The sequence below is a fragment of the Rana temporaria genome, chromosome 2, assembly GCF_905171775.1.
Source record: "Rana temporaria chromosome 2, aRanTem1.1, whole genome shotgun sequence".
Lineage (NCBI taxonomy): Eukaryota > Metazoa > Chordata > Amphibia > Anura > Ranidae > Rana > Rana temporaria.
The window spans coordinates 313,660,040-313,717,223 of record NC_053490.1 but is presented as its reverse complement, the minus strand read 5'-3'; the positions used below and the strand labels follow the sequence as shown (position 1 = coordinate 313,717,223).

Below are 57,184 nucleotides of genomic sequence, written 5' to 3'. Positions count from 1 at the left end.
ATCCTCCAAAGTGAGGGAATCTCTGCTTGTCACCAGAACTAGTGTCCCCATATGAAAATTTCCCTCCATTCTTGTTCTGGTGACAATTTGAAATTTTGGTATTCTCTTTCACTTTCACTCTCAGTGATATTGATAAACAGGACAAATAGAAAAGCAGAATCTCCTTAAAGCGGGAGTTCACCCATTTATAAAAAACATTTTTTTCTCCCCTTAGCTTCCTGCTCGTTCGGTCTAGGGGAATCGGCTATTTGTATTAAAATATGAGCAGTACTTACCCGTTTTCGAGCTGCATCTTCTTCCGTCGCTTCCGGGTATGGGTCTTCGGGAGCGGGCGTTCCTTCTTGATTGACAGCCTTCCAAGAGGCTTCCGACGGTCGCATCCATCGCGTCACTCGTAGCCGAAAGAAGCCGAACGTCGGTGCGGCTCTATACTGCGCCTGCGCACCGACGTTCGGCTTCTTTCGGAAAATCGTGACGCGATGGATGCGACCGTCGGAAGCCTCTCGGAAGACTGTCAATCAAGAAGGAACGCCCATACCCGGAAGCGACGGAGAGGATGCATCTCGTAAACGGGTAAGTACTGCACATATTTTAAAATAAATAGCCGATTCCCCTAGAGAAAACGAGCATACATCTAAGGGGAAAAAGTGCCCTCTAAGGGTGAACCCCCGCTTTAATGTGGATACAGACAGCAATAAAAACCTAACAGAGGTTGTAAACGATCTCAACTCTATCTAAATGTGAAAAAAAAGCTTTGCCTTTTATTATCCTTTAGGCTGGATTCAAACTATCTTTGCATGCGGCTCACAGCAGGGGTCCGGTGTGTCCCCGTTCACTGTTTCAGGTCCGATTTCAGACAAAATTTGTGGCTGAATTTGGGCCTGTAGGGGACCAAAAGATGCACAGTACTCCTTGGCAAATTTGCACCAGAGCCTTAAAGGATAAGTTCACTTATGGGAGCATTCGCTGTCACAATTTAAAAAGTGTGAAGTGAACTACAACTACCTTCTACTATTGCAACAGATGGCTTGTTGTTCTGAATAACTTGTGAGGGTGCTGGTGAGCTCCCCCTAAGTTCATTGATCTTCCTGCTCTTCCAGAACTGTCTGCTTGTACTGGAGGTATGGGCAGGCACTATACCAAATGTCTGCAGGGACTTAGCATTGAACCCATGGTCTAGTGATCACTGATTTCCAGGCTCCTGTGGGAAAAGATTATAAATGTGCATTTATTATTTTTTTCCAACAGCTGAACTTGGTCTTTAAACTGGAGTTCCACCCTGAAAAAAAAATTACAGGAAAATGCTGCAAAAAAATAAAAAATTTTTACTCACCGGAAATACCTGTTACTATGCGGATGTTCCTAATCTGCCTCTTCCTTATCCGCGGTGGGTCTTCTTCCGCATCCTCATTCTGGTGAAAGGGGCGCACTGCAGGAAATAGGCAGTGACGCCGCAAGCTTCACTGCCTGTTTCCCTTACTGAGGATGGTGGTGTGGGACCTGCAATGATCCGAAATGGCATCGGGGGGGGGGGGGGGGGCATCATTGCGGGCACCTAGGACAGGTAAGTGTCCTTATTAAAAGTAAGCAGCTACAGTGTTTGTAGCTGCTGACTTTAAGAAAATAAAAATTAATTGCGGAGGGAATCCCGCTTTAAGTGTGATAAGACATGTCTAAACAGCTGGAACCTATGCCTGTGGCAAACATGAGGTCTGAGGACTCCAAACAGAGTGGAGAATAGTATCATACTCAAATTTTATAACTCCACAACCAAATCATAAAACTGAACAGTTCAGCCTAACCCTTTTGCTGCTGGAGCATGTGACACACATGTTAAAATACACATTTTAAGCTGGAAAATTAATTGAAACCCAAAAACATAATAGATTTTCTGAAAGCAGAGACACTGAAGAGTAAAATGGTGGCAGTTGCAATTTTTATGTCACAAGATATTAGCACAATGGTTTATCAAATCCCTTGTTTCTAAAGTAAACAACGTTCTTCCTACCTAGAGGATGTTTCTTTCCCCCTCCCTAACCCCTCCGTACAGAGGAAATAGAAAAGGCTACCTCATTCTTTGTCTATTTTTGTCTTTCTTTGGTCTTTTTTCTTTCTGCATCGTTACAGGTTTTTGAAATCTATTTTGGGACTACAGATCGGCTTCTGCAGGTAGGGAAAAAGATGTCACTCATGCTGAGGTGGTAGTAAAAACCTTTGAGTCAGAAGACGTATTTCACTATGGGAGTTTCTTTGCTTAATACCCGGTGAGTCTCATGTGATTAAGAGGTATAGGTACGATTGTGAAGCCTACAAGTACAGTCCTTTAGAGGTTATTGGAGCCGCTCCATCGTGTTCAGTGTTCAGTGATGATGTGAATATGCTCATACTACATGCTCATGTGATCACTCTATAATTTGAGGGTCCAACCTTTCTGGTAAGGAGACCTGCTGGAAACACGACGTTGTGTGCATTTCCTGCTGCACTGGAGTTAGTGTGGGGCTTTTATCTTTTTCCTCCATCCTAATTACATGGGGCCATATTCTGAGTAAGGTTACGATGGAGTATCTCAGGATACTCCATTGTATCTCTCTTTTTTGGCCAGTGTATCTATGCGAGTGATTCTTAGAATCATTTTCGCATAGATACACTGAAGATCCGACATGTGTAAGCCACTTACACTGTCGGATCTTAAATGTAATTACTCCGCCGGCCGCTAGGTGGCGTTTACGTTCAGGTCTCATTTGTTTATGCAAATGAGCCTGATACGCCGATTCCCGAACGAATTTGCGTTGCGTAACCGTCGCTTACGTCGTTTGCGTAAGCGTAAACTTACCCCTGCTATATGAGGGGTAAGTTTACGCAAGTCCCACGTAGGCCATGTTAAGTATGGCGTCGGGTCCGCGTCGTGTTTTCCCGTCGGGTACGTCGCTTTACTAAGTCGTTCTTGAATACGACTTTATGTCAATGACGCACACGTCGGCGTCATTGACGTTTTACGCCGAGAACTGGAGCATGCGCACTGGGCTATTTTAAGCCCGGCGCATGCGCAGTTCGTTAGAATCGGGGGCGCGCTTAATTTAAATACAAGCCGCCCCCTTGGATATACGCGTGGATACGCCGGGCCATTTATACTCCGCCGCCCCAAACTACGGAGCAAGTGTTTGGGGAATACAGCACTTGCTCCTGTAGGTTGGGGCGGCGGAGTGTAAATGGCTTACACGCCGCCCGCCTAGAATCTTAGAGAATATGGCCCATGGACTTTATTTGTTATCCTTTTTTTTTTTTATGTCATCTTATAAATCTGATATGTACAGTATAAATATGTGACAATAATGTAAATACCTATACTTTTGTACGTAATTTATTTGTATCATAGCCCTGTCCAAGTTTTTCGTAGCGTGATTGGGGACCCCAATTGGCAATAGGGGGCCTCAATGGTACCATACAACAATAAATACAGTAAAGTGTTATTAACTTGTTGTTTACCTGCCACACAGGTGCGAAAGACAGAGTTACACACAAATGTAGCTTAAAGCGGGGGTTCACCCAAAATTTTTTTTTTTAAATTACATCTAGCAGAGCCAGCATACTAAGGACATTTCATTTTGGCAGCACTTTTTTTTTTTTCTCTGAACATACCTTTATATCCTGATGTTGTCCAGGGCTTCCGGGTCCTGATGACTGCGGGACTAAGCGTTCCTATCCTTCCGTTCGATGATTGGCGGCTTGTGAAACAGGTGACCTGTCGTACAACGCGCGTCACCAGATGTCAGGAAATAGCCGAGCTGCGAGTCGGCACTATACGGCGCCTGCGCAGTCAGCGCTACACGGCGGGCGCAGGCGCCGTATAGTGCCGACTCGCAGCTTGGCTATTTCCGGAAATCTGGTGACGCGCGTTGTGCGACAGGTCACCTGTTTCACAAGCCGTCAATCATCGAACGGAAGGATAGGAACGTCCAGTCCCGCAGTCATCGGAACCCTGAGGCTGGGATAGGAACGCCCAGTCCCGGAGTCATCAGAACGCGGAAGCCCTGGACAAAATCAGGATATAAAGGCAAGTACAGAGAAAAAAAAAACCTGACAAAATGAAATGTCCTTACTATGCTGGCTCTAATGTAAAAAAATCGTTTTTAGGGTGAACCTCCACTTTAACCAGTGGTAAGGCATTTACATGATGAAAAAGTAGAACAATGGTTATACAATAAACATTCAATACATACAGTTCTCTGTATAAGTCAGTGAAACCCCACTGGTACTGAATATCGCTATAATCAGACCTAAGTAATGCGACCTGAGGGCCAGGCCTGAGTGAGAGTATAGTGGAGGAATCTCTCAGTGCAAAGTCACCAACACTGAAGCACCTCTCCACCAAGTCTCACGTAAACAGTATAAATCACAGGAATAATGCAAACATCAATATCAACACATAAATGTTCGACTGTAATTGCTCCCCCTAGTGAACAGCTCAACTGGTGCGTGTCCTGTGGTAACTACTTGCAAGGATGGGAAACAGGTGACTGTTCCTCTAAAGCCTTGTACACACGATAGGTTAACCAGAGGACAACGGACTGATGGTCCGTCACGCCTACACACCATAGGTTAAATAACCGATCGTGTCAGAACGCAGTGACGTAAAACACAACGACGTGCTGAAAAAAATGAAGTTCAATGCTTCCAAGCATGTGTCGACTTGATTCTGAGCATGCGTGGGTTTTTAACCGATGGTTGTGCCTACTAACGATCGGTTTTGACCTATCGGTTACCAATCCATAGGTTAATTTTAAAGCAAGTTGGCTTTTTTTTAACCTATGGTTAAATAACCTATGGGGCCCACACACGATCGGTTTTGACAGATGAAAACGGTCCTTTAGACCGTTGTCCTCTGGTTAACCTATCCTGTGTACGAGGCCTAAGAGTCAATCAATCTTCAGCTAGCCACGTTGGTGCACTAACTTATTTGTACTCCAAAGGATATGGTGAAGAAAGAAAACTACTGGTTGAGGCACACACAGATTGACAGTAAAATGGATACTGATTTCTTCAAGGTGGTGTGTCCCTACTGCTGCGCTACAGATGCCAGCAAGTACAGATAAGCTTGTGAAAGTTCCATTCCTGGCAGTCAATTAACTAAGTTAAATGTAAAAAATCTCTCACGCTACTAGTGAGTAGATGAAAAATGTGAGGGAACCAAAACTCAAAAGCTGCTAAATCTGATGCCGCGTACAGACGGACGTTTTTTGTGATGAAAAAAAAGACGTTTTAAATCATGAAATAAAACGACGTTTTTGAAACATAATTTTCAAAAACTACGTTGCCTACACACCATCGTTTTTTCACAATGCTCTAGCAAAGCGAGGTTACGTTTCACCACTTTTTTCCATTGAAGCTCGCTTCATAACTAGCTTCTGGGCATGCGCGGGTTTAAAAACGTTGTTTTAAACGTCGTTCTTTGCTACACACGGTCAATTTCTGTGAAACAAAAAACGACGTTTTGAAAAACGACACAAAAAATTCAAGCATGTTCGAATTTTTTTTTGGTCGTTTTTCAGAAGACATAAAAATGACATTTTGCCCACACACGATCATTGATCGTGTGTACAGGGCATAATCGTGTTCACCATACACATAAAAAATAAATGAATAAAATAATGATTTTGCGCTTGAATAAATGCAAACAAACTTCTCACCGTGCAATGTGGTGATAAAGTGCTATCTGAGCAATGACAAAACGGCTTATATATTAAAATCAAATATACAAAATAGTGATCCAATATAAATATAAAGTGCTGCTGTGCAAAATAAAATGCAATAACTGCAAATAGTGCAACTAAACTACAAACAGTGCAAAAAAATGGAAAAAAGTGCTGGCCGCGGATCACTGAAAGAGGGGAGGGGGAAGTGGGAGGGAGAGGGAGAAAACTCCAAACCAAGGAATAAGCAAGGAGGAGAGGAGACTCCAATGGTGTAGTATTTTAAATAAAAGCTTTAATATACACACACATATGTATGGACTCTTATGCCCCGTACACACCATCACTTTATGTGTTAAAAAAAAACGACATTTTCTGTGAAGTAAAAAATGACGTTTTTGAAACTTCAATTTTCAAAGACGAAGTTGCCTACACACCATCGTTTTTCTCACAATGTTCTAGCAAAGCGAGGTTGCGTTCTCACCACTTTTTCCATTGAAGCTAGCTTCATAAGTAGCTTCTGGGCATGCGCGGGTGAAAAAACGTTGTTTTAAACAACGTTTTTTACTACACACGGTCAATTTCTGTGAAGTAAAAGTTGACGTTTTGAAAAACGACACATAAAATTGAAGCATGCTTCAATTTTTTTTGGTCGTTTTTTAGAAGACATAAAACGACGTTTTCCCCCACACACGGTCATTTAAAGTGACGTTTTTAAAAACGTCATTTTTTTTCATCACATAAAGTGATGGTGTGTACGCGGCATTACAATGTATAAAGTTAAAGCAAGCCTGTAAGGGTAAAACCGCAGTGTATATACACTGTCTTACTGTTCCTTCCGCTTCCTCCGATCTGCGCTGGCCTCAGACTGAGGGTAGGTGGGACAGGAGCACATGCCATGGATGTGGTATCCACTGGTAGCTCTGTGGTGACAGCAACATCTCTTCCAGATTTACTCGCTGTAGCAGATGTAGTGTGCGCAGGCTGAACCACAGGGGCGAAGGCAACATCTTCCGATGTGGCAATGCCTGTGCTCCAGTCTACCCGATAGGCATGGGGCGACACAGTGGGTTGTTCCACCTCAAACAAATACTCCCCACAGGATAGACACCGGGCAAATGGACTTAACTGCACGCCCAGTTCTTCACACTTAGGGCACAGCATGCCCAGCTTCTCCACATCTCTGCTCGTGTACAAAATAAAGCATCCGCGTGGCTTCAGTCGGATCCCATATCTGTCAGCGGGGCTCCGGATGGCGTGGCACCCACAGCGGTGGGCATGGAAAGCATTCTAGGCCCCGACATGGATGGTGCCCACGAGAATAGCGACATGGCTGCTTTCCGATCCTCTCGCTTGATCTAGCAGCCCCTGGTCTCTGGCGCCAGACACACCCACGCGTCTCATGCAGCAGGCGGAGACTCCTCCCCCTTTGGCCCTTTCCTTTTTGTGCACGTAGCTTGTGGGCCTTCTTGGCTCCGCCCACGGCCTATGCAGTTAACAAAGTGATCTGTACCCTCAACCCCTTTCTTTCAAAGCACAGTCCAACACCTTCTTGATTGTAGACTTTCAATAAAGCACACAAAACTTTTAGTCTAGTTGCGGGAGGTAATGGCAAATATCCCGGACGAGCCCCCACATGTAGCACATACCCCCGTAGGAGCTGCTGGATTAGATTTGGGCCTTTCACGTTACCTCACCGTTCGTTGTCCAGGGGAAGAAAGTCTGTAAAGAACTCCAATGTCCACACAAGTTGTAAAACCTTTAGCTGTTTTAGGTTTTATTTTTCTCATAACTTGCAGGAAAGTAGAAGGATGGAGGAGCAGAGGAAGGCTCAGGCGCATAGTACAGATCACTGAGGAAAACTTCTAAGTCCCAATTTAGTCACTCACCAATTCCTCTTGAGTGGGTATTGCTCACCCGGGATGATGCACGAACAATGATTAGTAACAGTCTCTGCCACAGACTGGTTGCAAACAAAGTGAACAGTCCGGAATCTTCTGCCATAGGATTGGGTACCCGAACTTCCAGCCTTACAGTCTCAGAGCCTTTAAGTCAACCCGGCACACTGTAAGGTTTCGTAGACTACGATGCATCCTCCAATAAGGTTACCAGGCCTTTTCCAAAATGGCAGCCTACCGCTCGGTCCTTTCCGGGACAGGTCCTCCCCTGGTTTCCTCCATTGAGTGGCTTCTTCCCTCAGGACAGACAGCACAGGATCACCCTCAAAGCGTAGGCCTCAGTCAGGAAAACTGTGCCTACCTGGCAGGAACACAGTCTCGGTCCAGCATGACCCAGAGGCCAAAAATCATGCAGCACATACCTCGCGCCAGAAGGGCCACGAGGCGGAAAAAGAGCCCAAAAAATGGCGTCTGCCCCTTAAGTATTCTTCCCCAGCATGCCCAGCGGAGAGACCACTCCCACTGGACTGTTCCCAGAGAAAAACACCCAATACACCCTGACCTGCTTGAGTTCCAACATTGGCCTAGGGTGGTAATGCCACCTATAGGCAAACAAAGGGAAATCCCTCCAAGCACAGCCAGAGCTGAAACAGAGGCTGATTTAGCCTTAATGAACAAAGTCTGAGCTAATCATCAGCTCAGACACCCACTAAATTTGAACATAGCGCCTGGTCATCAGGAGCAGGGCACTACAGTAGGTTCTGTCAGTGCAGGTACATTTATGCAGGGCTATGCTGCAAGCTAGGCCCGTTTGTTGATCTGGGGGCAGGGAGTGGTTAATGATGGCACATAGTTGCCATCATTGTAAAAAAAAAATATTTAGGGGCACTTTTTGCCTGGAGTGTTCCTATAAAATGGGTGTGGTTTAAGTGAATATTGGGTGTGGCTTAAAGGGGTGTGGCTCGAAGGGGTGTGGTTAGAGTCTGAGATGAACAAGGGATGGAGGAAGAAAGAGAGGAGGGAGAGCGAGATGGAGGGACAGCAGGCCCAGATCCTACACTACAATAGAAATATGTGTATTCCAGAAAGTTTCCACCCTCCACCTCCACTCCCGCTCCCGCTCATTTGACACCTTTTTAGGGGGGTGCAGATACCTGTCTAAAGACAGGTATTTGCACCCACTTCCGGCCACACAGTCTGCGGGTAGACTGCCGGCAGGATGTCAGATCCCGTCCCCCCCTGTTGTGTTCTGGAAAACACACAGCTCCCAGAACACAGCGGGAACCAGTCAGCATGGCGCAGCGCCACTGGCCGATGCACCGTAGGGAACCGGGCAGTGAAGGCAGAGTGCTTCACTTCCTGGTTCCCTCACCGAGGATGGCGGTGGGGGCAGCAGAGTGATGAGCGATCGCTCGTCCTCTGCTGCGGACGGCGCTGGACTCCAGGCCAGGTAAGTGTCCTAATATTAAGTCAGCAGCTGCAGTATTTGTAGCTGCTGGCTTTTGATATTTTTTTTTTTCAGAGGACATCCGCTTTAACAATCAGCAGATAAAGATACTCCAAACACTGGTGTTAGTGCTTCAATCATCCCGGCACCATGGTTGTTATGGTGTCAGGGTGATTGAAGTGCATTATTACTATTATTACATTGTAATATACAATGAAATCATTTAACTCGCCATAATGCAGAATCAGTGGAAGCCCTAAGCATGTCACCTGCAACCTGATTCCATTAGGTGCCCCCAGCAGAGTCCGTCCTTACATCAGGTACCCCCAGAACAGTCCGTCCTCACATTAGGTGCCCCCAGCGGAGCCCGTTCTCACATCAGGTGCCCCCAGTGGAGCCCGTCCTCAAATCTGGTGTCCTCAGCAGCGGAACCCCTTCTCACATCTGGTGTCCCTAGCAGCAGAGCCCCTCCTTACATCTGGTGTCCCCAGCAGCAGAGCCCCTCCTCACATCTGGTGTCCCCGGCAGCAGAGCCCCTCCTTAAATCACAGGCGTCCCCAGCGGAGCCCCTCCTTACATTTGGTGTCCCCAGCGGAGCCCCTCCTTACATTTGGTGTCCCCAGCAGAGCCCCTCCTTACATCTGGTGTCCCCAGCGGAGCCCCTCCTTACATCTGGTGTCCCCAGCAGAGCCCCTCCTTACATCTGGTGTCCCCAGCGGAGCCCCCCCTTACATCTGGTGTCCCCAGTGGAGCCCCCCTTTACATCTGGTGTCGCCAGCAGAGCCCCTTCTTGCATCTGGTGTCCTCAGCGCAGGCAGCCCCTCCTCACATCAGCATCTCCAGCAGTGGCGATCTCCTTCATGTGTCTGTCCCCAGCAGTGGCAGCTACAGTTCCTGCCTTTCATTTGTGTGTTCAGTGGAGAGGGGAGGGGCCGCGATGGATCCATGCAGCCAGTAGGCTTCAATGTACAAGAGAATTGTCTACTTGTACACTGAAGAGAGAAGCCAATTGGCTGCCCCTCCCCTCTTCACTGAACACAAGGGGAAATGTAGTTGCAGAGCCGGCGGCCATCTTTTTGTAGCCCACCGGCCGTTTTTTGCCTAAAACTGTCCTGATTTTCCTGGGACAAAGGCAAAATCCCAGGAAATTAACCGGGACGAGCTCTGATCGGGATGAGGGTCCCAAATTTGGGATTGTTGGCAAGTGGGGTAGCAGTAGGTGTGACTGACATGTACTTCAGCTTTTGGGCGCATCACCTGCTTCCAGTGAGAATGTTCTGGAAGAGGGGCATGGAGTATATGTGAGGAGTCCTGACCAATCCCCAACTAGGATTGGCAGGGGGCAGGCCTCCTACACATATACTCATGGTCAGCCCGCTGGGGGGAGTTGTTGGCTGGGTGAACTGAAGGATGGAGTGCTAGACTGCATGCAGGAGGAGCACCCCCCATCTGGGGGAGGTGTGATTTAGGCGGAGGAGCTGGGAGGGAGCCTCTCCTTACACGGTCATGGAGAGGTGTCCTGGAACAGGAGCTGGATAAGTAGCTGGTCCGCACGTTCCGGGTAAATCCTTCAGGAAGGACTCAGGGCAGGAGTTGGTGAGTGAAGCACAGTGGACATCTGGAAGAGGCATGCCAGGGGAGCTGGGTGCAGAGCCAGAGGAGAGACTGTAGGGTTTTGTGCCAAATCGTTGCAACCTGAGGGCGCAGGATTTGCAAGTCGGGCTTGCTGGGATCAGTAGTCCCTCATCAAATATCCTTTTCAACTTTTCAATTCTGGGCTCTGTATACAGTATGTGGTGTATCTGTGGGGTAGTCTGACTTGGGAGTTACACTACTGAATAAGGTACGGTGTTTATAGTTGGGCCTGTGGTGTCAGGGGACACAAGAGAGGGGTCGGACATAAGAGGAGGTCATTCTTCTGCTCTCCTCCAACCAGGACTTATAGAGCAAATTTGAGTAAAGGTAACCAATCCGGTATAAGGTGTCATATTGTGATTTATTGCTATTAGAGTGTTCGCCTCTGCTCTTGGGGTTATTCGCAGTTGTGGAAAACCCTGAAAGCAGCCTGATATAATAGATTGAGTTATAGTGCTTTTGATCAGCAGTCATTACTATACAGTAAATTTACTGATGGGTATATTTTATGTTAAGGGACACTCTGATGAACACAACAAAATGTGTCCATCAGTGTGCCCCTTAACAAAATATGCTCATCAGTGTGCACATTAAAAATATGCCCATTAGTGACCACCAATTAACATGTCACATACCAGCAAGATGGGCGGAAACTGCGAGATATAGAGAGCCCGGGACCGCGAGTAGCAGGGGGGCGGGGCGCGCACGTGACATCACACCCCAATCTCGCAAGAAGAGCAAGGAGTGGACCAGTGAGCAGCAGGGGGCGGGGCACGCATGTGACGTCACGCTCCTACTCGCGGCCCATGAGTGCAAGCTGGTCTACTCCGAGACCTGCGGTGCACTCGCTGCGTCACCAACGCTGACATTTAAAATTATACTGGCGGCATTGGCGGTCCGGGCAGAAGCGCCACTTGGGCCGGATTCGGACCGCGGGCCGCCATTTTGTGACGGCTGTTATACAGGATTTATATAGCGCCAACAGTTTGCACAGTGCTTTATAACATGAGGACAGACAGTACAGTTACAAAACAATTCAATACAAGAAAAATCGTGAGGGCCCTGCTCGATGGAGCTTACGATCTAGAAGTATGTGTGTGTGTGTGTGTGTGCCCGTATGGCACCAGTAACTTCAGTCCCTTGGAAGAAGAATGAGGCCTTGAATTTTCAGCTAGCCACTTTAGTTGGTGCACTTAGAATTTCTGCTTGGCAAATTGTAACTGTGGTATGCTGACGGTATCCAGATAGCAAAGCGGACACTGTAACTGCTTAACAGGGCATCAATGAGATCCAGGTTCTGGTAAGTGTGGGCAAAGTGAAGTAACTCTGTCTGTGTGCAGTGTCCTTGTTTCCTGCAAATGGGCAAGTGCCCTCTCACCAATCCTGCGGTCAAGGCCTAAACAATGTCCTGGAACAGGCAGGCTCTTCTGGTAACCTGACTGGTCACCCCACACACACTGGAGCACCTCATGCTGTCGATGCAGGTGTGCCTGGAGATGCACCCCGGATCCCCTCTCAGGCTGGATGTCCCCGACCGGCCGTGGATGAGAAGCGATGAACTGACCCAGAATGCAACACTTCTCCCCTTGGTCCAGTCTCTTCTCCTGCCTTGTGGTGACTGACTCTCATCAGGCAAAATAAGGTGTTGTCCTGGTTCTTTTCTCCCCACAGCATGCTGGGGTGTGTATTTGTCAGAGAAGTTCCCATGATGGACACGCTGTTGGCCACTCTGGCGAGCGCCTGTGTGTTCCTGTGCACGCTGGTGCACGTGTGCCTATGCGCGCTGGTGTGCGTGCGCCTGTGTAGGCTGCACCTGACCTTGGCTTGCCTTGACCCTGAACCTGCCTGTTCCTCTGTACCTAGCTGCCTAACCATTGCCAACCCTGCCTGTGACCTGACCAATCTGTTCTGCTCCTGCTCAACATCACTCACCGGTGTACCTGTCTGCCTGTCTGCTGCCAAGTGGGTCATCATTCCCTCTGCATCCGGTTCCAAAGCCGCTTCTCCTGCAAATACCCGCCAGGCTCTTTTACCACTCCGCACTCCCGTGCCTCCTGTCTACACTACCAGGGGCCGCGAGTCGGACACCTTCCTCTGCTCCATTGGACTCGTCAGTCAGGTATGTGCAAGTCTGACAGTACTTCTGTCCCCCATTGACTGCTATGGGGCCTTTTGCACAAGGGACTTCATGTCCCACAATTCCTTGCTGCACTACTGCTTGTTAATGCTTGGCTCCCTCCCCCTGCCAATGAATATGCAGAGGAGGGAGCAGATGAATGGATGCCTGTGTGTGTGTGAGCGCCGTTCGCATTACTAATCAGTCAGTAAGGAGTAGAGGGAGGGTGAGAAATCCCCCGCAGCAGCTGACAGGGACGCTCTCTCTTTAGTGAGAGCCTTGCTCAGCTTGGCATGGCTGCAGGAGATGCGGGGCACCCGCTACACACTGCCCCCACCAAGGAACTTTTGGTCCTCCGAAGGAAGTAAGTCCTTGACCTGGTACATGCTTTTTAAAACAGAGGTCGTTAACCCCCAGGCCAAAGTTCAACACCGGACCGCAGCGCCTCTATTGCGGGACTGTGCCGTGAAGGAGACAGCGGTAATATGCACCTGACCACTGACCGCCCTGTGCAGCGAGGCATGGACATTGCCTTTCACATGCCGGTAGAGAGCCGGAATCGCCTTCCACAAACTCACGGAAGGAGGCAGAATCTACCAACTGAAAAGGCAGAAGTTGAAGTGCTAGCAATTTAGCTAAGCTAGCATTCAACCGCTGGGCATGTGGATGGCTGGGAGAGAACTTCTTTTGGCGCTGCAGCAGCTGGGGCAGGGAAATTTGCTGGTACAATCTGCCATCGGTGTACCGATAGTAGATTCCCCGCAAGTACTTGGCTGTGACACACCTAATTCTACACCTTCAGTCCTATCAGTGCAGGCTTCAGAGAGGACTGAGGGTATAGTGGGGTTGGAGATCCCTGCTGATTAGGAGCAAGGGGAGGTCCGCTTTGTTCTTTGGTGTGGGTCTTTGAGGTACGCTTGCCAATGAACTGCATGGGAGGTCGACATATGTCTGGTCAAGCATGTTTTGGCCACGCGAGATACCCTTGAGACATATGTTGCAAATAGCAGCGGTGCAATCTGATGCACTCGTCTAAAAAAAGGCCCATACCAAAGAACTTTTGGAATAACGCTAAGAGACAGCAGCGCCCTGCACATGCGTAGCTCTGCGTTGTGATGCAGTCAGTGTGCTGCCCTTAAGCTGGCCCCTGGAGGGCATCCTGCCTCGTTGGAGATGTGCCTGTGCCTCCTCTCTCCTATCAGGCACCCACGTAGAGTGACCTCATCATCCCCTCCCTCCTCATCACTATAGAAAACCTGGCAGTATGCTGCATCTGGGGGAACATGACTGCCAGATTGCTGTCCTTCTTGGGCACCCCCTCTCTCTGGGCTCACGTTACTGACTTCCTCTAGCTGTGTACCATCATCGGAGCCTTCAAAACACTGCACATCCTCATGCAGAATGTACCCAACACTGTGGTCAAACAGTTCAGGGGACTCCTCAGGAGGACATGGTGGGGCTAGGGAAGGAGTTACTGATGCCATTGAGCAGAGGAAAGACAAAGTAGCCTGAGCCTGGGTGAGAGAGGATGAGGATGGCTTGGTCATCCACTCTACCAAGTCTTCGGCATCTTGCGGCTCAACATGGCCAGCTGTCAAAAAAAGGACGAGCGTGTCCCACGGCCACGTGCTGATGAGGATGCACCGTGTCCACGACCAGCACTGTTGCCTCTAGATGCAGAGCCTGCTTGCCCTCTCTGCCTCTCCTTGTTGTCCTTCCAGACATACTAATGGCCTGCACACTGCAGAGGACACAGGCAGTACACACACCACGTAGCTTTAGGTGCACACTGCAGAGGACACAGGCAGTACACACACCACATAGCTTTAGGTGCAAACTGCAGAGGACACAGGCAGTACACACCACGTAGCTTTAGGTGCACACTGCAGCGGACACGGGCAGTACACACACCATGTAGCTTTAGGTGCACACTGCAGCGGACACAGGCAGTACACACCACGTAGCTTTAGGTGCACACTGCAGCGGACACAGGCAGTACACACCACGTAGCTTTAGGTGCACACTGCAGAGGACCAGGGCAGTACACACACCACGTAGCTTTAGGTGCACACTGCAGAGGACACGGGCAGTACACACCACGTAGCTTTAGGTGCACACTGCAGAGGACACAGGCAGTACACACACCACGTAGCTTTAGGTGCACACTGCAGAGGACCAGGGCAGTACACACACCACGTAGCTTTAGGTGCACACTGCAGAGGACACGGGCAGTACACACCATGTAGCTTTAGGTGCACACTGCAGAGGACACAGGCAGTACACACCATGTAGCTTTAGGTGCACACTGCAGAGGACACAGGCCGTACACACCACATAGCTTTAGGTGCACACTGCAGCGGACACGGGCAGTACACACACCATGTAGCTTTAGGTGCACACTGCAGAGGACACAGGCAGTACACACCACGTAGCTTTAGGTGCACACTGCAGAGGACACAGGCAGTACACACCACGTAGCTTTAGGTGCACACTGCAGCGGACACAGGCAGTACACACACCACGTAGCTTTAGGTGCACACTGCAGAGGACACGGGCAGTACACACACCACGTAGATTTAGGTGCACACTGCAGAGGACACGGGCAATACACACCATGTAGCTTTAGGTGCACACTGCAGAGGACACAGGCAGTACACACAACGTAGCTTTAGGTGCACACTGCAGCGGACACAGGCAGTACACACCACGTAGCTTTAGGTGCACACTGCAGAGGACACGGGCAGTACACACACCACGTAGCTTTAGGTGCACACTGCAGAGGACACAGGCAGTACAAACCACGTAGCTTTAGGTGCAAACTGCAGAGGACACGGGCAGTACACACCACGTAGCTTTAGGTGCACACTGCAGAGGACACAGGCAGTAAACACACCACGTAGCTTTAGGTGCACACTGCAGAGGACACAGGCAGTACACCATGTGAGAATACTGCAGCTAGCACAATCACCTGCCTGCCAGTAAATTAGGAAGAGCGGATCTAGCTATACTATACAGTGTATAAATAGATATACAACACCTGGGATGCATATATATCCTCTACACACTGTAACTTTAACTGACTAGCCTGCCTGCTCTATCTACCTACAAAAAATTACACTCTCTCTGTCTTCTCTCTCTTAACCCCCACAACACACTACACAAGGCCGACCTGCAGGTGGCCTTTTATAGTGTGAGGCGTGTACTAAACCCCCTGAGCCATAATTGGCCAAAGCCACCCTGGCTTTGGCCAATTATGGCTCTCCGTTTTTTGCAAGCTGTTATTGGCCAAGCATGCAGGTCATCAGTCAGCAATGCACTGCGATGCCACAGTGAATTATGGGGCGTGACACGCCACTCGAATTTGGCGCAAACGGCCGTAACGTTCGGATTTCGTCAAACATACGATATTCGAGTTGAACGTGAGTTCGACTCGAACACGAGGCTCAACCCTACTGTTCAGTTTTTCAAAAGAAAAAAAACGTGAACGAGAAGAACAGAATACATTATTAAAGGCCACCTCTTCGATAAATGCATCTGCATTGAGAGCCTCATTATTAGTGGCTAACTGCATTGCTAAATCTAAGAAACCCTTTAAAATCGGAGAACAGTTGATCCTGCCTGCTGCAAAGGACATTTGCAATGTAATTCTAGGAGAGGCTGTGGTTGAAAGGGTGAAACGTGTTCCTCTTTCGGCTAGCACTGTAGCTAGACAAATTAATCAAATCGCAGAGGATATTGAGACACAATTGATAGAGATAATTAAGGAGTCACCGTGGTATGCCATACAGAGTCTGCTGATGTTGACAACAAGGCAACAATGGTTGTTTTTGTGCGATATGTTTTTCAGAAGGATGTGCTTTGTGGACTCTTGTTGCCAACCAACACCACAGCTACAGAATTATTCAAGCCTTTAAATGATTTTATGTCAGGAAAAGTTAATAGGTAATTTTGTGTTGGTATATGCACGGACGGAGCTACTGCCATGACTGGACGACTTTCTGGTTTTACTACTTGGGTCAAGGAGATTGCTTCCGAATGTGAGTCTATGCACTGTGTCCTCCATAGAGAAATGCTTGGTACCCGAAAAATGCCACCTGAACTGGACAACATTTTGCAGGATGTGATTAAAATAATCAACCACATTAAAGTACATGCCCTCAACTCACATCTGTTCACACAGCTCTGTGAGGAGATGGAAACAGGGCAAGATGGCTTTCTAAAGGTAGAGCACTGAGCAGAGTGTTTGAGTTAAGCCTCGTACACACATACGGGTTTCCCGGCTGACTTAAAAGCGAGAACCTGCTCGGTAACTTTTTCCCCTTACACACGACCGGGTTTCCCGACAGGAAAACTGCCATGAGAGCTTTGGTCGGGAATCCTGGCCGTGTGTATGCTCCATCGCAGGGTTTCCCATAGGAAAACTGCCGGGTTAAAAACCGCCGGGAATTCCAGTGGGAAAAAAAGAGAGCTGGTTCTCTTTTTTTCCCCGGCAGTTTTCCTGTCGGGAAAACTGCGATGGAGCATACACACACGGCCGGTTTTCCCGGCCGGCAGTTTTCCCGATGGGAAAACCGGCCGTGTGTATGAGGCTTCACAAGAGCCACTCCAGAGATTTCTTTCTGAAAAACAGTCACCACTTGCAGCACATTTCAGTGTCACAGAATGGGTCACAAAACTTGCTTACTTGTGTGACATATTTAACCTGCTTAACTAACGCAATCAGTCACTTCAGGGGAGAATGAGAACAGTGTTCAAGTCGGCAGATAAAGTGGCTGCATTCAAAGCCAAACTGGAATTATAGGGGCGAAGACTGAATAATGGTATTTTTGACATGTTTCAAGCACTATCGGAGCTTTTGAAAGAGACTGAGCCAGGACCTTGCTTCACCAACATGGTCCATGATCACCTCTCTCGGCTTTCAAAAGAATTTGAGCATTACTTCCCAACCACAAAAGACCCCCGAACTGGAAAGGAATGGATCTGTAACCCATTTGTGAATAAGCCAGGTGAATCCACTTTGTCCACGCTAGAAGAGGATCAACTGCTTGAGATCGCAAATGATGGTGGCCTTAGAAAGTGTGTTTGACATGAATTAAAATCTCTATACGTTCTGGATTAAAGCCAAGGCAAAATATCCTGCAATGGCCACAATAGCACTGAAATGCCTGCTGCCATTTCCAACATCTTATCTTTGTGTAGCTGGGTTTTCTGCAGTGACAGCAACCAAATCGAGATTACGGAGCAGATTGGACATAAGCAACACACTTCAGGTGTCACTGTCTCCTATCACCCCAAGATGGGGCCGTCTAGTTGCAGGAAAACAAGCCCGGGGCTCCCACTGATCCTGCATTATGGTGAATGGAACAATTTTATTATATAATAGAAATAACGTGCTTCAGTCATCCTGACACCATAACACTGTCTAGTTGCAGGGAAACTAGCTCGGGGCTCCCACTGATTCTACATTACGGTGAATTGAACTATATAATCATTGTATTATATTGAAATAATATAATGTGCTTCAATATTATGGTATCGGGATGATTGAACCGCTAACGCAACACATTGCGATTCCTCCCCCCTACCGGGCCTTGGAAGAATATTCTTCCACAAAACCGGTTCCTGGTGCCAAAAATGTTGGGGATCCCAGTTTTAAAATAAACGTAGAAGAAAAACAGGTTAACCACTGGACCAGCCACTGCAATTATATTGTGGCTGGTTGGCTCCCCTGGGCGAATTGCCGTAACTGTACGTTGGCTGATTTAAGAGCTCTAGGGGGCCCACAACGCCAAAGCACGTGGCCGGCGGGTGTAATGCTCGACATCCACCCGCAATCGCTCCTGACAGAGACAGGACTGAGATCTGTTGATGTAAATAGACAGATCTCCATTCTGTCAGGGGAGGAAAGACAGATCTGCTGTTCCTACTGATTAGGAACAGCAATTGGTCTCCTCCTCCAGATGGTCCCATCCCCCCCACAGTTAGAAACCCTCCCTATTTAACCTGTTGATCGCACCCTAGTGTTAACCCCTTCCCTGCCAGTGACATTTCTACAGTAATCAGTAGCTATTTTTTTTGCGCTATATAAATGGGAATGGTCCGATCCGTCCACCGCAGTCCCATAAAAAATAAAATAAATCGCCAGTACTAGTAAAAAAAAAAAAAAAAAATTATAATAAACAAATTCCATATATCTATCCCCTATATTGTAGACGCAATAACTTTGGCGCAAACCAATCGATATACACTTATTGGGATTTTTTTTTTTTTAACCAAATAAATGTAAAATACATATTAGCCTAAACTAATTTAAAAAAAAAATGATATATAAAAAAAAAAATTGGGATATGCATTATAGCAAAAATAGAAAAATCGTTTTTTTTTTAAATTGCACTATAACTATAAACAAAAAAAACCTTACAATTAAAAAAAAAAAAAAAAAAAAAAAAAAAAAAAAATATATATATATATATATATATATATATATATATATATATAATAAAGATTTTTCTATTTTTGCTATAATGCATATCCCCCCAAAAAAAATTTTTTAATTGCACTATAACTATAAACAAAAAAAGTTACAAACAATAAAAACCACAGAGGTTATCAAATACCACCAAAAGAAAGCTCTATTTGTGGGAAAATAAAGCATTATTTGTTTGGGTACAGTGTTGCACGACCACGTAGTTAAAGCAAAAAGGGGCCTGGTCATTTAGGGGGGCAAATCCTTCTGGTCACATATGAGGACAACAGGGGCTAAGAGCCGCTTCAGGTCTGTGTACGATTAGGTAAGAGAGCTGCCGCTCCAGGTGAGCTCACTAGGGTAATTGATGTCCACTCAGAAGCAGATGGGTGCTGGCAATGCACAGGATGTGCAAAAACAATAAGGATATGGACAGCCGCACTCCAGTAACTTGAAAAAAGACGTGCCCTTTATTGGGTACAGGAAAAAATGCACTACAGGTATCAGCACACAGTGGGATAAACACCTGACGCGTTTCGCATTGAGTGTCAATGCTTAATCATAGCTATGATTAAGCTATGACTATGATTATTATGTCGTTTTTTGCACACACACCTGCTCATGCTTGATTGGGACATCCCAGCCACAATTCCACCTGTGCGTTGAAATGATCCACTGGCCAGGAAATGCAGGGTTGCCACTACCTTGACCAGTGGCTCCACTATGATTAAGCATTGACACTCAATGCGAAACGTGTCAGCTGTTTATCCCACTGTGTGCTGATACCTGTAGTGCATTTTTTCCTGTACCCAATAAAGGGCACATCTTTTTTTCAAGTTACTGGAGTGCGGCTGTCCATATCCTTATTGTCTGTGTACGATTAGTAGACTTTCTGTGGATCCTGGCAACCTAGGACACAAAATGGCCAGTGTGTTGAAGTCCTGAGACTGACCAATCTTCCATGGATCACACGATAACATGATCCGCAGGTAGCCATCACAAGGATAGTCTTCCATTTGAACACTACACTTGGATCTTGATATCGTCCAACTTCTTTAGGGGTATAAAAGACAAATACCTCTCGTAAAAGTCTGGTCAGCAAAGTAACCTGAGCCAAAAAGGTCTCTTCTGTAAACTCCTTCAACCCAGACAGACACTACGGACAAAGGGCCTACTAACTTGGCAGGAAGTTTTGAACTAGCAGATTTTCCTGACTGGACTTGTGCTCCTGTCCTCTTATGGTGACATTATGGAGACCCATAAGCATTCTTTACTGAAACATCATAAACTGCAGGTGCCCTCCATTGTTCTCTTGCAGAATCAGCAAAGGTTCTCCTTGAAGGCCCTGGCCTTCTCTCCATGCTTGGGTCACTTTGCTGTGGTCCATGCCAGCCTTCTACTCTTTAACGGACTTGGGCATACCCTCTGGTAATGATCCACACCTTCACAATTTAGGCTGACGGATGGATTTGGTAGCCTCTTGCCAGGTGCGGCCAGAGGTACATTTGGCCCTACAACATCCTCATCTGACAACTCTGTGAACCTTGCTTCCAGCAGGTTCATCATCTGGGACATTTGGATCTTTTCAGACTTGATATGCAGCTGCTCTGCTTCTTTGCACATGTGGGCAGTGATGGTGTCCACTTTAGTGACTTGCCTTGATGACCTGCTTGGATTCTTAAAATTCAGTTCATAAACTTTGCGCAATGAAAAAAACCTAATACTCTTACAGACATCTAAAATCGATACAATACTTTATTATCTGACATACATCTGATAACTTTGCATAGATACTATTTGGTCAGCAAATGTATCCGTGCTAAAAGAATGTAAAAAAATTCTAAATACCAACTGGTTTTAGAACCAGTTGGTATTTAGTTTTTATTACTTTTTACATTCTTTTAGCACCGATACATTTGAAATTATATTTGCTGACCATATAGTATATTTGCAGTTATCAGATGTAATCGATTATGTTCAGTATCAAGTAGATGTATGTCAAGTAATTGAGTATCGTATTTATTAGATGTCCGTTAAGATATTAGGCTTTTATTGTTGCGCAAAGTTTATGAATTGTACATTAAGAATCAAACATGAATATCTGTTGGACCTTTAATATGTATATGCAATAACCTCACCTTAGCGATTTGCAGGCAAGTGGTGGTGGCGGCGGCTTTGGGACAGCCTCGGCATGTGGATGTCCTTGGTGCCGCCTTCCCTATACTCATACTGATTGGCTTAAGACCACTCATGGTGAGAATCAATGGGGGTCTGCAGTGTAGTTCTGATTGTTCTGTGGCGAGAGATACTGGGGATTGTGTCCCAACTTTCAGAAGGGGTTAGTGTGCAATATTGGGAGGCTATAATGTTGCAAGTCCGTGCCATGAGGTCAAGCCTATTGACAAAGACAGAATGACGAAACACGTTTAGGCGTGACCATATGGCTTGCTGCATCTGTCCTGATCTCCTCCCAGGAACCACCACAAATGATCTGATCTTCATGAGTGGTGATGATAGTATCGGAACATAATACACAGTGCAATCGTTTTATACTTAATGAGATCTTTAAAATGTTGTTTGTAAGTGCATAGGGATAAGGGAAGGGGTTCCTTTTATGAATAGGTATAATTAATTTTACGCTGAGGATTATTTCCTTCCTCATGTCCGAGCACACTGAATGGTTATGGCTTGTAAAGCATGAGTGAATCACAGGACCAGAACGTTTGAAATCTTTTTGCTGATAGTTTCTGGATATCCGGGCAGATGGCTTCTAGGCAGCGATCGTAAAGGCATAACATATCCAAAGGAGTTCATCAATTATAAATCTGGTGAGTGCAACTCACTTGGTGTGGTGAAGGTTTAATCCTTAAACATCTGACGTTTTCCCATATGAACTGATATACAAGTACTCCTGACTTAACATCCATCACCTGGATTCACACTATTTTTTTCTGCATGTAATTAACGTGTAGCGCTGCTTAGCCAGAAGGACTATTGAATTTAACTTACGATATGACTAAATATGTTGACTCCTTAGGTATAATAGATAAAAAAAAAAAAAAAATCTATGCACATTACCATCTTATGTGGTTACGGTTTACTGCTCAAAATGGTTGTAAACCTCAGACATGAAATATGAACAAAGCATACATCTCTATAGTGTGTACTTGTCTCAAAAGCACTAGCTGTCATTTCTGTCTGCTACATCATTCGTCTATTATGAGCATGAATTACGTCGGACAAGTTTTCCCCAACACAGAAAAATGGTGCAGGGAGCTCCAGCAGATTGAGTCTCAGCTCTGTTCCTGTGTGCTGTATGAAGGTGGGCATGACCCATCCCTACAATCAGCTCTCCTCACTGAGTACTGCAATTTAAGCTCACTACCCCCTGATTTGTGAACTCATACAAGCTTTATAAATTCAGCACTTAGATACAACTTATGAAGGAGAATTGATTTTATTGTGTATCACCTGAGGCCAGTCACTTCAATGGGTACATGTGACGGTTTACAAACACCAACTATGCACACTGTCAGCTGTAGCAGAGGAACTCCAGGTAGGAAATGCATCCAATCCTTGCAGTTCTGCATGCACCTAAGAGGACATACCCTTACTATAGATGTCAATGCAAAAACTGTTAACATGAAAAAGCAGTCCATACAATACCAAAGATATTTATTCTTCTGTCAAGCAGTAGAATGATTGGCTACTGCAAAAGCGAAGCACATTCGATTACCTGCCCCAACATTCCTTTACACCATACTTCATTATTCAGCCCCAATTTAGTTCATATACAGTACACGTTCCAGTAACTGATCACCAGCAGTTTAACATATACACAACAAACCAATCTGATGGAAAGTATTTTTATTAAGTTACAAGAAAGCATTTAATCAAAGAGCCCAAATCCCATGTCTTCATCAGACTCTTCAGATTCTTCCTTTACTTCTTCCTTCTTTGCAGCTAGAAAAAAAAAAAAAAAAAAAAAAAAGGGAAATTAAAAATTATGGATTCAAATCCTTCAGACTAACTATGCTTAAAAAAAATAAAATAAAAATAAGATACAAATCATTGTAGATGCTTTATAAAAAGAAAGCACTTGTCCCCCTCTCACTAGTGAATGGCAGGGCTCTGCTCAAAGCACCCACTGATCACTGGTTTTAATGGAAAATCCTTTACCACTGCTTTTTACTTTTGGTTCCACCTCCGTTCACCTGACCGCTAGCGGCCAGGAAAGCAGCCGATCCGTGTCTGACTGGCTCTATTCGAGGCTAGAGGAGAGATTTGGGGTCTAATAGACCCCAGATCACTCCATAAAGAGGACCCGTCACAGTCCATGCTACCACACACAAGGGATGTTAAAGTGGTTGTAAAGGCACGTTTTTAACCTTCATGCATGGAGGTAAAAAAACCTTCTGTTCGCAGCAGCTCCACCTAATACTTACCCGAGCCCTCTCGATCCAGCGATGGCCGAGAGCCTTTGCTCTCCAGGGACTTGCACTCCGGATTGAATTTGGCAGCAGCAGAAGACATGGCTCCCACTGCTGTCAATCTCAGCCAGTAAGCCAATCAGTAGACAGGAGGGGGCAGGGCCAAGCTGTGGCTCAGTGTGTAAAAGGACACACAAAGCTGTGGCACAGAAGCGCGCCTGCTTGGGTGCCCCTAGAGCAGGGGTGCCGAACCAGTGGCCCTCGACCTCCTGCTCTGGGATGGCAGGTTGGCAAGCCCAGATCACAGGTTGCCAACCCACCATCCCAGAGCAGCCATTTTGTGAATGCCGCCTCTGTTAAAGGAAGCAAGTGCCTGCAGAGCCACATAAGCCGATGCTTCCTGTATTGCGCCCACTGTCACAGGCGGAATACCACCAAATGCACTCTGCCTGGGACAGCAACAGCCGAAGATACATGAATAGAAGACAGTCATTAAAGGTAAGTTTACTACTACAGTGTAGAAGATATATATATATATATATATATATATATATAACACCAGCGTTTTGGGCAAATCGCAGCACATCAGTGTGAAAGCAGCCTTAGGCCCCTTTCACATGATCTGGTCGGGGGAAAAAAAAAAATTTGGGAAAGAAAGAATGTTACGCTAACTAAATTGATGCCCAACATGTCTTGCTTCAAAATTGCGCCCGCTCGTGGAATTAGCGTCAAACTTCGGCACATAAAAATTTCCATTGGCCTTGTTTACATTTTTTTTTACAGGTTACCAGTTTTGAGTTACAGGGGAGGTATTGTGCTAGAATTATTGCTCTTGCTCTATCGTGGTGATAGCTCACACGTGTGGTTTGAACACAGTTTTTATATGCCGGCGCGACTTGTTATGGAGCCGAGTGGGGGGGCATCATACCCTTACTTGGCTTTATGCTACCGATAGGATCGGATCGTCTCTACCGCTACCAACGGCTCCGGTAAGCGACATGTCTGATCAATATCTACCACAATCCCATGTCTAATCCTAGTGTTTTATTGATCAAATGCATCTAACAGGTGGAACAAGTGGTCACAAGCACATTCAGAGGAAAAATACATTTGGCGATTACCTGGTGCAGCAGCTCCAGCAGCTGGAGCTGATGCAGGAGCAGCAGCAGACACGGCACCCCCAGATGGTACTGAACACAGCTTTGAAAGGCCTTCAGAGAAAGAAAATAAAATGTCAAATTATATTTTACTGAAGTATAAAAACGTGTAGCCAGCTGCACAGCCAACAATGTTTTAACAAGATACTAAATTTTGTCAGACTGGGATATCTAGCATAGCTCTGAGAAAGCCTCTTGCACACGGCTCAGTACAACGTTTTTTTTTTTTTTTTTACACAGAGCTAAAAATGCATCCCATTAATTGTAATGTGCCTATGCACACAGGCGTATAAACAAGTATATACAGTGGTATAAAAAGATAAATAATTTCAGAACTTTACACCTTTAATGTGACCTATAAAACTGTACAACTCGGTTGAACAAACTGAAAACTATTGAGGGAAGTAAAAATGAATATATGGTTGCATAAGTGTGCACACACTTAAATGAATACTTTGTTGAAGCACATTTTGATTTAATTACAGCACTCAAGTCTTTTTGGGTACGAGTCTATCAGCATGGCACATCTTGACTTGGCAATATTTCCCCACTCTTTGCGAAAACACTCCAAATCTGTCACACTGAGGGTATCTCCTGTGCAACAGCCCTCTTCAGATCACCCCACAGATTTTCAATCAGATTTAGGTCTGGGCCATTCCAAAATTGTAATCTTCTGGTGAATCTATTCCTTTGTTGATTTGGATGTATGTTTTGGGACGTTCTAATGCTGAAAGATGAATTTTCTCTTCACGTTCAGCTTTCTAGCAGACGCCTAAAGGTTTTGTGCCAATATTGATTGGTATTTGGAACTGTTCATAATTCCCTCTTGACTAAGGCCCCTGTTCCAGCTGAGGAAAAATAGCCCCAAAGCATGTTCCATTGATGATGTGCATTGTTTTTGCACCAAACATATCTTTTGGAATTATGGCCAAAAAGTTCAACCTTAGGCTCATCAGACCAGAACACATTTTCCCACATGCTTTTGGGGAACTTCAGATGTATTTCTGCTAAATTTAGCAGGGCCTGGATGTTTTTCTCCGTAAGAAAAAGCTTCCATAGCCCAGACATATGAAGAATACGGGAGAGTGTTGTCGCATGTACCACACAGCCAGTACTGTAGGCCCTTGGCAGCCTCCCTGACCAGTTTTCTGCTCATCTTTTCATCAATTTGAGGGACGCCCAGTTCTTGGTAATCTCACTGTTGTGCCATATTTTTTCCACTTGATGACTGTCCTCACTGTGTTCCATGGTATATATAACACCATGGAAATTATTTTGCATCTTTCCCCTGACTGATAACAATGAGATCCCTCGGATGCTTTGGAAGCTCTCTGCAGACCATGACTTTTGCTGTAGGATGTGACTAAGAAAATGTCAGGAAAGACCCAATACAACAGCTTAACGTTATTTGGGGATAATTAGAGGCACTTTAAAATGACGGCAGGCATGTACCGACTCCTATTTAACATGAAATGGAATGTGATTGCTTAATTCTGAACACAGCTACATCCCCAGTTATAAGAGGGTGTTACACACTTATGCAACCATATTATTTTATTTTTTATTACCCCCTAAAAGATTTTAGTGATTTGCAGATTTGCTGCTGCTTGTGTGAGTGGGATGTGTACTGCACCAATCACATCTGATGGAGAGGAGGGTCAGCAGGGATTGGCGGAGTAAGATGCTCCACCTCTGGGTTCTTCCTTAGCCCCTCAAACAAATGTTGGGTGGGTGGGGTGTGAGAACCATGGGGTAGGAGAAGGGGGGGGGGGAAAGCAGAGGTGGGTAGAGCAGAACTGGAGTGAAGCTAGGGGATCCTCTTCTGTATAGGGATATAAAAAAAAAAAAAAAAAAAAAGAGGATTTGTTCTGGCATGAGGAAAGAGGGGGTAAGTGGTAAATAGATGGGTGTCAAGGGGACTGGAAATACTGTCGGTTGGTAAGGAACAGCCACAGTATAAAAAGTTTAGTGAGGGAAAGTGGAGGGACTATTAGAAAATAATTCCAGCTGGCTGGGGAAGAGATTGTAAAGTAGCAGGGCTGCGAGATGTCCGCAAATCGGCTGGGAGAAGGGAGCAAGAGAGAACAGATCTGGGCTAGGAGCAGTGCGACATGCAGAGATAGACCTGTGCGAGGATGAAATGGAGTAGGATGGTATAGTGGCTGAGGAGGAAGAGAGCACTGAAGATTGTCACGAGACAGAACAGAACTGACCTATAGTGTAGCAAAAAAGACAGCCAAAAACGTGAGGGAAACTGTTGCCACTGACAGAAAACTGTGGGGAGAAAAATTTCAAGTACTGAATATCATTGAAGTCTGACCAAAGTAGGATCCTTGTCCTTACCATCTGACTTTTGACATCCGACACGCGATTACAGCAGCAGTAAAAGGAATTTATCTCACTCTGGGATTATTTTCATTGGTCAAAGAACAAGTCAGACTATCACAAAGCCGGTCATACTGCTGTCGTGTAGTATAGTGTGAACCCAGACTAAGACAGCTCTAGGAAGGGGCTGGTAAATGACATTCACTGGCCCCTTCCCCCACCTTGTGTCCTGACAGATCCCTCTGCTTTCCGAGAGAGAACAGGCAGTGCATCAGCAGAAAGCTGACAGGAGGGGGAGAAGCACACATCGGGGAGATGTGCGAAGGTCGGAAATTGCCCAAGTCATTTTAGGAACTATGGTGCTGCTTTTAAAACAAGACCTAGGAAAATAAAGACATTGTGGTTTCAGCTTTGGGTAGGGGTTCTGAACTTGTACTTCTCACAACATCAACTTAATGCATGACTTCAAAAATTACTCAATTAAAAAGGGTCTCTTTTTTTACCGACAATGGTTCTGTATAAGGGAAGTGTATTTCTCAAACACAGTGGTATAAACATTCATTCACATACATACTAACCGTTATTGATGAGGTCATCGACATTTTTTCCACCAAGCTCAGATATAATCTAAAAGAAAATGCAAGAGGAGATTAAAAAAAAAAAAAAAATGGGAGATATAGGCACTTACCACTCTGATAAGACACTGTTGAAAATAGCACACCACCATTACGTTAGAGGTCATCTTCCCACTCCACCAACCCCAAACACAGAGCATAGATACTTTACCTCACAGCAGTCCTGTGAAATACCCAGCACTTGTGGATATGGAGGACTGTACGACTCCCTCCTTTTCCTCACTTTATGCAGTGCCCAACGCCTACAATTTGTGTGGCTCCCACAGACCATCACCGAGTTTACAGGAGGGGTTTCTACTGGGGGTTCTCCACCAAGTGAACAGGTCAACAGGGAATAAAACAATATCTTAGGACAGGGCTACCAAGAGATCCTTTTACTTTGCACAGAACGAGAAAGCGAAGGTTCACTTTAGTACACACAAGGAAAAATAGAATGACCATGGGTGGTGGGGTGGGGTTGAATGAATGAATGAGATGTACATATACCAAACCCATGATGCTTTGTATTCTGCGGGCACTACCACCCACCAAACATGAATGGGGCCCATGCCGCCACTGCATGCAAGTGGCGGTACAGTATTTAGGGGGTTAAAACAGGCAGTGAGGAGGCAACATATTGCCTCTTTACTGCCCGTTAAACACCTCTGAAATGCAATCTGAACGCAGATTGCTTTTCAGAGGAGCAGTAGTTCTTGCTGCATATATAAACAAGCCCTAAACGAGTCAAGAATCTTCACTCAAATTACATCCGAGTTCAATTTAAAAAACCAATCATGCATAGATGAAACACAACTGGGTAATAAGTGAAAAGAGCCAAACTTTACCATAAAGACATTCTCTCCTTTAATTGTCAAAACATCCCTTGCACATGCGTGGGAGTTCAGTTGTTCCAACACACAGGCGCTTGCTTGGTGTAAATACTAAATACAGCTGCATGCTGGCAGGTTGCTTCATTTTATTGCAGAGACATGCAATAAGGAACCTGCCTGCTCAGAACTTTAGTTCCATTTTAAGCAGTCAGAGCCGGTTCACTCCCATGGCACGACTTCGGGGGCGACTCTGCAAGTCGTCCTGAGGACGACTTCAGAGGCGACCAGCAAAATGACTTCTGTATAGAAGTCAATGCAGGTCACCCCGAGCCGCCCAAGTCGCGCAGGAACCTTTTTCTAAGTCGGAGCGACTTGCGTCGCTCCTATTAGAAAGATTCCATTGCATTGAATGGGAAGCGACTCGTCAGACGGCTGAGCTGCCTGACGAGTCGCCACAGTGTGAACCGGCTCACAGAAACTTGTTTATTACTTTTGGTATAAACGTTTGAACCAAGTGAAGGAATGCTGACCAATGTAAGCATTAAATGGTTTCTGTTTAAACTAAGTTTTGCCACACAGCTTGTTGCGCTAAAGGAATTTGAAAAAGAACAGCAGAATTAACCGGTAAAAAAATAAAAATACAGGGCAGCCCAGAAAAACAGACTGCTGTGTTAATGCCAGCGACATTATACATATTTTTTATTTTAGCAGCTTTAACCTAAATAACGTTTGTGCGCTGCACTAAGCAGAGGCAATAGAAGTCCATGCATAGCGTCAGATTTATAACATCCATATCATTGTAAAGCGCTGCGTAAACTGTTGGCGCTATATAAAATCATGTATAATTACAAAACACATAAGGTAACCAGTATAGAGCTTATTCACCTTGTCCAGGCGATCTTGATCAGCTTCGATTCCTACGCTGGATAGGATTTTCTTGATATCTTTTGCTGAGGGACTGCTGTTACCACCAAGGGTAGCAAGCAGGTAAGCGGCCATGTAACGCATTCTGCAATTAGAAGAAAAAAAGTTTATGACAACGCTGTACCTTTATATACAAGTACATACATTATCCCCAAAGTGATTATTCATGAATTAGGTCATTAAAACCTGCGTACATTTTTATTGAACCCCATTACTGAGAAGTGTGCATTTCAATAGGTCCACTTTAAAATGAATCTGCGTTTTGCCAATACACACAGTATGTCACAAAAGCAAGTACATCCCTCACATTTTATAACTTTAATTATATATCTTTTCATGTGACAACACTAAACAAATTACACTTTCCTATAACATAAAGTAGTGAGTGTACAGCTTGTACAAGTGTAAATTTGCTGTCCCCTCAAAATAACTCACACAGCCATTAATGTCTAAACCTCTGGCAACAAAAGTGAGTACACCCCTAAGTGAAAAATTTCAAAATTGGGCCCAATAAGCCACCCCCCCCCTCCTGTCATTGCAACTCATTAGTGTTACAAGGCCCCAAGTGTGAATGTGGAGCAGGCGTGTTAAATTTGGCGTCAATCTCATTCTCTCATACTGGTCACTGGAAATGGCACCCCATGGCAAAGAACTCTCCGAGGAGCTGAGAGAAAAAAAAAAAAAAAATAAAAAAAAAAAAATTGTTGATCTAGATAAAGATGGCCTAGGCTATAAGAAGATTGCCACGACCAGGACAGTGACCAAGACCATACAGAGGTTTAACAGGACAGGTTCCACTCAGAACAGGCCTCGCCATGGTCCACCAAAGACGTTACATGCACATGCTCAGCGTCCTATCCAGGCGATTGTCTTTGGAAAATGCTGCCAGCATTGCTGCAAAGGTTGAAGGGGTGGGGGGTCAGCCTGTCAGTGCTCAGACAATACGCCGCACACGACATGAAATTGGTCTGCATGGCGGTGGTCCCAGAAGAAAGCCTCTTCTAAAGATAATGCACAAGAAAGCCCAAAAACAGTTTACGGAAGACAAGCAGACTAAGGACATGGATTACTGGAACCATGTTCTGTGGTCTGATGAGACCAAGATAAACTTATTTGGTTCAGATGGAGGAGTACAAAGACAAGTGTGTCTTGCCTACAGTCAAGCACGGTAGTGGAAGCATCATGGTCTGGGGCTGCATGAGTGCTGCCAGCACTGGGGAGCTACAGTTTGTAGAGGGAACCATAAATGCCGACATGTACTGTGACATACTGAAGCAGAACATGATCCCTTCAGAGATTGGGCCGCAGGGCAGTATTCCAACATGATAATGACCCCAAACACACCTCCAAGATGACCACTGCCTTGCTAAAGAAGCTAAGGGTAAAGGTAATGGACTGGCCAAGCATGTCGTCTCCAGACCTAAACCCTATTGAGCATCTGTGGGGGATCCTCAAACAGGAGTTGGAGGAGCGCAAGGTCTCCAACATCCAGCAGCTCCTTGACTTCATCATGGAGGAGTGAAAGAGGACTCCAGTGGCAACCTGTGAAGCTCTGGTGAACTCCATGCCCAAGAGGGTTAAAGGAGTGCTGGAAAATAATGGTGACCAAACAAAATATTGTCAATTTGGGCCAATTTGGACATTTTTACTTAGGGGTGTAATCACTTTTGTTGCCAGTGGTTTAGACATTAATAGCTGTGTGTCGAGTTATTTTATACTTCTCATACTCTGAGCCTTTTGATATTGGAAAGTGCCCATTGTCATCATTGCCTGGTTTAGCTGTCCTTTTCCATCGTTTTACCTTACACTGCGTATGCAGTGGAAACCTTCAGGATTCCATCCCTCTGTCCGTCATTCAAGCTGCCTTGGAGTTAGGACATCGTCCCCCTTTTAAGCCTGTTTGACCCAATAAGCATATGCTTACTTGGGTCCATTCTCTCTGGTAAGCCTCCCATTTAATTTGGTGGTGGATCTACTAGCAAATTTTCATCATTATTATCAACACTAAGTCACCCTTGGTTGGATCATTTTGATTATGAATTTTAGAGACTGTTTTCCTTTTTTCACAATCTATGGACTTTTGAGCACTTATGGTGTTATCACATGTTTATAGGACTCATTTGCAGTCTCTTATTTTTTTACACATATATATTTAGCGCTGCACTTTGTTTTTTTGTGTTTGTTTGCAGAATCGATCCAATTCTGTGGTGTTGGCTGCCATTTATATATTTATTTAGGTAGCGCGGTGATTATATATACAAATTTTTTGTATATTGTTCTTTTTGGAGTTATTTTGAGGGGACAGCAAATTGACACCGTTATACAAGCTTTACACTTACTACTTTACATTGTAGCAACGTGTCATTTCTTGTGTTGTCACATGAAAAGATAATAAAATATTTACAAAAATGTAAGGGGTGTACTCACTTTTGTGAGATACTGTATAGTATGAATACCGGGAGCCAGGAAGCTCACCTCCTGCCACATTAGAGCATTATTACAGTGTAAGCTCTGACCAGGACACCAGTCCACAGCTGCTGTGTAAATCCACCTGTACAAGTCAATGGCTGTATACATTCCATGCCCAGAGTTGAACAGCCATAAACATACATGTGCTTATCAGGGAAGATATAAATCAATGATTTATTTTTAATAAACAAGAAAAAATATAAATAAATCAGATTTGTTTGATTTAAAGCGGATTTTTTGGATTTAAATAGGATTTGTCATATTTTAATAAAATGCTTTTGGCGTAAAAATCTATCCAAAGATAGTTTTCAAATTAAGATACATTAATAATTTAGTTTATTCAGCACAAAATACAGCTTAGTTATGTAGCTTAAAGCGGGGGTTCACCCTATCGACGGGAAAAATTTTTTTTTTTTTTATTTTACCTTAAAATCAGGCATTGTAGCGCGAGCTACAGTATGCCTGTCCCGAATTTTTTAGCCCCGTACTCACCTTGTAGTCGTCCATCGAAGATTCCGGGGAATGGGCGTGCCTATGGAGACGGAGGATGATTGACGGCCGGCTCTGGCGCGTCACGCTTCTCCGGAAATAGCCGAAATAGGCTTGGTCTTCACGACGCGTGCGCATAGCCTGTGCGCAGGCGCCGTGAAGAGCCGAGACCTACTCCGGCTGTCTTCGGGGAGAGTGACGTGCCAGGGCCGGCCGTCAATCATCCTCCCTCTCCATAGGCACGCCCATTCCCCGCGGGAGCCGGAATCTACGATGGACGACTACAAGGTGAGTACGGGGTTAAAAAAATCGGGACAGGCATACTGTAGCTCGCGCTACAATGCCTGTCTCGATGGTAAAATGTGTCGGGGGGGGGGTGAACTACCGCTTTAAGACCCCTTTCACACTGGGGCGTTTTTCAGGTGCTTTAGCGTTAAAAAAGCGCATTAAATGCACCTGAAAGAAGCTGCATCTGCAATCCCAATGTGAAAGCCCTTAGTGCTTTCACACTGAGGAGCTGCGCTGGCAGGGCGTCAAAAAAAAGGTCCCGCAAGCAGCTTCTTTGCAGCGCTTTAGGAGCGTTGAATACACCGCTCCTAAAGCGCACCTTCCCATTGAGTCCAAATTTTTTTTTTAACGCCAAAGCGCCTGAAAAACGCCCCAGTGTGAAAGGGGGTCTTAGTGGAGCTTTACCAGCATTTTTCGGGCACTGGCAGTGTGAAAGGGCTCTGAAAGCACTTGTGCTTTCACATTGGATTGCAGATGAGGCTTCATTCAGGCGCTTTTTTTTTTAACGCCAAAGCGCCTGAAAAAAGCCCCAGTGTGAAAGGGGCCTAAGGTTGTATATATTCTGCAATATTTACATTTTTGATAAACTCATTCAATGAATCCAAGCTCTGCAAGCCAAGATAGCATGCACTGCCTTGATGCATTCACACAATATCAGAGTAACCATGAGATAAAACAAAGGTGAGGAATATTCCTTTAACCCAATGTCTTGCAAATGTATGTACACTACAAACTAATTGAAATTGGTTCGGACATCGCCGTTTTACTGACCTCACAGCTTATTCTAAATAGGAAACCTTCATTGAAGTTCATTTTGTTTGTAAATTTTAAAGATTCTAACTACCAGCAAGAACGAGTCCTTACATTTAAAGGAGCACCCATCATTTCACACCCATCAGGGCAGCACCTAATAGAGGGCATCCACTCACCTGCTGCATCACTGCCAGTGTTTTGTCGAGATTGTTCCCCCATCGGATAGGGTCTGGCCTCGACTGCGCACTTACCTGGGTGGATGAAGCATCAGTCCGATGCTGCATCTGTCCCCTGGCACCTCCAAGACTGAGAAGCAGGTGATCAAACACAGCTTATTGCTCGGTTTTCAGGGCTCCCTGAGCAGAGAGCTGGTGACTGTCAGCAGCTCTCTGCTGTGCCCCCCAGCTCACTGGCACCCTGGGCTGTGGAGGGGGTGACCCAGGCTCTCAGCAGCTTACAGAAGACAGGCTGAGCCTGGCGACGGTCGATTCGTGTGGGCAGATCCCGACAATGGTGGCGATCTTTACCAAGCCCAGCTCTGACTTCAGCCCGCTGTCTGCTGAAAATGGGTCAAAGGAGTGCAAAACAAACTGCAGTCCTGTGAGCCACAGGAAGAAATGCCGCCAAACGAGCTTTGGCTGTGCCTTTCCCTCAAGTAGTGGACGCGTATGGAGTATTTTTGAAGAAGGATATCGTTCAGACCCTGTTCCCACTTGGTGATCTGCAATCCTGAGGGAGAATCAGTGCGTTTCTGCCCGCAAATCCAAATCGCGTTGACGTGCATTTGGGTGCCATTTCTTATAAAATGCACGGTGCGACACATGGAAACGCAAGCAAATTACTCTTAAGCCCTGTGCAAACTGGCCAAATATCAGGCTGTTCAATAGAAGGGCCATGACTGAAAAAGGTCTGTCAATTGGCATCTGCCCCGTGTGCGCGAAAGGTCTGTCGATCAGCTCTCTCAGCCAATGCCCAGGTGAACGATGGGTTCTGGGAGGGGGGGGGGGTGCCCCCTTGTCAGAACACAATAGCTCAGTAGGGAGATCACTGTGCTAACAGTATAAGTTATGTGATACAGATGGTATGAAAACAAATAGAAACCATGGAATAGATAACCTAGCACATGGAAGCTGTAGCAACATTCACACACATTCTAGATTTATACATATCCCCAACACACAGTGCCCACAGCCATGTGCTCAGTAAATACAGCTTCCCTCAGCTCCCCCATCAGTATATGAGGAGGATTCCTCCCTCACACGACATAAATTCGGCACAGACAGTCTATAAGTCCCTTATTAAACTCACTTTAAGTCTAGAAAGACACGAAACGATGTGCACGCTCCTGATCTTCGGCTCCGAGAAGGAAAGAGAGAGGCACGGGGTTTCCTGAGCAAAGAAGCAAGGAGCTGAGAGTTCAAAGGTCAACATCGTATCCCCCGTTCAAAACCACTCCAACCCCGCATATAACGTTCTGTAATATCGCTTAATACACCATTTAAAGATTTTTATGTGATTTGAACAGCCTATTAATAATTAAGTTACTCGAGAGGTTTCATAGCTAGCTAATACGCATGCTCAGCCCGGAACGCACTGGCTCCGTTGTATACAGGACGTTGCATGACCTACAACGCATGCGTAGAAGGAATCGGGAAATACTGCGTTGCTGACAAAGTGTGATTGGGATACATAGGTGGCGTATAGTGTCTGCTGCTGGGTCACGGCGCATGCGTGGTTGTGCATGTTAGTTTGTAACCAAAGTAGAATGGGGATTGCCGCTTGTCATTAGATGTGGGAAGAGTTTGGGTGACTTGTAGCTGTGGAATGACGTTAAAGGTATCCACATGGGATGACAGAGCGTGCAGGTGCCAGTACAGAAGCTCATGGAAGCTGACATAATGTAGGTACTGTGTACATAGTCTGATCTATGCTGGGGTATGGCTGGGAGTACTTATTGTTCAGGGAAGGAGGACCCTGACTCGTGGAAAATATGATTTCATTTTATAACATCAGCAATAATGCAAACAATAGTTATGTATGACAATCCAATATAAGCTTACTTACAAAAAATATCATTTTATGTTTATGTTTTACCTGCATGTCTGCTGACTATCTCTTTCCACAACTTTCCAGATTCCCTGCATGCTTGACAGCTTCTTCCCAATTTATAAGGACTACATATCCCATGGTTCCTTGCTATTTTCAATCAGTGATTCCTGTACTGGCTCCACCTCCTGAAATTCCTATTGGTATCTCTGTAGTTTAAAAGTCAGGTGTCAGAATCGGCGACCCGTCAGATTTGGTAATGGAAGTGATGTTCCGTCGCCGCCATCTTGGTACACCACGCACTTATCTGTAGTAAGCCTACAGACAGAGGGAGGCAAGCGGACATCTTTTTACACCCACTGAAGTCTTGCATTTCACACAAATTTTTACCGATAAACTGAGCTTATATACTAAAATACAGTATTTAGACATCCGTGACACTGTTTTGATGCTAAATTTGAAAAGCAGCGGCAAGCCTGTTGATCTGACAGGTTTTCTGATCAGACAGAACACCGCTGCTTTTACAATTCAACATCAAAACAGTCTGACAGATTAAAAAATACTGTATTTCAGTTTTATTTTATTATGTTTACAATTCTACTTTTAAATATATTTATTATTATTTTTTCCTTTTCTTTATTATTATTATTTTTTGTATTAACGCTGTTGGGGGGGGGGCTTTGGTGAGATATCAGGGGTCTAAACAGAGAAAGGGACTATTTACACAGATTCCCCAGTCCATTTCTCTGCAGCCTCAGCTGCACTAAAGATGAATGGACATCTTTAGAGGCTCCTTTCCATTCATAAACTGAGCATCGTAAACATAGTTTACGATGCTCAGTTATGAATGGATAGTCAGTAATCACTGACTCTGCATTCAGAAAAGAAAGGAGCCGGAAAATTACAGATTTACCGGCTCCTTCCTCCACTCCCCATCCTGGCAGATCTGGGGCAGGGGGGAGCGGAGGAGGACACGGAGGGGGAGCGGAGGGGGACCATAGGACGATCAGTGTGGCGGTGGGGGCTGTTACAAGCACCAATCTTTCTGTATAGATTTAAATAAAGCAGTTGAAAGCTGCAGAAGGGAGAGGAGGAGAAGCTGCTGTCAGCTGCTTTATTGAAATCTATTCAGGGAGATTGGTGCTTGTGACGACCCCCACTGCCACACCGTTTATCCCCTGACTGCCCAGGTATCGGATTAGGCATCAGAGCATTTGCACGAGTACAAGTACTCGTGCAAATGCTTGGTATTGGCACCGATACTAGTATCGGTGCAACCTTAGAGCTGACCGCTGTCTCTAAAAAAAGGGTACTGAGAAGTTGCCTGCAGCTGCAGGCATTATCCTGGTATAAGCACCTGATGTCCAGCAACGTACAGATATGTCGCTGGTCCAGAAGTGGTATAACCAAAGACAAACTTTTATGCAGCTCTGTATTCATTAGGTGCTAGTCTAAGTACCTGGATGTTACTTTCTTTGATACGTTCATAGATAAGGAATTGGAACGGCCGCAGAAGTCCTTTGTGGTCCCTCAGGGCATGGCGGTCCGTTATCCTTTTGAGGAGAACCTTTTGAAAAAATGGTCCTCTACTCCGGTCGTGGACCCCCCCGGTCTCTCGGCTAAATAAAGTAACCACTCTCCCGGTAGAAGGGACCCCTGCCTTTAAGGACCCTACTGATAGGAGGTCCGAAGCGGTGACCCGTTCCATGTTCACCATGTTGGGGTCTAGGTTGCGGCCTATCTTGGCTGTAAGGAAGAAAAGAACATCCTGGACTGCCGCAATCTGTAGAAGCAAATTTTATTTGAGAAAAGCCAAAGGATAAAATCCAAAAAATATAATCTAAAAAATCATCCAAAAACAGTCACAAGCAAATGGTGGCCATACAGGGACAAATAGGCTAACGCGTTTTAACATCAGAGTTTGATGCTTACTCATAGCTCTATCTATCTTGGCTGCAACTTTGGTGTCTCAGACACTTACTGAATGGGCAAAGATTTTGTGTAGGAGCATCAGCTTCCCCCTGGGTGTGTGACGCTGGCTGACCAGTTGGTACAGGGCCTTGTGTATGTCTGTGATTCCACTCTGGATGCGACTCCCCTGATCTCCAGAGCCTCTGTATCTGCGGTGGTATTACGGCACCTGATTTGGCTGAAAAACTGGTCCGCTGACCAAGCTTCCAAGAAAGTTTTGGCTTATTTACCCTTCAAAGGTTGGAGGCTTCTTGGTACTTCGCTGGTACTTCATTAAGGATGTCACTGGAGGTAAGAGCACTCTTCTCCCTCAGTCCACCAAGGGGAAGGAGCTGCGTCATAAGTCGGGGCCCTCCTATTCCACGCAGAAGCGGTATTTTTGTCAGTCAGGGTCAGGCGGCAGATCCTCCCAAAAAAAAATGTAAGCGTCGCCTATGGAGATTTTTAAGTACCGAAGTTTGGCGCCATTCCATGAGTGCGTGCAATATTTAAGTGTGACATGTTGGGTATCTATTTACTCGACGTAACATCATCTTTCACATTATACAAAAAAATTGGGCTAACTTTACTTGTTTGTTATTTTTTAATCCATGAAACCGTTTTTTTTCCCCAAAAAAGGCATTTGAACAATTATTGCGCAAATATCGTGCGAGAAAAAAAGTTGCAATGTCCGCCATTTTATTCCCTAGGGTGTCTGCTAAAAATATATATATAATGTTTGGGGGTTCTGATAAATTTTCTAGGGAAAATTGTGATTTTTACATGAAGGAGAAAAGTGCCAAAATAGGCCCGGATGTCAAGTGGTTAAAATAGATTTACGTTTTTAGTTGTAACATGACAAAATGTGAAAAATTTCAAGGGGTATGAATACTTTCTCAAGGCACTGTAACTACCTTGTGTCTTGTTGCTGTGCTCCCCTGTGTCAGTGAGCCTCAGCCACAGAGAAGAGGAAGGAGCGCCAACAACAGCTGAGCCATAAGAGCCTATGAGTGATATAAAACAGGAAAAAATCTGCGCCAGGTCAAGTAAAAAAATAAAAAGTGAGCAGCCACTTAACCAACTATGATACCAGCTGTGAACAATCAATATAAATAAGAAGCTGTACTAAATCTTGAATAATGCAATCCTGAATAATCATATGGCATGAAAACAATTAAACATGCAGTGAATAAAATATACATATACAAAAATAACATAAAAAAATCAATCATATGAACGTGATATAATGAAATAGTTGCAAAATCCAGTGTTAGTTGAACATGAAAAAATAATTTTCAATGATAAACGAGAGTGTCGATAAAGTGCAAAAAGGTGTATGTAACGTTGATTGATGAAATCCACCACCAAGCACCAACAATTAGCATACGCTTCATACCAGATAGCGTGGACCATGAATTATAATGGTCATAAAAGCACAAAATAACTTGCCATCTGAAATAGGCAGTGACTGCTTAGCAGCAGCTCCAAATGGATCAGGAATAAAGACGCATAGTGAAGCCTGCTAACATTTAAGTCATTTTATTTAAAATATGTAAGGGCCCTTTCACACAGAGCGGATCCGTATTGATCCGCCCAGTGTGTGTCCGTCTGCTCAGCGGGGATCATCCGTTAATCCCCGCTGAGCTGTCGGCGGACAGAGCGGTCCCCGCACACTGTGCAGAGACCGCCCTGTCTCTCCTCCGCTCTCCCCTATGGGGAATCGGATGAATACGGACCGTGTGTCCGTATTCATCTGATCCGTTCCGCCAGACGGAAGAAAACTAGGGTTTTCTTCCGTCTGAAAAAGCAGATGTTTGCGGACGTTAGCGGATGCTCGAACGTCAGATACCGTGCTCCATCGAAATAAATAGTAACGCATAGTCTGCGGTAATTGGTTAAGCTAGTGAGACAAGGGATTATATGCAAATGGATCTAGCGCAGCTATACACATTGTACAAAATTGGGTGTGCAAAAGACGCCGCTTCATCTAGTGGTTAGTATCCATATGAGCAAATAGAATGTATTTGTAAGAAAAAATCCTATGCAAAGAATCATACATAAGTGTACAAAAGGCGCTGCTCCATCTAGTGGTTAGAAACCATATGACAAAATGAGTGAAGTCAGTGCTCCCGCAATTCCCAGCAACTGTCAAGCACTGCCTGACATGGGAGTGCCAGAGCTGCGGGGGATCACATGACCAGACTGAAAAAAGGTAAGTGTACAGATCTTTGTTACACAGGGTAGGTAGCAGGAGGGGGAGAGGACACTTAAGAATAGTTAGCATTAGGCACGCATTCCACTTTAATGTCAGGCATTGTAATGTTCTTTTTAAAGGCTTTTTGTATATTTTCTTTACTGAGTAGCTTTTAAAGTACAACTACCTAAGTGTGAACTCTTGTCAGAATCTTTGATGCCAGTCCTGCACACCCATGACACAATTTACTTTCAATCATAAGGAGAGTTTGTACATTGGCAGTTGTCAGAGCTTTCCCTATTCAAGAAGGCAGGGGTTGACACATTTGCTTGGAATCTAGGAGCCAGCTAAAAAAGTTAGGAGCCAGAAAACTCGCCCCGTCGCGACGAGCTTGCGCGCAGAAGCAAACACATACGTGAGCAGCGACCGCATATGTAAACGGTGTTCAAACCACACATGTAAGGTATCGCCGCGATTGGTAGAGCGAGAGCAATAATTCTAGCCCTAGACCTCCTCTGTAACTCAAAACATGCAACCTGTAGAGTTTTTTAAACGTCGCCTATGGAGATTTTAAAGGGTAAAAGTTTGACGCCATTCCACGAGCGGACGTAATTTTGAAGCGTGACATGTTGGGTATCAATTTACTCAGCGTAACATTATCTTTCATACTATTAAAAAAAATGGGGATAATTTTACTGTTGTCTCATTTTTTAATTAAAAAAAGTATAATTTTTTCCCCAAAAAAGTGCGCTTGCAAGACCGCTGCGCAAATACGGCATGACAGAAAGTATTGCAACGATCGCCATTTTATTCTCTAGGGTGTTAGGATAAAAAATAGATATAATGTTTGGGGGTTCTAATTAGAGGGAAGAAGATGGCAGTGAAAATAGTGAAAAATTACATTAGAATTGCTGTTTAACTTGTAATGCTTAACTTGTAATACCAACGGCCACCACCAGATGGCGCCAGCTTACACATCTGGTGGTAATAACTTGTAATACCAACGGCTCACCACCAGATGGTGCCAGCTCACAAAAAAAAAATTTTTTTTTTTTTTTTTTTGCCCCCCCTTCCAAGCCAAGTCGCCAGGACCCTATTTCTAGTCGCCATGGCGACCTGGCGCCCGGGATTTGTCGACCCCTGCAAGAAGGTATTATGACAGTGCAGTAACACGGTGTACAAAGTCAATAGCTGCAGTAGCGGTTGTAAACTTGTTCCTGCTTACTTCTGCTGGCTCTGGGGTAGGGCTGTCTAATCAGCCACTGTCCACCCCCTCCCCTGCTCCTCCAGGGAACCCAGGACCACAAAAAGCTGTCATGTTGGCACACAAGAGGAGATTGCCTTCTGCATAATATGGACCAGGCCTTGCCTACCTTTTAGCACTTTCGGGTTCAGAGCAAAGCTCTCACATTGAGGCCCCTTTACACAAGAACCCTCCTGGACCAATCTTCTGCTGTATGGGATTAGAATGGAAACAGATGTCACAATTTTTCCTCCAACTTGTAATGGAAGAAAATAGACCAGAGTGAGCATATATAATCAGAAACCCGATCGATTACTTCCAGTTACTCTTAGGGATAATTGTTGTCCATTTTTTTAATCTGTGTAATCATGATTCAGAAATGGACTACCAAAATGGCCTAACTGGTAGTGTTGGAGCTTGCCTGCTCTTTCTGGCAACCATACATCTGGGTTGAACATATATTGTGATGTGCTTCCTTATTGGCCAATAGGAATATGTGGGAGGTAGGAGGGGGTAAAAAAAAAAAAAAAAAAAAAGCTTTAGCCGTGTGAACTTTTTTTACCTGATGAGAAAGACTTGTTTGTATTCAAAGAGGGCATTGACGCTGAACATTGCTGGTGATTGTATATCTGAGCAGCTTGTTCTTGTAGTTAAAATCAAAGTCGTGAAGCCGTGCTGGATAGAGATGAGAGTTATAACCTCTGTGATATTGCGCGGTCATACAACACTGTACCCAAATGAAATTTTTATCATTTTTTTTTACAAAGCTTTCTTTTGTTTTTATCTTTTGCTAAACTAACAAAAAAAATAAAAACATTGAAAAAATTTTTTTTTTTCTTAGTTTCTGTTATAAATGTTTACAAATAAGCGATTTTTCATCTTCACTAATGGGCACTGATGAGGCTACACTGATAGGCGTCACTGTTAATCTGCACTGATGGGGCTTCACTGATAATTAGTGTATATAATGCACTGACAGGTTAACGACTCACCTTTCCTCACACAGACACAGCGGGGGACTGCTGATAACTGGCAAATCTATTTACATGTGACCAGCTGCGATTGGACACAGCTTATCACATGGTAAAGGACCGCTGTGATTGGCCCTTTACCTCTGGATGCGCAGAGTTTTGGGAGTAGGTCCATAGATGCTATCCCAGAACTGAAAGCCTGTGCTTTTTTTGGCTATAGTGCGAGCAGGAAGAGGTTAATGAAAAAGAGTCCTTCAGTGTCTAAATACCTGTTTTCCCCTCTTTTGCATTACTAAAGTTCTAGATCAGCCTTTTTTAACCTGGGTGCCCAAGCATGCCTTAAAAAAATGCCTTAAAACTTGCTGAAATATGTATACAAGCCAGTGAATTGATGAAGCCTGCCTTTTATTGAAAATGTTTTCATTGTGCACCATGACATCCTTCCAGCCGCCAGCATCCTAACAACCAATGACGTTGGGTGCCTGCACTGCATCCTTGTTTGCCCATCCTCAGCCCCTCTCCATCACCACTGGGGCCACAGCTGAGTGAGGGAGAAAATTGAGGGGAAGGAAAAATGCTGGAATATTAATACCATTATGCAAAGTTATATTTGCTTTGGAAGAATTAATTCTAAAATTGGGTGTTCTACATGTGTGGATGTTGCTGCGTTGTGTAACATTTTAGAATGGGGTGCCTTGATTGAAAAAACACTGTTCTGTGTTCAATGTTCTTTACAGCTATACAGTGATACCCCGGTTCACAAACCCCTCTGTTTGCAAAAATTAGCTTTGGTTCACGAACACAAGCCGTGGCCATCTTCCCTGCTCTGACACATTCATAATTCATAGTGCAAGATGAGAGTCTTAGGCGGACCTGTCCACTAAGATAGGGATTTTTACCCCCTGACTACCATGAGGGTGGGCTCACTTCATTGGGAATCATGGAAAAACAGTTCATCTGAATACTACAAATTTATCATGCCCTCAGATGATCTTTTCCTGGCTGCACAGTGCGGTTTTCTGGCCCCTAGATTAGTCATATAAATTGGGGTTAGGGATTGTTTCTAACAAGGATTAAAGAGGAACTATCGTTTTTTTTTTTCTTTTTAGATGTACAGATGAAAGAGGTCAGCTTAATGTAAAAGATCGTTTGTAATATATGTTTAAAATCCCCTTTTTTTTTTTTTTTTTTTTTTATTTCATAATTTTACTGTATATATAAACAAAAAAAAAAGTTCAGAATGGATTAACCTGATTTACATTGAACCCTATGGGAAAATTTGCCTCAGTTCACAACCAATTTGGTTTGCCACCAGAGTCGTTTCACAAATGTTCGTGAATCGAGGTACCACTGAATATTGTTTGGCATCTGTTCACCAGGTGAGGGCAGCAAAAGCACTTGCAACCTATATTGCTTAAGAGTAGCAGTAATCAATGTGTTTGGTTTTCTAGGCATAGCTGGACAATATGAGCAATTTCTAAGAATAAGGATGGTGATACACGACACAGTTTATGTAAGAAATGCAACCAATTAATGCATTGTTCATGATAATCGAGCAAATGCAGCAGTAAAAAGAAAGGGCCAGATTCTGATACATTTACGTTGCTCCACGGCAGCGTAACGAATCCCATTTACGTTACACCGCCGCAGGTTTACAGCGTAAGTGCCTGATTCACAAAGCTCTTACCTGTAAACTTGAGGCGGTGTAACGCAAATTTGCTCGGCGCAAGCCTGCCTAATTCAAATGGGGCAGGCACCATTTAAATTAGGCGCTTTCCCGCGCCGAACGTACTGCGCATGCTCCGTCGGGAAAATTACCCGACGTGCATTGCGCTAAATGACGTCGCACGGACGTCATTTGTTTAGACGTTAACGTAAATGGCGTCCAGCGGCATTCATGGACGACTTACGCAAACAACGTGATTTTTTAAATTTCGACGCGGGAACGACGGCCATACTTAACATGGCTTAGAACACCTATGGCTACGCGAATCTTGACGGAAACGACGTAAAGTTAGAGCGACGGGTAACGCGGACGTTCGTGGATCGCCGTAACTCGTCATTTGCATATTCTACTCCGACCGCAATGGCCTCGCCACCTAGCGGCCGGCCTAGAATTGCATCCTAAGATCCGACAGTGTAAGTCAATTACACCTGTCGGATCTTAGGGCTAGCTATGCGTAACTGATTCTATGAATCAGCCGCATAGTTAGGACGGGCGGATCACAGAGATACGACGGCGTATCAGGAGATACGCCGTCGTATCTCTTTTGTGAATCTGGCCCAAAATGCCTTAAAGTGGAGGTTCCACCTATCTAACAACTTAACCTTAAACAAAAGGGCACAGTTAGCCTAAAAACCGTTCGCCAAACAAAATTTTTTTAAACGTTTGTTTACCTTTCTTTATGGTCTGTGAAGCAGGCACTTCCTGGTCTGTCTGAGTGGGGCTGGGCGTGTCTATTTCTTTCCAGCATAGGGCTTCAGAATGCCAGGAGCTAAGATGGAAACGTCCATCGCTGTATTTTATAAAGTTTACTTTCTGATGAATTAAGAATGCTGGCGCCTAGATTCCTGGGACGGGTGAGTACATTATTGTACATGTACCAAGCGGGAGAAAGGATTTTTAAAAAAATAATGAATTTCGGGGGAACCACCCCTTTAATACCTTGCTACCTTAAAAAGAGAGCTGCTAATAACACACCTCAGCCCTTGTAGATTATATATCTTAAAGTGGAGTTCCACCCATAAATATAACATTACATCAGTAGTTTTAAAAAAATGTCATTAGTCCTTTACGAAATGTTTTTTTTCTTTTAGATGCCTTCAAAGTGTTGTTGCTAGGCAGAATAGTTAAGCACCTAGGTGCAGGAAGTGGGAAGATTAATGCTTCCTAACCTACACCACACAGACTCCTGGGAATGTAGTGGGTGTAACTTTCCAGGAGTCTGTGCATTCCCCAGTCTCAAAGAATCATGTGACTTGGACAGCACAGGTTGATCTGACACCGCTTGTGCAGCACTGAGCATGTGCGAGATTTGCAAGGCTGAAATTCAGGAAGTCATACAGTCTGGCTTCATGATGCCCACACTTAAGATGGCCCCAGTCAATTTCTATTTTATAAACGATCTAAATGCTGTAACAACCTAACAAAACGGACCTTAGTTTACAGACTAACTTTACTAGAATACATTAAGCTTGTGTATTACAGGGGTATTTATATATAAAAAGTGAAATTGTGGCCGGAACTCCGCTTTAACAATACAATCAGCGCTTTCTCTCTCCCTCAGTGAAACCTCAAGGGCTAATAGTTTCAGATCTCAAACTAAAAAATCCCCCAGTTCTCCAGTCCAAAATTCTAATAGCTCTTCTCATTAGCATCAATCTATAATAAAATCCACTGTATGAAGCTTACACTGATCAGCCATAACTTTATGACCATCCACCTAATGTTGAGTAGGTCCACCTTTTGCTGTCAAAACAGATCTGACCCCTTGAGGCATGGATGCCAGTAGATCTCTGAAGGTACGCTGCGGTATCTGGCACCTCAAAATCTTAATGACTTAGGCCCCTTTCACACTGGGGCGGGAGGCGCGGTGGCGGTATAGCGCCGCTAAATACCGACGGAATTGACGCAGGATTCGGCCGCTAGCGGTGCGGTATTAACCCCCCGCTAGCGGCCGATAAAGGGTTAATACCGCCCGCAATGCGCCTCTGCTCCTCTCACCGCTCCAAAGATGCTTCTTGCAGGAGATTTTTTTCTCTCCTGCCAGCGCATCGCCCCTCTGGCTTTCACATTGAGAAGGCTGGGCAGGAGTTTTTCAGGCGGTATTTAGGCGCTATTTTTACCGCTGTACCACCTGAAAAACGCCTTAGTGTGAAAGGGGCCTTAGAGAGGATCTGCAAAGAGGAGTGGGACAAAATCCCTTCTGAGGTGTGAAAACCCCGGTGGCCAACTAAAAGAAACGTCTGACCTCTGTGGTTGCCAAGAAGGGTTTTGTCACAAGTACTAACTCATGTTTTGCGAAGGGGTCAGTTACTTATTTCACTCATTAAAATGCAAATCAATTTATAACTTTTTTCTAAGTGTGTTTTTCAGTTTTTTTTGTTGTTATTCTGTCTCTCACTGTTAAAATAAACCTACCATTACAATTATAGACTGATTATTTCTTTGTCCGTGGGCAAACGTACAAAATCAGCAGGGGATCAAATCCTTTTTTTCCCCTCACTGTAATCATGTACAGTGCCTTGAAAAAGTATTTATACCCCTTGAAATTTTGCCATGTTACAACCAAAACATAAATGTGTTTTTCTTGGGATTTTATGTGGTAGACCAACACAAAGTGGCACATAATTGTGAAGTGGAAGGAAAACGGTAAATGGTTTTCCAATTTTTTTACAAATAAATATCTAAAAAGTGTGATGTGCATTTGTATTCATCCCCCTTTACTCTGATACCCCTAACTAAAATCTAGTGGATCCAATTGCCTTTGGAAGTTACCTAATTAGTAAATCTCAGTATAAATACAGCTGCTCTGTGAAGCCCTCAGAGGTTTGTTAGAGAACCTTAGTGAACAAACCGCACCATGAAGGTCAAGGAACACACCAGACAGGTCAGGGATAAAGTTGTGGAGACGTTTAAAGCAGGGTTAGGTTATAAAAAAAAATATCCCAAGCTTTGAAGGTCTCAAGGAACACTGTTCAATCCATCATCTGAAAATAGAAAAAGTATGGCACAACTGAAAACCTACCAAGACACCTCCGTCCACCTAAACTGACAGGCCAGGCAAGGAGAGCATTAATGAGAGAAGTAGCCAAGAGGCCCATGGTAACTCTGGAGGAGCTGCAGAGATCCACAACTCAGGTGGGAGAATCTGTCCACAGGACAACTATTAGTCGTGCACTCCACAAATCTGGCTGTTATGGAAGAGTAGCAAGAAGTAAGCCAAAAGAAGTCCCGTTTGCAGTTTGCGAGAAGCCATGTGGGGGACACAGCAAACGTGGAAGAATGTGCTGTGATCAGATAAGACCAAAATTGAAATTTTTGGCTTAAAAGCAAAATGCTGTGTGGCGGAAAACAAACACTGCACATCACCCTAAACACCAAACTCACCGTGAAACATGGTGGTGCTGTGGGGAAACTTTTCTTCAGCAGGGGCAGGGAAGTTGGTCAGAGTTGATGGGAGGATGGAGCCAAATACAGGGCAATCTTAGGGAAAAAAAATTTAAGCCTCGTACACACGATCGGATTATCCAACGGGAATTGTGTTATGATAGGCTGTTGTCGGAAAATCCGACCGTTTGTACGCTTCATCGGACAATTGTTGGATTTTTTACTGACAAATGTGGGATAGCATGCTTTAAAAACTCCAAAGTACAAACACGCATGCTCAGAAGCAATGCTCACATTAGCAGAAGTTGCCCAAAGGGTGGCGCTAAAGAGATGAAAAAACTCATAGTTTCGTGTTTTTTGGCCGACAATTCTTTGTCGTTTGTACGTAAGACAAGTTCCTGGCCAAACCCTTTGGACAAAATTCCTACGCTTTGTCTGCAGAAAATCCGATTGTCTGTATGAGGCTTTAGAATGGCCCAGTCAAAGTCCAGACCTAAATCCAATTGAGAATCTGTGGCAAGACTTGAAAACTGCTGTTCACAGACGTTCTCCATCCAATCTGACAGAACTTGAGGTATTTTGCAAAGAAAAATGGGCAAAAATGTCCCTCTCTAGATGTGCAAAGCTGGTAGAGACATCCCCCCAAAAGACTTGCAGCTATAATTGTAGTGAAAAGGGGCTCTACAAAGTATTGACTCAGGAGGGCTGAATACAAATGTACTTCACACTTTTCACTTATTTGTAAAAAAAAAAAATTGAAAATAATTTTCATTTTCCTTCCACTTAACATTTATGTGTCACTTTGTGTTGGTCTATCACATACAATCCCAATAAAATACATTTACGTTTTTGGTTGTAACATGAAAAAATGTGGAAAATTTCAAATGGTATGAATACTTTTTCAAGGCACTTTATAACCAACACAACACTTCTAGAAAACAGCAGCAGATGTAATTACCAACAATGTAATTGTTCTATTTTTTTGCAGTTGTATCGTCAGTTGCACATGCTTTGGAAGAAGGTTAAGTTGGCAAAGGGACTGTATGTTTTTCAGATATTGCTCAAGTAAGTATTTCAGAGAAAAATGTTCAGAAAATATATTTGGTATGATTACTCATTATTGAACAATAGGATAAAGTAAAGGAGATGCTCTGTAGTCACAACACTTTTTTCCCAGAGTGACAAAGAAGCGCTTGAATATACACAGTACAGTGAAGGAGCTCTGTCAAACTAGGACAGGAAATGTGTTACTGGCAGGATCATTGGGTCAAAATAAAGAAATAAAAGCCTAAACAATGCAACCACCACATTCAATGACTGGTAAGCTGCCCAATATTACATTTTTGTTCTTGGTTTAGATGCACTTCAAACTTCATAGCTACGAGACCTAAAAGGGGTTGTAAAGGTTTGTTTTTTATTTTCTAAATAGGTTCCTTTTAAGCTAGTTCATTGTTGGTTTACTTACCTTTTCCTTCGATTTCCCTTCTAAAAATTTTTTTTCTTTGTCTGAATTTCTCACTTCCTGTTCCTCCTCAGTAAGCTGTTCTGGCTGACTAACCTCCAGCCAGAACATGGGGGCAAGCTTACTGAGGAGAAACAGGAAGTGAGAAATTCAGACAAAGAAAAAAAACATTTAGAAGTGCACCAACAATGCACTAGCTTAACCACTTAACCCCCGGACCATATTGCTGGTCAAAGATCAGAGCACTTTTTGCGATTTGGCACTGCGTCGCTTTAACTGACAATTGCGCGGCTGTGCGACGTGGCTCCCAAACAAAATTGGCGTTCTTTTTTCCCCACAAATAGAGCTTTCTTTGGTGGTATTTGATCACCTCTGCGGTTTTTAGTTTTTGCGCTATAAACAAAAATAGAGAGACAATTTTGAAAAAAAATTATATTTTTTACTTTTTACTATAATAAATATCCCCCAAAAATATATATAAAAAAAAAAATTTCCTCAGTTTAGGCCCATACGTATTCTTCTACATATTTTTCGTAAAAAAAATCGCAATAAGCGTTTATTGATTGGTTTGCGCAAAAGTTATAGCGTTTACAAAATAGGGGGTAGTTTTATGGCATTTTTTTCTAGTAATGGCGGTGATCAGCGTTTTTTTTTTTTTCGGTACTGCGACATTATGGTGGACACTTCGGACACTTTTGACACATTTTTGGGACCATTGGCATTTTTATAGCGATTAGTGCTATAAAAATGCATTGATTACTATACAAATGCCACTGGCAGGGAAGGGGTTAACACTAGGGGGCGGGGAAGGGGTTAAGTATGTTCCCTGGGTGTGTTCTAACTGTAGGGGGGGTGGACTCACTAGGAGAAATGACTGATCGCTGTTCATACATTGTAGACGGTCAGGCATTTCTCCCCTGACAGGACCGGGAGCTGTGTGTTTACACACACAGCTCCCGTTCCCCGCTCTGTAACGAGCAATCGCGGGTGCCCGGCGGTGATCGTGACCACCGGGCACGCGCACGGGAGTCAGGCGCGAGCGGACCGCTTCTCCTGCCGACGTAGAGCTACGGGGTCTCGCGCAGGAGAGCCGACCTGCCGCCGTAGAATTGCGGCGGCTGGTCGGCAACCAGTTTAAGGAACCTATTTAGAATATAAAAAACAAACCTTTACCTGACCTGAACCATAACTCGCTATAACATTTTATTTTAAATCCCAACTCTAGGGTTACTGAATTGTGAAATACTTTTTTAGTTTTGAATATTGATTAAAGGTGCGATCAAGTGACCATCACAATCCTTTATCCCCTTTATCCAGCACCAGATTTTGTATGGGTTACACATCATATCACTGTGTTGTGTATTTCTGCTATTAGACTACGTTTCCTAGCATATAATATGGTTTCCTTGCTGATGGAGACTAGTTATTAGAGTGTGGTATTGGATGGATTCCACTGAGCTGCGCATCATTAGCAGAAATTCCCACTATGAGCGTAGGTGTTTACTGCTGACATCACAAGTGCTCCTAAAGGCCAGGACTCCATGGGAAGCAGTTGAGAGAAGTTGGATGTTGATAAACTAGAAAATAGTGTAACGGGTAAAGTGATTGTTGGCACTCCTGGTTCCTCCTTCACGCTTAGTGCCCACCATAGCAAGCAGCCTGCTGTTGGGGCACTCGTGTTGGTTCACTCCCGAGCTGGCTTTATATGTTGATTAAGTGTGGCTTGGCTCCACCCCCTGCTCACTCCTTACTGGCTGTAATTAACAGTAGTAGGAGCCAATGGCTCCCACTGCTGTCTCTGAGCCTTTGAGGAGGTAGAGAGCTGCTGGTCTTGTGCACTTGCTTGATTGAGATCAGGCTCAGGTAGGTTTAAGGGGGACTGGGGGAGTAAGCTGCACTTAGATGGGCTTTTTTTTACATGAATGCATTAAGGTACAAAACATTCAGCCTTTATAACCACTTTAATGAGCAATCAGGGAGCCAATAGCAATGCAGCAGTGTGGAAAGTCTGCAGTCAGCAGCAACTGTGAGACAAATAAGTTGGCTAATTTTATAGAGAGGCAGAGAGAGTCTCTTTTCAATATTCTTTTATCAGCTAAATCATTTTGTTATGACTTTTTTTTTCTTTTTAAGAATGCCAGTGTGTATGGTAAGAGGATGTAACACATCATCCAGAAACAAGACAGATGACATAATGCTGCACTCGTTTCCCCCAGACAAAGACAGTGTAAAGTAATGGCTGACACAAATGAAACAAACTTTTGATGACTTGGAAGGATTTGCAGAAAAAATTGTTAGCAGCACACGAGGAACTTATAGAATCTGTTCTCTGCACTTTACTCCTGATATGTATGAACTTAGAGGATTTCTACCCTTTTTGAAAAAAAAAAGATGCTATTCCCACTATATTTCCAGACTGTCCGCCAATGCAATATTCAGCAAAAAATAGCAGAAAGCATATTGCTGGTCTATTGCCCAAGCAATGCATAGCTACAGGAATGTTTCATCCTGAAGATGTAATGTCATATCCATTGCAAGGTTTCCCGGAGTTTCCTCTAGAACTTGGCATACAGATGCCAACACCTTCCTCTGAAGCACTCTCAGCACTACAAAAATCAGAACCAACATTTCCACGGAAAAGAAAATACAGACCACGAGCTATAAGAACTATTGGAACTATGATTGGGTTCTTTCCCGGACAGGTACATAAGTCTACTCAATGCAATATACCAGTGCGAACTAAGCATAAGAGTTTTCAAATACAAATAAGACCAACTCGCAGATCAGTTGGAATACAATGCGATATCAGTAGTTCAACCTGGTTTACAAATACAAACAACAGTTCCTGGAACACTGAGTAAAAAAACAGTGTATGACCTTCACTGTCCAAAAAACAAATGTCTGCTAGTTTGTAGATCAGTAGCTTCTAAACAGTTTTTAACTTTTTAGCCTCAGACAACCACTTTTGTACCATGCAATCCAGTGCCAGCAAACACACTGCATTTGCGACCTGCACTTAGGCATTGTTAATATTGCACTGACACCCACTGAAGATTGTAAAGGCAGTGCGATTTAAATGCGGTAAGGGAAAGGCACACAGATCGTGGGGTTTCCTGCATTTCATTAGTGTAAACCTAGGCTTAAAGTTTAAAGCGGGGGTTCACCCAAAAATAAATTTTTAACATTACATTCAGCCGAGTTGTCCTAATGACAATCGGCTGTGTTTTTTTTTTTTTTTTTCCCGTACATACCGACTTTCACCGCCGCTTCCGGGTATGTTGTCTTCGGGACTGGGCGTTTCTATCTGATTGACAGGCTTCCGACCGTCGCATACAGCGCGTCACAGGTTGCCGAAAGAAGCCGAACGTCGGTGCGGCTCTATACGGCGCCTGCGCACCGACGTTCGGCTTCTTTCGGCAACTCGTGACGCGTAGTATGCGACGGTCGGAAGCCTGTCAATCAGATAGGAACGCCCAGTCCCGCACAAGACATACACGGAAGCGGTGGTGAAAGTCGGTATGTACGAAAAAAAATAAAAAAAACTGCCGATTGTCATTGTAATTGATTGTAATGTTAAAAATTAATTTTTTGGGTGAACCTCCACTTTAAGGTTGTATTAATCCACAAATCTTGAAGAAACACCAAGATTCAATTAAGAATGCACATGTCTCTTGAATTTGGACAATATTGGCTTTTCCCAGAGTTCAGATTTTACCTAGACAGCACTCTCCTAAAGAGCATGCGCAGCTGGAATTCAACAATTCTATTTATTGTAGATGCTTTATTTCCCTGGAAGAATTAGATCTCAGAAGCAACTGGAGCTCTTCAAGGCAGGCAAGATTGAAGTTGCCACCTGCCTGCAATGTAGGTGTGAGTAGAATACAAAGAATCCCCCCCCCCCGGGGGGTAGGTGTGAGTAGACCTCTTTTGCCGATTGCTCTGTATGAGTTTCAGTCCTTTAGCTATAAGGTTACTTTAAGACCCCTTTCACACTGAGCCGCCCATAGCGTCAGCTGTAGAATGCCACTATTTTTACCGCCAACGCTATAGGTGGATTTGCTAGCATTTGCATTTAACCTCCGCAAGCAGCCGAGAAAGGGTTAAGACCGCCCATTGCGCAGATGGCCATGTAATCTAGGGTACTCAGAAACAGCATTTTGGAATGAAATACTTTCGTTTGGATTAATATTATTTGTCAGGTATGACGTATGCCTTATGTTAGCTGCAAGGAACAGACTTTAGGGCTGCCATCCTTAATATTCCTTAAAGTGAATTCTTGTTAGTAATGAAGCTATATAGATGAATACATTTGTAGACCGCACTTGCCCCACCAAAGAATGAAGTGAATGAATAGAGAACTCTGCGCTATGGTAATAAAAATATAAATATATTAAAGAAGCTGCTCCCTTAAAGTGGTGTGAAAACAACTTTGGCAATGTGAAAAGAAAAAAGTACGTAATACCCCTTTAACTATGGCATACAGTGGAACCTGGGATTACGAGCATAATCCGTTCCAGGAGAATGCTTGTAATCCAAAGCACTCACATATCAAAGCGAGTTTCCCCAAAGAAGTCGATGGAAATGAAGATAATTCGTTCCACATTGACTTCTATTGCATGCAATATCGCATGTGGCCAGGGGTGGGATCTGGATAAAGGCGTGGAGGAATATCAGGCCTGTAGCTGCTGTTTGTTGACCCCTTTTACTAGGGGTGGGAAAATGCTCCGAGACGGCTCGGATGCATTTGGAAAGGCTCAGAAACACCTGCTGTTTCTTTATCGTACATCACGGGACACAGAGCAGCATAGCCATTACATATGGGTTATATAGTGTACCTTCAGGTGATGGACACTGGCACTCTCCGACAGGAAGTTCCCTCCCTATATAACCCCCACCCATAGTGGGAGTACCTCAGTTTTTTCGCCAGTGTCTTAGGTGTTGGTGCACGTTGAAGGTTGTGCCTGCAGTTTGTCCTTGGGACCAGGGCCAGCCGACCGGATCCGTCCAAGGTGCTTCATAGCCAAAGTGGACGGTACCCGGGCCCCAATTCGTGGATGGGGTTTTGCCTATAATGCCTCTCCTTGGAGGGCTGGACTCTGGGTTCCAGGACTGGGTTTTTTAACCTATGAATACCTGCTGCCAGTAGTGCTGTATAGGTCCAGGTGTGTGGTGTTCCTGACTTGGACCCCGGTCCCTGAAGGTCTATGACCATACCCACGGTGAAGGGGGAAGATTGGGCCTCTTGCATGAGCAATACCCTGCAGCGTGGAAAGGTAAGCGGGGGGCCTACGGAACTTGGTTTGTCAGTGGGCTCCCCACAGGGGACTCTGGGGAAAAGCCTTTTTTATGCCTCTGTGCATGGGCTAAAAGAGAAACCACAAAGTCTGCATGACTGGATGGCTCAAACACCCAGGTATACTGTTCCTCTGGCTGGGCTAATTGACTGCTGCTGCTGCTACAAGGTGTTTTGCTCCATGAAATGTAAAAGGGAGCATGTCAGGTTTAAATTACTTACTTCCTGATGTCTGTGTGTCTCCAGCAGCTCCCGGGCTCCTCTCCCCACATGGATTCTGCTTCCTGAAAGCGGCGTCGGGAGCGCGCTTTCAGGCACCGTTATAGGCACTGTTATAGGCACCGACGCTGCGTGGAGGGGCGGGGGACGCCCAGGGAGTTCCCTCCCCTCTGTACATCAGAGGGAAAAACTCTATTTAGCCTGTCAGTTTGCTGAAGGCTGTGAAGGGACACGGAGCAGCGATGCTGAGCTGAGCAGGATAGGTTTGCCTATGTTATGCTGACACAGTGACACCTAGTGGCCGTTTTTTTGTACACACCTTGCTAAAGAGCTGTTTAAGCTCATATTTTCTCTGAAAAGCCGGAGTACTAAGTAGCAGTCAGAGTACTTAGTATTTGGTACTCTCTTAGCCCAGCATTAAGGGAAGCAATATTAGGATATGATTAAGCCCTTGGGGCTCAATATTGCTATCTCTTGTTAGGTTTTGGGAAGTTTAGTTTCTGTCTAACATTACCCTAGCCTAAATTTTTTTCCTCATTTATTTAAATGTGTGTTTTTCTCCAGCTATTACAGTTAGTTGTATATTAGCGGAGTATCTCAGATTTGTTATTATGGCTCCTAAGGGTGCAGGGAACGCTAAAAATGCTAAAGGTGTTAAAAAGCCGAAGGGTTCCCCATCAGGCTCGGAGGATATTTCCCAGAATCCACCTGCCCCTACCTCCCCGGAGGATCCGGAGGTTGCTGCCCTGGGTGAGCCATCGGGGTTGCTAGGTGCTATGGCGGGCCCTATTCAACCAACTCCTTCCTATGTCACGGAAGAGATGTTAGCCTCCACCTTGGGTGGATTTGAAAAGAGGATGGCCGCTCTTATTACGGCCTCTTTATCCGGGAAGAAGCGGGCTAGGTCCCCGTCTCCCAGGTTTGAATCTCCTGAGGAAGATGTCCTTTCCACTGAGGAATTGGAAGATACAGGAGACCAGGCTGAGGATCATCTGGACCATTTGGGTTCTGAAGATTCTACTATAGAAGAACCTTTTTCAGCTTCTCACGCAGAAAAATTGTGGGTTCAGTCCTTAACGGATATGGTGCGGTCAGCTTTTAAAATGCCTTTGCCTCAGCCTCTGGCCTCCGCTGTGTCCTCATTGGGCTCCCTAAAAGCGCCCCAAGCCAACCTGGTGTTCCCGGTCCATCCTTTGTTAAAGGACCTGATATTTCAGGACTGGGTTAAGCCAGACAGGATTTTTTTGCCTCCTAAAAGGTTCGCAGTTATGTACCCTTTAGAGGAGGAGTTTTCAAAAAAATGGGCTGTCCCCACTGTTGACGCAGCCATATCATGTGTCAATAAAGCTTTAACATGTCCAGTGGACAATATTCACATGTTCAAAGATCCTGTGGATAAAAGGCTTGAGACCTTACTAAAGGCATCCTTTTCCACAGCGGGGGCAGTGGTCCAGCCAGCTGTAGCTGCCATTGGCGTCTGCCAGGCTTTAAAAGACCAGGCCAAGCAGGCCCTAAAGGACCTCCCGGCTCAACAGGCTCAGGACTTAGCCGATCTACCTAGAGCCTTATGTTTCGCGGTAGACGCTATCAAGGATTCAATCCAACAGGCGTCCCGCCTATCCCTGTATTTGGTCCACATGAGAAGATTACTTTGGTTAAAGAACTGGTCTGCAGAAACCCCCTGCAAAAAACTCCTTACAGGATTCTCCTTTCAAGGAGAGAGATTGTTTGGAGAAGATCTTGACAAATATATTCAAAAGATCTCTAGTGGTAAGAGCACCCTTTTACCGGTTAAGAAAAGGTTCCGAGGTCCCTCTTTTAAGCGCCCAACCTCTCCAGTTCCAGGGCCCTCATTCTCTAGGCAGTATCGACGGCCTCCTGGACGCGCAGCTGCAAACAGGCCCCAGGGGCAAGCTGCAGGGAACAAGAGACCGTGGAACCGTAAGCCGGTTAAGGCTGCCCCTAAGGCAGCCTTGTGAAGGGGCGCCCCCACTCTCTCGAGTGGGGGGAAGACTCCGGTTGTTCTCGGAGTTGTGGGGGGCCCAAGTTACCGACCAATGGGTTCTGTCCTCAGTAACTCAGGGGTACAAGCTGGAGTTTCGGGAGTTCCCCCCTCCTCACTTTCAAATGTCAAGACTTCCAGGCGACCCTCAGAGACAGGCATCGCTTCTGTCCGCCCTAGAGCGACTCCTATCTCAAGGAGTGATTATGGAAGTACCAGCAGGGGAGCAAGGACAAGGGTTTTACTCAAACCTCTTCGTTGTCCCGAAGCCAAACGGCGACGTCAGGCCTATTCTGGACCTAAAGTTATTAAACCGCTTTTTAAGAGTCCGGTCTTTTCGAATGGAGTCCATTCGTTCGGTGGTGGCCGCCCTCCAAGGAAAGGAGTTCTTGGCCTCCATCGATATAAAGGACGCATACCTGCACGTTCCGATTTTCCCAGGCCATTACAGGTATCTGCGTTTTGCCCTAAACTATCGGCATTATCAGTTCGTGGCTCTTCCGTTCGGACTAGCCACGGCCCCTCGGGTTTTTACGAAGATCCTGGCCCCCGTATTAGCCATCCTAAGGGAACAGGGCATTCTGATCATGGCCTACCTAGACGATCTTCTGGTAGTCGACCACTCAGCGGCCGGTCTAAATCGGGCAGTGTTGCTAGCAGTAAACTGCCTAGAGTCCCTGGGTTGGGTTCTAAACCGGGACAAATCGGCTTTACAGCCCACAAGAAGGTTGGAGTATCTAGGTCTGATTTTAGATACAAGACAACAACGGATCTTCCTGCCCCAGTCCAGAGTGGACTCGATAAGGGAGTTAATCCACATAGTCCTAAGCAGCACAAGGCCATCTATACGCCTCTGCATGCGCCTGTTGGGAAAGCTAGTGGCCACCTTCGAGGCAGTGCCCTATGCCCAGATCCATTCTCGGAGGCTACAGAGAGCAATTCTCGCGGCCTGGGACAAAAGACTCCAGGCCTTGGATCTTCCCATTTCCCTTCCCTATGCGGTAAGGCAGAGCCTGTGTTGGTGGCTAGTCACAAAAAATCTTCTGAAAGGAAGATCGTTCAATCCCCCCTCATGGAGGATAGTAACCACGGACGCCAGCCTATCAGGTTGGGGTGCAGTCCTAGACGATTTAACCCTACAGGGGAAATGGTCAAGGGCAGAA

At 44.9% G+C, this 57,184-nt stretch overlaps 1 protein-coding gene and 1 long non-coding RNA gene across 2 annotated transcripts; one reads left to right on the top strand and one right to left on the bottom strand.

The window, feature by feature from the left end:
* Window positions 1-23,102: 23,102 nt before the first annotated feature.
* On the bottom strand, window positions 23,103-34,947 carry LOC120927012 (60S acidic ribosomal protein P2-like). Its single transcript, XM_040337402.1, has 5 exons — window positions 34,840-34,947; window positions 29,494-29,617; window positions 27,743-27,791; window positions 24,804-24,893; window positions 23,103-23,215 (listed from the first exon to the last, which is right to left on the bottom strand). Exons 2-5 carry the CDS (start codon window positions 29,614-29,616, stop codon window positions 23,142-23,144), a joined length of 336 nt encoding a protein of 111 aa, XP_040193336.1. The 5' UTR covers window position 29,617; window positions 34,840-34,947; the 3' UTR covers window positions 23,103-23,141.
* Window positions 34,948-35,205: 258 nt separating this feature from the next.
* LOC120927013 lies at window positions 35,206-51,698 on the top strand. Its single transcript, XR_005747019.1, has 3 exons — window positions 35,206-35,431; window positions 48,034-48,110; window positions 50,641-51,698. It is a non-coding gene; the product is annotated as an uncharacterized LOC120927013 (long non-coding RNA).
* The last annotated feature ends 5,486 nt before the right edge of the window (window positions 51,699-57,184 follow it).

Coding starts and splice junctions, on each gene's coding strand:
- LOC120927012 (XM_040337402.1), bottom strand. CDS start 29,616: ATGCGTTACATGGCCGCTTACCTGCTTGCTACCCTTGGTGGTAACAGC. Junction 27,792..29,493: donor ATCAAGATCGCCTGGACAAG/GTGAATAAGCTC, acceptor ATTTTCTTTTAG/ATTATATCTGAGCTTGGTGG. Junction 24,894..27,742: donor CGATGACCTCATCAATAACG/GTTAGTATGTAT, acceptor CTTTCTCTGAAG/GCCTTTCAAAGCTGTGTTCA.